This window comes from Pelodiscus sinensis, unplaced genomic scaffold, assembly GCF_049634645.1.
Source record: "Pelodiscus sinensis isolate JC-2024 unplaced genomic scaffold, ASM4963464v1 ctg152, whole genome shotgun sequence".
Classification (NCBI taxonomy): domain Eukaryota; kingdom Metazoa; phylum Chordata; order Testudines; family Trionychidae; genus Pelodiscus; species Pelodiscus sinensis.
In genome coordinates this window covers 127,895-198,443 of record NW_027465969.1, presented here as the reverse complement: position 1 = coordinate 198,443, position 70,549 = coordinate 127,895, and the positions used below count along the sequence as shown (strand labels likewise).

General features: G+C 55.1%; 1 protein-coding gene and 1 long non-coding RNA gene across 4 annotated transcripts in view; both read right to left on the bottom strand.

The window, feature by feature from the left end:
* The window catches only part of LOC142825566 (uncharacterized), a 2,285-nt gene extending 927 nt beyond the window's left edge, over positions 1 to 1,358 (bottom strand). The window contains exons 1-2 of the long non-coding RNA XR_012899965.1: positions 1,302 to 1,358; positions 627 to 821 (exon numbers count right to left, since the gene is read on the bottom strand). This is a non-coding gene — a long non-coding RNA (uncharacterized LOC142825566). The remainder of the gene's footprint in view (positions 1 to 626; positions 822 to 1,301) is intronic.
* A 34,082-nt stretch (positions 1,359 to 35,440) lies between these two features.
* LOC142825565 (uncharacterized) lies at positions 35,441 to 49,190 on the bottom strand. Of its 3 annotated transcripts, XR_012899963.1 has the most exons (3): positions 47,405 to 48,775; positions 45,903 to 46,059; positions 35,441 to 35,784 (listed from the first exon to the last, which is right to left on the bottom strand). XR_012899963.1 is itself a non-coding variant. In XM_075917422.1 (2 exons), exon 1 carries the CDS (start codon positions 48,371 to 48,373, stop codon positions 47,441 to 47,443), a length of 933 nt encoding a protein of 310 aa, XP_075773537.1. In that variant the 5' UTR covers positions 48,374 to 48,775; the 3' UTR covers positions 45,744 to 46,059; positions 47,405 to 47,440. The 3 variants fall into 3 exon arrangements, 1 of the variants encoding a protein (XP_075773537.1); XR_012899964.1 differs by lacking the exons at positions 35,441 to 35,784; positions 47,405 to 48,775 and adding an exon at positions 48,805 to 49,190 and having other exon boundaries at positions 45,744 to 46,059; XM_075917422.1 differs by lacking the exon at positions 35,441 to 35,784 and having other exon boundaries at positions 45,744 to 46,059.
* Between the last annotated feature and the right edge of the window lie 21,359 nt (positions 49,191 to 70,549).

The following is a 70,549-nucleotide window of genomic DNA, read 5'->3' as shown; positions in this document are numbered from 1 at the left end:
GCTAGCTAGGACGCTCGCATCTGCCTCAGAAAACCACAACTGCATATAGAACCAAAGACAGAGATAGTGGTGATCGCTTGTGCAAACCCAGTGCATCTCTAGTGACATTCTTGCATAAATTGCTAGTTTCGTCCCCTGCAGGCTAGTTCAATTTGGCTCAAGACAGTCACGCTTTCAGGCTGGGTCCAACTCTATTTTATTGTTTGCAAACAAGTTGGGCGGAGGAGCTCGGTGCTCAAAGCAAGGTCGACCTTGAGCATTGCCTGAGCTGAAACTTTTATAGATTTCACATTCCTTCTGGTCAGCATGTCGCAACGTGATTGGTCACTGCAAGTTTACTCAATTCCCTGGCAGAAAGATTAGCAGCTTCTACAACATATGCAATCGGCTAAACGATACCTGCTGTTTCGAGCTTAAGCAATGCAGGGGAAGAAGCACGCTTAGTTTTTACTACAACATGCGCATCGCTCTCTCGGGAGAAATACTCACTTCCTCCATATAATGACCCCCCCCCCGCTCCCATCCCTCTTCACAATAGCCATGTGTGACAGGACTTCCGTTCCTAAACAATGAACCTCAGCCTCACAAATCCTTCTGACCATCCAACTCTCGGAAAGATGCTTAACTTTGATGTCCCCTCCTGATCTCAAGCTCTTCTTTTCCTTTGTCTACAGGCCATCGCTCTCGTACGTCGTCGTCCCTCGGTCGGTGACGTCTTCCCGGACAAATGAACAAATGGTCACGATCCTCCGTGGAACGTGACGACCGGCATCCACATCCGGTACCGTTCTTGCCAATGAGCAAACTTCAACCGCCTACTGCTTCATTAACAAAAGACATTTCTTTTACAAAGTACACTCCCCGTGCCCCGCTGCCGCACCCCCTCGATCGCTTTTCAGGACACAGAAAATGGCTACACTTCTACATACTCCTGCTCATCCTCCCTCTCTCGCTGCCACAGTAACCCATCATTAACTAAGATGCTCTAGTGCTCTGCAGAAAACCGACACCCAGAAGAGGATGAAAGAAAAAAGTAGCAGTGACCGATTATGCAAGCCCAGTGCACTGTAACAGACAGGAAACTGAGCGTGGAGCATCTCTAGCTACAGATGGGTCACTGGCCCAGAAACACCCTTTCCTCCAGAGGAAATGCATGGTCCCTTCCTACAATGACCTTCCACCAGCATGCCTTTCCTACTCCCGTTAGCAACGGTCACTGTTTAGAGAGCTTCTATACAAAAACGAGAAGACACAACAACAGGAATGCTTCTCGTCATCAAACCCTTTGGCAGATACTTAACTAGGACGATTTGACGGGCGTTTCCCCTCTCAATGTCTCATTCCCCTCAGTAGTCGAGGACTCACGGACCTACGAGAAAAATGCATAAAAATATTCATGCATCTTGAAAATGACAACACCGATCCATACAAAATTGGACAATACTGGCAAATGCAAATAAAACCCGACTGCAAACCTGATTGCTAACTTCAGCTATATTTTTTCCCCTTTTCTTTCACGTTCAGTCATCTAAAGCCCCATGAGTACAATGAATCAGAGAGAACTTGCATTACACATTACAGTAATCTCAGAGCAGCCCCTGCCTAACCCAGCCAGAAAACTGCTATGCTTCTGCAGCAGACACTCTAGAAATCCTATTGATGCTAATGATGTGTGTTTTGCAGAATGGCTATCAGAAACAATTCCCTGTATCATCTTCCCGCATGCATTAAATACGCTACAAATAACATAAAATGCAATTAAATCACAAATCAAAAATGAGAACAGAAGAATGGTACTTTAACCAAAAATACAGCCCAGCATTACCCAATATCAACACTCACCATGATCGTAGGAGTACCTACCTACACCTCCTCAAAGGAACCCAAAGCTGAATGACTCCCTAGGCCTAGATGCCCAGCTTAAATGCTACCATAAGCTCCGCCCCTCAATATCCCAGCATGCCTTGCAGGCCAAAGGAAGGTATAAATGCAGACTCATACGCCACAGACTCCCTTTACTCCATTTCTACATTAGCAGCAGCAAGAGCAGCTCATGCTGAAGCATTTATCATCTCTTCTTCTAACAAATACTAATCTCCACAGACTCAAACTCTGTGACCAGGTGAGGCTACAGTCACCCCTCTTTCTGGGGGCAAGGTTTTCCTTTTAGGAACCTGAAATAGGGTTTCTCAGGGCGTACATAGCTACTGGGTGCTGAAATAGCTACTTTAGATGTAGTGAAGAGGGTGTTTCAACTGGAGTATATGCAGAGTGCAGGAAACATTACTTGCCTGGTGCCACAGAGGATACACGCTGCCTCATTCTCAAGATGAAGGAGGGTGGTCATTCCCTGTTATAGTGCCAGGCCACCTGATACAAACAAGAAACCCACCATGCCCCCCAGAGCCAATATGATGGGCAAATGGCAACCTGTGAGAACTTGTACTCTGATGATGTGAGCTTCAACACTGGCCAACGCTTCCTTTCAGGCTCCCTCCCCCCATCTCCTCTAGACCCCACTGGCTCCGCCAATACTTAATTTTCATACACAAAGGTCTCAGACCTCAATCCTGACACAAATTAGAACATGGGTGGCTAAGTATGGAGCAGCAGCTGCTAGGAGAGTGCTCAGTTCTAAAGGCAACCCAGCCCTACACCCACCCACCCACCCCAGCACCACTAGTAAAGGACAAAGGTAGCAATTACTTAGGAGCCATTCCATTTCAAATGTCCCATGGGCCCGAGACAGTGGAGGTAAACACAAAACCCCTCACCCCTTCCCACCCCACAAAACCCTGCCCCAACCCACACACCTCAAAAATCTCACCCAGAGCCAGACCCCTTACTCTTGCCCAAACCCGAGGCCCAGTCTGAGGAAACTGAATGTACGTGGAGGACAACTAGCAACAGACACAGGACAAATTGAGTGAGCATGAATTGGCCTGTTATTTTGAAATACCTCTGGGGAATAGTTGTGTCTAGACTGGCCAGTTTTTCTGGAAAAATCAGCCACTTTTCCAGAAAAACTTGCCAGCTGTCTATACTGGCCGCTTGAATTTCCACAAAAGCACTGACTTCCTACTGTAAGAAATCAGTGCTTCTTGCAGAAATACTATTCTGCTCCCTTTTGAGCAAAAGGGCCAGTGAAGACAGCTCAGATTTGTTTTCCGCAAAAGAGCCCCAAACACAAAAATGGCAATTGGGGCTTTTTTTTTTTTGCAGAAAAGCGCATCTAGATTGGGACACATGCTTTTCCACAAAAGCACTTTTTGCGTAAAAGCATTCTTGCCAATCTAGATGTTCTGTTCTGAAAATGCCTTTAACGGAAAATTTTTCCATTAAAAGCATTTCCGGACAATCATGCCAGTCTAGACGTAGCCTAAAGGTGCATCTAGACTGGCAAGATTTTGCGCAAAAGTGGCTGCTTTTGCACAAAATCTTGGCAGCTGTCTAAACTGGCTGCGAGAATTTGCACAAGAACACTGATGATCTACTATAAGATTGTCCATGTTCTTGCGCAAGAACAGTGATGCTCCCGCTTGGGAAAAAGCCCTCTTGGGCCAATGTACACAGTCTAGAGTCTAGACACAGCCTTAGAGAATTGTGCCCACAATACCGCAAATGGCCACGGAGTGTAACTCTGGAGGCGCTGCAGAATTATACGTGCATTACCTGCAATGACCACCGAGTGTCACTGTGGAGGCGCTGCACAATTATACCTGCATTACCGGCAATGACCACCGAGTGTCACTGTGGAGGCGCTACAGAATTATACGTGCATTACCTGCAATGACCACCGAGTGGCACTGTGGAGCCGCTACAGAATTATACGTGCATTACCGGCAATGACCACCGAGTGTCACTGTGGAGGCGCTGCAAAATTATACGTGCATTACCGGCAATGACCACCGAGCGTCACTGTGGAGGCGCTACAGAATTATACGTGCATTACCTGCAATGACCACCGAGTGGCACTGTGGAGGCGCTACAGAATTATACCTACATTACCTGCAATGACCACCGAGCGGCACTGTGCAGGCGCTACATAATTATACGTGCATTACCGCCGGTGACCACCGAGTGTCACTGTTGCTCTGCTAAGGGCAGTTATTTCGGAATGGGGCATTTCTACCCTAATAATATTTCCTGTTTTAAATTGACATGGATTCAGTGTATATGCTCAGATGATCTTATAAAAGATTGTTATTTCAATGTAAGGCTTGTGCTGTATAACAAAGTAAGTACTCCCCACAGTCACTCAAAATGGAGTCCCAGGAAGCACTGGGGAGTAACTAACAGCACGTCTATAAGACATCACTTTAGAAAAGTGGTAACGTGAGCATCCAGAGGGGAAGCCCGTTATTTTGAACGTATTTCAGAATAACAGGCTTCTTATTTTTTGTGACATGAGTTTGTTCCAGAATAATGCCATTGTTGAAATTGCTATTTCTAAATAGCAATATTGTGTATGCTCCACTGTCGCTATTTACAAATAGTTCCTTCCTACGGCCATTAAAGTAATTATGCTCTAGTGTTTCCTGGGGCTCTAAATCAAGGTAGCACATCCACTTTAGGAAAGCCTGCCTCAGATAGAGTAATTACAAGTCTTCTCTATTTTGAAATAGCATTTCCCCATTACATTTTGGCACGTTTTATTCTGAAATACTTGTTAAAGTATGTCTACACTACATTGACTCTTAGAATATGCTATGTAGCATGTCCTTACTAAGGGAGCCTACCTCTCACAAATTTTGATGCTTCCCTGATGTGGGAACACACTATTTTAAAAAATATTTTCAAATACTTTATTTGAAATAACCCCCAAAATACCTTAATTCCCCAGTGTGAACATAGCATTGCAGTGTAGCTGTAATGTTTGGCTATTTCCATATACCCAAGAATCCCAAAATATCAACCCCTCATCTTCACAGCAAACTTGGTTTTTTTGGATTCATTATTCCAAAGTCCCTGTAAATATCATTCTATGAGGCAAAAGGGACGTTTTCTTAGAGCACCTTATTTTGAAATTTGGCATCACATAGACAGCGCCAAATGATGAAATCATTTGTATAGCTCAAATTGTGTATCTTGAGTATCTTATCTCAATGCTATTTCAAAATGGCTTATTTCAAGTACTCTGTAGAACTCTGAGACTCTCTTTACCCCTCCTTCACCCTCAAAGGTTCTCCCTCCACCCACTTTCCTCTCCCACATTCTTTCCCCAGCCCCTCTCCAGCTACTTTGACCCCAAATAAAAAACACACCCACTTTGTTTCCAAAAAACAATGTCAGTTTTATTGTCTCTGCAGGGGAAGACGGGGAGGATTGAGAGAGGAAAGGCAAAGAGGGGCAAGACACAGGCCCCTAGTTGGGAGATCCTGGGGAGCGTGTCACTGGGGTCCTTGTGAGAAACTTTCCCTCAGGGGCTCCCGGATGTGCACCCCCACCTGATGAGCCTGCTGGATGGCAGCTGTGCACAGCTCTTCAAAGAGCCTGCTGACCTGGCCTGCCTTTGCTCCCCCACCCCCCGCCCAGGAGGAACACCTCCCCCTTCAGATCACAAATATTGTAGAGCACAGAACACTGGCCACTACTTCAGGGAATGTTTCATTCCCCAACATCCAGCCAGGTGACAAGACATTTCAACCTATTGGGGGAGGAATACCTCAGTGGTTTGAGCATTGATCTGCTAAACCCAGGGTTGTGAATTCAATCCTTAAGGATGGGATTTGGAGCAAATCTGCCACGGATGGTACTTGGTCCTGCCACGAGGACAGGGGACTGGATTCAATGACCTATCAAAGTCCCTTCCAGGTCTATGAGATAGGTATAACTCCATATATTTACTTAATATAAATAAATATATGGAGCTATACCTACCTCACCTTGAGACACCCAAAGGCACCCTCCACTACAGGGCGGGCCCAGCCAAGCCTGGAATTGAAGCATTCCTTGCTAGGGTCAAGGTGTACGGTGTAAAGCTTCGTGAGCCAGGGCAACAGAATGTAGAACACATCCCCCACCCTGATGATGAGATCAGGGAATAAACTGCCTGCCTCCAGCTTCTGGAAGACTCTGGAGTCGCAGAAGATGCAAGCATCACGTGCCTTCCTTGACCAGCCTAAGAAAATGTCAATAAACTGCCCACGGGAGTTGAGAGGGCCTGTGGGACCATGGAGAAGTAACCTCGTGGTTTATATACATAGATGGCTGGTAGTCAGCACTTGGGCAGGGATGTGGGTGCCGTCAATAATATCACTGCCACACGGTTCCGTGTTGCTGAGGTGGATGACCCTGACCAGCTGGCTGGTGTCAATGGCCCACATGTGACATAGTGCGGGTGCTGTCTACTTTGTAACCCAATGTTCCCTCCTGGCTGTGTTGCTATGTGTAATTCCCAATGAGTCACTCCTCATGTGTATTAGCCCCAGACACCTAAGTCTCAGCCTGAGCAGATAAGGCTGTTCCCAGAGGGTGAGACAAAAGAAGAGACGCAGGGTCAGCAATCAGGCTGGGTGGTAGGGCCTGGGAGTTGAGTTGGTCTAAAACATCCTCACTCCACCTAGCCCAGCCAAGACTAAGAAAGGGGGTGAAGCCCCTTCCCCACAAGAGGACTAAGGCTGTCTGCCCTCGCTCCTGTGTTAACATCTCTCCTATGCTATGCTGTGTCGCTGAGAAGAAATAAACCCTTTAACTCTACTGGCTGGCCAAGAGACACATCTGGCTGGGGATGGGGGCCCAGGGTCGGGGGCTCCCCGACACACCATCACACCGCACCACCTGTAGCAGGAGACCACCAAACAGAGAATCACTGGGGTGCCTGAGCCCCGTGCACGACCCCCAGCCCACCCCTTCCCTGCCCACACATATCAGGAGCCACCCCCTACGTAGCCTATCCCTGGCAGGGCTCTGTGAGGGTGGGACTGAAAAATTGCCTGGGAAAGCAGCTTCTCCACCACCCCCAACCACCCTTTCCCTAGGATTCCCCATTCCAGCACTTCACACCCCTCTTCCAGGACCTTTGGAGAGAGCCACGCCTGCATGACGTGGGCCCTGACGGTCAACTTTTCCGCACCAACCTGATTCCCGACACATCGGTAGCTGTCCGGCATGGAGACCTTCCACACAGCAATGGTGACCCTCTTCTCCAGAGGGGAATGTGGGTCGCATGCGTGTGTCCCGTCGTGTGAGGGCAGGGGAGAGCCAGGAACACAGCTCCAGGAAGGTCTCCTTCCTCATGCACAAATTCTGGAGCAGCTGTTGGTCATCCCAGAGCTCCATGTCGAGCCGGTCCCACCCGTCAGATCTAGTCTCCAGCGCAAGAAGCAGCGGTGCACAGCGTGGTGCAGCTGGAAGAGCTGCGCTCCCAGACAATCAGCTGGTGGTTACGTTCCTGCATGGCCAGGAGGGCAGCCTGTAGAAACTGCACCACGATAGCTAAGGGCCATTGAGTGCCCAGAGGCAGCTCTAGCTCCACGACTGGCAAGCTGAGGTGTCTGCAAGGGCAACCAGATCAGTCAGAGCAAAGGCTTTGCTGTCCCTCCAGGGAAAGGAGAAGCACCCGAGAAATGGCTGTACCGGGGGCGGGGTCACTTTGCTACCTTCAGAGGGTCCCTTATCCCCCTTCTCTAACACAGGACCTAGGCCCATCCCTGAGGCAGATGGTGTGGGCAGAGGAGGGTGGGATCAAGCCCACCATTCTGTGCTCCCCAGACAAATCCCTGCCCTATCCCTGAGTTCACTGCAGATCCCACTCTGTCTCCCTGCCTTCAGTAGGTACCTTCTCCTGCCTTCCTAATGTGGGAGCCAGCTCCATCCCTGGGGGGGTCTATGTTGGCTATTTGGCCGCTCCCAGGGTGGGTGGGATGGGCCCACGAGCCTGCCCTGCCAGGTGAAAGGGTCTCAGATAGCCTCAAGCAGCAGCTCCCAGAAGTAATTGCTGACCAGAAGCCCTGCCTGAAGTGGTTCTGAGTGGCCTTAAATGCAATTCTGCATCCAATCAGTGTGGAGCTTTAGTTGGTGATTTCAAAGTGCTTTTTGAAATACCCTTAGGATATGTTTACACTGCAGGCTTATGTCTTCACCGCAACTTTCGTTCGGACAAAGCTATTCTGGAAGATATCTTCTGGAAAAGCTGATTTTGGAAATAGCACATCTACATTAGGGGAGCTTATCTCAGACTAATTTTGAGGCTTCCAGGGAGTGTGGATGCTCTATCTCAATTTAGCACCCCAGGATGCACTGGAAAGGACTAACTTTAGAATGAGGTGCTATTTTGACATAGCAGCAGTGGAGCATCCAGTCGCTCACCCGCTGCTGAAAAAGCTTTTTCAGAAGAGGCGTTTTTCCGACACTGGTACATCTCATTCCCTGAGGAATAAGCCCTCCATTGTTTCAATTTTCTTTTGAAATAACGCAATTGCTGTGTGGATGCTACTGTTGTTCTGCCAGAATAATGTCCCTTATTCCAGAAAAATGGTACAGTGTAGACACACCCTTAGGATATGTCTACACTGCAGCACTAATTGGAACTAACTTAATTCAAATTAGTTAATTCAAACTAAGCTAATTCAAATTAGTGCATCTAGACCTAAAAACTAATTTGAATTAGCATTTTGCTAATTCGAAATAGCATATCCACATTGAGTGGACCCTGAACCAAAGTTAAGGCTGGCCAGAACCAGTGCCTGCACGGCATCAGGTTAGGACTTAGAGTGTGGAGCTCCTAGCCGAGGGTTGTGCTTAAAGGAACCCGACCCCCACCCCAGACAGACAGTTCTCAGGGTTCCCCACTTGCTTGTCTACCTCGATGAGGGACAGCAAAGCAGTCCTGTCTTGGAGGCACATCAAAGCACTTGGCCATCAGCCCAGCTGCACTTGCCACAGGCTGCCATCCAAGGGGATCAATTGGGAGGCTGTCAGGATCCAGGAGGCCCTGCAGGAGAGCTTCCACCCCGAGGAGCCCGCAGAGCCACCCCAGCCCTCCCCATCGGGGGCTCATTCCCCATTCCTCCCTAACCTCCTTCCACTTACCTTTCCTGATGTAAAAAATAAATGACACGTGTGTTGTTAAATAAAGAGAGTTTCTATTTTTGAAAACTGAAGGGTGGGGATTAACCTCTGGGGAGACTGAGGAGAGAGGCTGGGAGAGTGGAGGTGGAAACCTGGGAGGAGGGAGCTGGAAGGGGGAAGCCAGGGGAAGCAGGAGAAGGGGAAGTATAAAACTATGGTACACCATACCTTCAGTACTGTGTACAGATGTGGTCTCCTCACCTCAAAAAAGATATTTTGGCCTTGGAAAGGGTTCAGAAAAGGGCAACTACAATGATTAGCCTATCTTCATATGGGACCTGTTCCAAACCCCTAAAGAGACTAGGACTTTTCAGCTTAGAAAAGAGGAGACTGAGGGGGATATGACAGAGGTCTATAAAATCATGAGTGGTATGGAGAGGGTGAATAAAGAAAAGTTCTTCATTAGTTCTCATAATAGAAGGACTAGAGGACACCAAATGAAATGAATGCACAGCAGGCTTAAACCTAATGAAAGAAAGTTCTTCACACAGCACATAGTCAACCTGTGGAACTCCTTGCCGCAGGAGGCTGTGAAGGCTAGAACTATAACAGAGTTTAACGAGAAGTTAGATAAATTCAGGGAGGTTGGATCCATGGAGTAGGAACGGTGTCCCTGGCCTCTGTTTGTGGAAGGCTGGAGATGGATGGCACGAGACAAATCGTTTGGTCATTGTCTTAGGTCCATCCCTTCCAGGTACCTGGTGCTGTCCCCTGTAGGCAGACAAGCTACTTGGCTAGATGGACCTTTGGTCTGACCCAGTATGGCCGTTCTTATGTTCTAAACTCAGGGCCGGGAATCTCACTGGACCAACTTGATTTTCATGAAAACCTGCTCATGGGTTCACATGTGACCTTTGGTGGCCAGGCTGGCAGCTATCCTGCCCTAGATGGCCATATTCCTGTGCCTAGTGTGGAGATCATGGATGTTGGAGGCCTCCCCCCAAACCTCGATGAGATCCACGATCTCCGCACTATATCAGGCAGGCGCCCACCTCTTTCAGCCCCAGGCAGGCTCCTGGGAGCCGTCGGCCTGGTTCTGGGAAGAGGCAGAGGGCTGGGTGGCAGCCGCTGGCTGGCTCGTGCCGTGCCAGGTGCAGGGTCTGCTGGCTGGGTGCTGGCAGGCTTGCAACTGGCACGAGCACTCTAGCCAGACCATGGCCCTTTAAGGGCTCCGGGGCCAGGAAGACGGCAGAAAAGTTTCCCTGGTTTCGCCCACAGTGGCCACCAGGGCAACCTGGGAAGGGCTAGCCTCCAACTAGTTCGAATTAAGTGGCTACACAGCCCTTAATTCAAACTACTTAATTCGAACTAGGTAAACCTCACTCTACGAGGAGTAACGCCTAGTTCGAATTAAGCGGTTTGTATGTATAGCCGCTATTAAAGTTAATTTCAACTAATGGCTGTTTGTTCAAATTAACTTTGTAGTGGAGACACACCCTTAGAGATTTGTGCCTGTCTATCAGCAAATGGCCACCAACGGTGAATCTAAACTACATGACTTTTTCAACAGAGGCTTTTTCTAAAGTATTTTTCGAAAAAGCCTCTGTTGAAAAAGCTTCTAGATTGATTTTTTTGCTCCGCATCATGCTATCAGCTTTTTTGAAAAAGAGCGTCCAGACTGCCAGATGCTCTTTCAAAAAAAGAAGGCACCCAGAAGTGCTTCTGGCAGGGCATGGGGGCAGCCTTTATTTCCAGGTGTTGCTGCCTGCCCTTTGCAGACGCGCGTGCTTAAAGGGATCCCCTGGACAGCCGTTGCTCTGCTCCTGCTTCTGGCTTGCCTACCTCCTGGAAGGAAAGCAAAGCTGCTGCAGTGCTTGCTCTGGTTGCCCTGCTTCCTCGGACACCACAGCAGTTTATTTTCAGGTTCAGGGTTTTTTTCTGCTTTTCACTGTGTTGGGGAGAATTCACAGACATTTGCGTCGGGTGGTCAGGCCGGGCACGCGATGCCCGCATCTTCCAGAACTCATACCTGTACCGCAGCCTGCAGGCTGGGTCATTCTTTCTGGAGTGAAACTATGCAGTCAGGGATGTGCAGATACCTACGTGCATTGTGGCTGACACGGCGAACCCCCTTATGACCTGGCTCATGAAGCCATTCACTGGACACCTCGATGCGAGCAGGGACCTCTTTAACTCTCACCTGAATCGGGCTCAATTGGAGGTGGAGGGCGCCTTTGGCCATCTGAAGGGCAGGTTTATATGCCTTCTCGCTCGGCGGGACATGGGGGAACACAACATCCCCGATGTGGTTGCTGCATGCTGTGTGCTGCACAACGTAGTGGAGAGAAAAGAGGAGGCCTTCCTCCCAGCATGAGGCTGCTGTGGAGGGGAGGCACTTTGAGCAGCCCCGGACAGCTGCCATCCAGCAAGCCCTCCAGCTGGGATTGCACATTCAGGAAGCCCTGAGGGAGCGATTCTCCCAAGGAGCCCAATGAGTTTCCCCACAGCCTTCCAAATGTGGGATTGCCCCATGCCTCCAGTGCCTTCCCCCCCCTCCCCGTCCAAAGCCCCTCCCAGCCCCACATTCACACTGAGAACAGAGACAGGCTGTGACAGACCAGGCCGGGTCTGGGCACAGCTGACGTCATCTGCTCTGGGCAAATTGCTCAAACTATGGGCTCCTTACAGTCCCCAGACTGGTGACCTTCCCAAACAGGCCACAAACCAGTCCCAAAAATAAATTGTTTGTTAACAAAGTAAAGTGCTTCCCTTACTGACTCACACAGATGGGAAGGGGAATGTCAAACTGGAAGGGAGGAGGGAGGCTCAGGGCTGAGGGTGCCACCTGGATGAAGAACCCCTGCCACCTTGGCTGCGGAGGCCGGCTTGGAGATGGCTGCGCGTGCTGGCTGGGCCTGGGCAGGAGGTGCGGCTGTACCTGAGTCTGGGATGGCAGCGGGTGAAGGGGGGCAGGGGGGTGACGGGAGGGGTGGGGGAGCTGGTGGGAGGGGGAGGGCAGGCTGAGCAGGAGGAGCAGGAACAGACACAGGACCGGGGAAGGCCATGGCCTCCCAGATAGCAGTGCAAATAGCAGTGCGCTGTGTTGGGGAAATCTCGCTCCCCTGGGGTACAGAGTCCCCAGAAAGGTCCAAGGCTGGAGGTCAAAGCAGTGAGGCAGGAGAGAAATCCAAAAGGAAAATTTTATTATGCATGCAGGCTGACAGCTACAAGAGTGAGAGCAGCAGCAGCCCTGAGAGAGAGTTTCCGGGATCCTTTATACAGTATGTTCAGACAGTTTAGTTGTTGATTGTTTTCTTTAACATATTAAAGTCTCAGCAGAAGTACTCTGAGACGTTTCTGTTCACACCAGGTGTGCTAGAAGTAAGTTTTACAGAACAAAGGCACATGAGAACCTGAGTGAGGAGTCTACAAGGCAAACTGTGACAAAGATAACAGTTTACATAACAATTTGTGACAGACTAGGAGTCTCGTGAAGTTGAGATACGCATTGTAAGGGTCTTGATTAGAGTTAAGATGATTTCTCTCTGTTACAGGGAGAGAGGCCTGGAAAACTTTTAACCCTTACAGCAGTTTTCTGTTAGAGAGTTTTGATTTCCTGCACAGTCCCTCCTTAGACACAATTGGAGTTATTTGATTTTTTCCCACAGCTGCTGCACAAACTCATCCAGCAAGCGACTGCGCCACTCTGTCTCTGCCTGCATCCTCTGATTACATGTCTCCTGCATCCCTCGCAGGGCCGAGATGTGCTGCCACACCAGGTCCAAATACTTGCACCAGTGCCGATGGGTTCCCTGCAGCCGTCTGGGAGGTGGGAGAGGTGTGGCCCCCCACCCTCCTGGACAGCTGGGCTGGATGTGGAGGACAAGAGAGAAAAGTCATCAGTCATGCATGCTCACACTTTCCCTGAGAGACAGCATGCCCTCCTCAGCAGTCAGTGCCTGTCCTCTAGGATCAGCGGATGCTCATGTGGTCACAGCAAGGAGTGGTATGCCCTGAGCAGCATAACACTCATTCCTACTCTCCCCGTCATAGCCACCAGGCTGCTGGTCAGTCCTCGTGGTTAAGGGGTTATCCTAGCCAGATATTTGGTCAGCCAATAACAATGCAGTTAGGGATTTCAAACTGGGAACAAAGGAATTTTTAACTTTTTCCTCCTCTGTCTGAGGCAGAGTGGATTCTTCCAGGTAACAGGGAGCTTCGAGGCTGTCTCGCTCTCCCTAAGAAAAGTCTTTTCACAATATGTAAGTAGGGCAAACTTTAATTAATCTATCAGGTTTTTAATTGTTTTAACATCAATTTGAAATTCCCAAACCATAAAAGTGGTTTTTTTTCTCTTTTGTAATGAAGCTTTCTAACCCACAGAATTGTCTCTGGCTACGTCTAGACTGGCATGATTTTCCGGAAATGGTTTTAACGTAAAACTGTTCCATTAAAAGCATTTTCGGAAAAGAGCATCTAGATTGGCACGGACGCTTTTCCGCAAAAGCATTTTTTGCGGAAAAGCATCCGTGCCAATCTAGACGTGCTTTTCCGCAAAAAAGCCCTGATCGCCATTTTCGCAATCAGGGCTTTTTTGCGGAAAATAAACCTGACCTGTCTATACTGGCCCTTTTGCGCAAAAGTTTTGCTCAAAAGGACTTTTGCCCGAATGAGAGCAGCATAGTTTTCCACAAGAACACTGACAATCTTACATGAAATCGTCAGTGCTTTTCCGGAAAAGCAAGCAGCCACTGTAGACAGCTGGCAAGTTATTCCGGAAAAGCGGCTGATTTTCCAGAATAAGTAGCCAGTATAGACACAGCCTCTGAGTATACAAATTGGTGGCCCTTACCATCTAGCCACCTTAACTATACTTGCAACGGCAGTATTGTTTTGATAATAAAAAGTTTGTTTTCTTTTCTAATTAACCTGCTATAGGTTTATTTTGGTGTCCTAGTTTTATCTGTAAACTCTCTGTCTGTCTGACTGTCTGGGAGTCACCTAGCACAGACTGCAGCTTGTTTTTCTCTCTTCTTTTTCAAGCTCTGAGGGGAAAAAGAGCTTCAGGTACCCCTGAGGTTTTAGGGAGGAGGTTTCCCAAGTGATCTCATCCCTAGTTTTCTTGGACTACTTGGGTGATGGCAGTGGATATTCCCTAAAATTTCGGTTTTAGGATTTTGGGGGAAAGTTTTTGTACCAAAGCCTGGAGAGATCAGGTTTTGGGGTACTTTTGCAGACCCCTGCTCCTGCATTTGTTGTGCCAAAGTGGGTTACTCCCCCCCATCTTTTACAGGGAGTACCCAGCAATGTTTTTATGAGGATCTAACAATACTTCAACTGCTTGAATGTCCATCCATTGTTATAAAGAATGAGAGGGGCAGGGTGATTTAAGCATAATAAAGTCCATGCCCCAAAGGCAAAGCTGCATCAGCTCAAACTCTGTTACATTTAAGAACTACCTCTAGAGTTAGGACATGGGCTTTAAGCACACCTCATGTATGAAATCCAGGGTTTCAAACTCAGGAGGGGGGCTACTGCCCTCCTACCCCATTTCTCTACCCAATTCTACACCCATAGGACCAAGGGCACCTACCCCCCTCAAACAATGGTGCCCTTGCCCCTATGGGTGGAGAAAGGGCAGGGTTAGGAGTGCACATTGCCATGGGCTGGCAGTGTTAAAAGGAAGAGAAAGGAGGGGTTGAGAGATCCACTGGATGGACGGGTGGACTGGAAGGATCAAGAGCGTGTTGGGCTGGGGGCCGTTAGTGAGGAAGAGGAGGGTGGATGAGGGGGTCCTTATCTGTTGAAAGATGAATGGGGAGAAGGTACGGTGAGGGTTGAGGTGAGCTGGGAAGGTGGCTGTGACGGACCGGGCCAGGTCTTGGCACAGCTGAGGGCGTCCGCTCAGGGCGAATTGCTCAAAACTCAGGGCTCCTTACAGCCCCAGACTGGAAGCCTTTCCCAAATAGGCCATAAACCGGTCACACTGAGTGCTTTAGCTGCCAATGTGGCCAGCCAGAAGCCTCAGGAGCAAAACCCCTCAGACACCCCAGCTCTCCCTGTGCCACAATTAGCCCCGGGCCTGCACACAGGTGAGGGGGTTGTAGAACCCAATCTCACCTTCCCCGAACGGGTCTTTCCGGTCCCAAAGAACCAGCCACAAATCCCCGGACAGTTTACACTTTGGATCTTACCCACAAGATCACGCTGGGCCAATCCTTTAGAATCTAAAATCTAAAGGTTTATTAATAGAAGAAAAGCAAAGCATGAGAGTAAGGTTGTTAAGGAGAATACATTACATGCACCAGTCACCAAGTTCTCGATGCAGGCTCTCAGGAGAGATGTTACAACTGCTATCTTAAAGGTCTCTGGTGTTCATCCTTTGTCAGAATGGGTCAGCAATCCTCCTCGGCTCTCTGTTCCTTGCAAGGCTGCATCTAGGATCAGTAGCAGAATTGAAGACAAGATGGAGTCCGCCTCATGGCACTTGTATATCTCCCCGGTACCTTCCAAGTGGAGCAGGTCACATGGTCGAATGACTTAGCTGTTTCATATGTCAGGAGCCATTTTGCCCTGGCTGGGTTGCATGTTCCCAGACACAGTCCTCAGGTGTGTATTGGGCATCTTGAGAGCCATTATCCCTGGACCAGTGCTAATTAGCATACTCATTCAACGGACAATCCTCCTTTACAACAGGCAGTGCAGGCCAATATCAGCACAGACTCCATATTCATAACTCCACATACAGATATCATACAAGTACATGAGTAGCATATACAGAATCAGTAGAACATGACTTTCATTTGACATCTCGCATGGCCCCCTTTGTATAGACTTTGGGGCAAACACCTCCCCCCAATTGGTGCAGCACTGATCTGGCTGCTCCCCTTAAAATCCAGTAACATGACACCCAGACAAAAGACCAGAGTCTCTGCTTTCCGCTTCCTTTGAGGCCACTCCCGACCACCCACTGCTCGGACTTAAGGACAAAAGCAATTGTGTAACTGTTTAACTTCAAAAAGATCTCACCAAATATAATGATTGCGCAACAAAATAGCAAATGAAATTTGATGTGGATAAGTATAAAGTAACACACATTGGAAAAAAATAACCCCAACTATACATACCATATGATGAGGGCTAATTTACCTACAACTAATCAGGAAAGATATCTTGGAGTTATCGTGGATATTTCTCTGAAAATGCACTATACGGTCAAAAAAGCACATAGGATGCTAGTAATTATTTAAAAAGGGATAAAAAATAAGATGAAAAATATCTTAATGCCCCTATATAAAACTTCTATACACAGTGTTCAAGATGTAGGCGTACTATATGTGGTCTCCTCACCTCAAAAAAGATACTGTACTTTGGCATTAGAAAAGGTTCAGAAAAGGGCAACTACAATGATTAGGGGTTTGGAGCACGTCCCATATGAAGAGAGGCTAAAGAGACTAGGACTTTTCAGCTTAGAAAGGAGGAGACTGAGGTGGATATGACAGAGGTCTATAAAATCATGAGTGGTGGGAGAAGGTGAATATAGAAAACTTCTTTACTTGTTCCCATAATATAAGAACTAGAGGACACCAAATGAAATTAATGGGGAGGAGGCTTAAACCTAATGAAAGAAAGTTCTTCACACAGCGCACAGTCAACGTGTGGAACTCCTTGCCACAGGATGCTGTGAAGGCTAGGACTATAACAGAGTTTTAAAAAAAAACTAGATAAATTCATGAAGATTACGTCCATAAAAGGCTATTAGCCTGGGGGTAAGAAGAAATGATGCCCCTGGCCTCTGTTTGTCAAAGGCTGGAGATGGATGGCAGGAGACAAATTGCTTTATCATTGTCTTCGGTCCACCCCCTCTGGGGCACCTGGCACTGGCCACTGTTGGCAGACAGGCTACTGGGCTAGATGGCCCTTTGGTCGGACCCAGTATAGCCATTCTTATGTTCTTATCAGTATCAGAAGTGCACCGATGGATACGGAGCACATAGCTCCGCGGGATCTTGTGCTTCTGGGGCGATGACTTAAAAGCCAGCTCCCCACGCGCACAGGCTCTCACCTCTCCCGAGCCCTTGCAGACTCTGTATTAGAGACAGCAAGGGGGAGGGAAGTGTGTGTAGTTGTCAAGATTAACCGATAAGCCCAGGCTTATCAGTTAATCGTATACACGACTATACGCTAATATCCCATTCACCAACTGTCACTGTTAGCATTTCTGTAACGGAGTAAGTGCACTGCCGGGAGCAGGTACACCTTGAGAGGCCTCCAAGCTTACCCAGTACATGGAGAGACCTTTTCTCAAAGGCCCAGCTTCTGATGGGTTTGGTCCTCCTTCTGGGATGCCAGCGGATGTGCTGGGATTTCACTGAGACTACTTGCTCCACTAGCCTTGCCTGCTTCTCCCTGTTTTGCTGACTTAGGCTCTCTGGCCTCTAGGAGCCCACGCAGGTTGGGACGCACCAAGTGTAGAAACACAGAGTCTGCAAACAGCTCTCTACAGTAATGCTTAGCTAGAAAATCGTCCAGCACTCAATTGCACTTCCCCTCCGGAAAGTACACCCAAAATAATATTATCTGACGCGGGAGAGAAATCACTACAATGCAAGCTCATACGTTTGCCCATCCCCTCAATGAGGAGTAACATACGCACAATTTCTCCCGCTCCCCTCCTGCTGTTAGATTTTAATAAAACAAATGTAGTTTGTGTAATTTCTAACTTTTACAGTAGAGAGATTGCTGTCGTTTATCAAAACAAAATAAAGCACGCATACCGTGTATGGGTGTAGGCATGGATGGAGGAAGGGCAGCATTAGGAATGCAGGTTGCCATGGGATGTGGGTGTAGAAAGGAAGAGAAGGGGGCTGGGACCCAATGGATGGGAGGATGGACTGGAAGGGTCTGGAGTGTGGCATGGCTTGGGATGGGGGGTTGTTGAGAAGGAAGAGAAGAGTGGTTGAGGAAGTCCTTACATGCGAAAGGAGGGCTGGGGGGAAGGTAGTGATGGCAGGCGCGATGGGAGTGGGGAAGGAGGAACTGTGCATTAGGAAGGGCAGAAATGGGGGTTAAGGGTCCTATAAATGGGGAAAATATAGGAATAGGGATAGAGTGTGCGATGGGGAGTGTCCTAGGCAGGAAAAAGAGGGGCTCCTGGAAACATGAATGGAGGTATGCTCTGGGGGTGCAGGTTCCTCTGAGTCTCTGAAGAGAAGAAGGGAAACTGAAGGACACCAGGAATAGGGGGTATTCTGGCGAGCAAAGAGCACTGGTAGGGGTGCAGGTTGTGTGAGGGGGAAGTTGAAATGTACTGCGGGAGTGGAACTTCCGCTCAGACTCGCTGTCTCAGCAAACGTGACTTCCCTTCCTAGACCCGAGTGGGCCGTAAGCCAAGAGATTTCCAGACCCGACACTTATCTCCCGGTCAGCGATGGCTGCTCCGCTCCCAGCAGGACGGTTCACGCCTCGCTTCGACCAAGCTCCCGAGCTCGCCGTTCTCTTTTCCGTTCCATCCCCAGACGGGAGGACACCAGGAGGGTTGACTTCTTATCGCTCGCTACCAAACACAGCAGAGGGGAAAAACAAACAAACAACTTAGCTTTTCAGTCCGCAAGGACGCGGCATCGCTTCTCCTCCGACCATCGGCCACCCCCTCCCTCTGCCACTCCAGGAACGCGGAGAGAACGGAGACCTTGAATATCTATCCACGCTCTGTTGAACCGCCTACTACCCCTTCACCAGTCCCCAAGCCAGCAGGCTCCGTGCCCCAGCAGGAAGCTCTCTGCCTCAGAAGAAACATACTGCCAGGACGCTTGAAGATTTCAAAGCACGCACCTCTTACTCACACAGAGCCATGGGAAGGCCGAACGCTGAGGACCCTTCACGTGTTCCGAGAATCACGTCCAGGCAGCTCAAGTACATCTCGGACAATTTATTCTCCACCCACGGCCACGCACTGATTCCTCTGCAAGGGTGGCCAAAAAAGCCCAGCGTTAGCTCTCACTCACTAAAGTCTGTGGCTGTGGGAATTCTATCCTTTAGCCCTTTCCCCCCCTGTCGCCTATGTATGGGGCCCTCTACAAGAACACTGAGTCAGTCAGCCATGACGCACCACCGCTCTCCCTTGCGCGACATGCGAACCTGCAAAATTCCCGTTGGCTCCTGAGCCCTTAACCCTTGGAGATTCTCACCTGGAATGCCTACAAGTGTGCTGTACAAGGACACGGCAGAAGCAGAGCAAGGACAAAGACACAGACAGAAACAGACAGACAGAACGTATTGGCCAATACTAGAGAGCAACAAGAGAGAAACACATAAGAGGCAGTCAGAAACCTTACAACCTTGCATCTTCCTCCTCCAGCCAAGCGTCTGCTGAGAAGGACACCGTGTTCCAGAGAAACCAGCACCCCTGACAAACGGGAGCCCTGTTTCTCCCACTACCAAGTAAGCACCTCGGAAACCTCCGCTCGGACTCGCTGTCTAAGCAAACGTGACTTCCCTTCCTAGACCCGAGTGGGCCGTAAGCCGAGAGATTTCCAGACCCGACACTTATCTCCCGGTCAGCGATGGCTGCTCCGCTCCCAGCAGGACCGTTCTCGCCTCGCTTCGACCAAGCTCCCGAGCTCGCCGTTCTCTTTTCCGTTCCATCCCCAGACGGGAGGACACCGGGAGGGTTGACTTCTTATCGCTCGCTACCGAACACAGCAGAGGGGAAAAAACAAACAAACAACTTAGCTTTTCAGTCCGCAAGGACGCGGCATCGCTTCTCCTCCCACCATCGGCCACCCCCTCCCACTGCCACTCCAGGAACGTGGAGAGAACGGAGGCTTTGAATATCTATCCATGCTCTGTTGAACTGCCTATGCCCCTTCACCAGTCCCCAAGCCACCAGGCTCCGTGACCCAGCAGGAAGCTCTCTGCCTCAGAAGAAACATACTGCCAGGACGCTTGAAGATTTCAAAGCACGCACCTCTTACTCACACAGAGCCATGGGAAGGCCGAACGCTGAGGACCCTTCACGTGTTCCGAGAATCACGTCCAGGCAGCTCAAGTACATCTCGGACGATTTATTCTCCGCCCACGGCCACGCACTGATTCCTCTGCAAGGGTGGCCAAAAAAGCCCAGCGTTAGCTCTCACTCACTAAAGTCTGTTGCTGTGGGAATTCTATCCTTTAGCCCTTTCCCCCCCTCTCGCCTATGTATCGGTTCCTCTACAAGAACACTGAGTCAGTCAGCCATGACGCACCACCGCTCTCCCTTGCGCGACTGGCGAACCTGCGGAATTCCCGTTGGCTCCTGAGCCCTTAACCCTTGGAGATGCTCACCTGGAATGCCTGCAAGTGTGCTGTACAAGGACACGGCAGAAGCAGAGCAAGGACAAAGACACAGACAGAAACAGACAGACAGGACGTATTGGCCAATACGAGAGAGCAACAAGAGAGAAACACATGAGAGGCAGCCAGAAACCTTACCACCTTGCGTCTTCCTCCTAGAGCCAAGCGTCTGCTGAAAAGGACACCGTGTTCCAGAGAAACCAGCACCCCTGACAAACGGGAGCCCTGTTTCTCCCACTACCAAGTAAGCACCTCGGGAACCTCCACTCGGACTCGCTGTCTAAGCAAACGTGACTTCCCTTCCTAGACCCGAGTGGGCCGTAAGCTGAGAGATTTCCAGACCCGACACTTATCTCCCGGTCAGCGATGGCTGCTCCGCTCCCAGCAGGACGGTTCTCGCCTCGCTTCGACCAAGCTCCCGAGCTCGCCGTTCTCTTTTCCGTTCCATCCCCAGACGGGAGGAAACCGGGAGGGTTGACTTCTTATCGCTCGCTACCGAACACAGCAGAGGGGAAAAAACAAACAAACAACTTAGCTTTTCAGTCCGCAAGGACGCGGCATCGCTTCTCCTCCCACCATCGGCCACCCCCTCCCGCTGCCACTCCAGGAACGTGGAGAGAACGGAGGCTTTGAATATCTATCCATGCTCTGTTGAACTGCCTATGCCCCTTCACCAGTCCCCAAGCCACCAGGCTCCGTGACCCAGCAGGAAGCTCTCTGCCTCAGAAGAAATATACTGCCAGGACGCTTGAAGATTTCAAAGCACGCACCTCTTACTCACACAGAGCCATGGGAAGGCCGAAGGCTGAGGACCCTTCACGTGTTCCGAGAATCACGTCCAGGCAGCTCAAGTACATCTCGGACGATTTATTCTCCTTCCACGGCCACGCACTGATTCCTCTGCAAGGGTGGCCAAAAAAGCCCAGCGTTAGCTCTCACTCACTAAGGCCTGTGGCTGTGGAATTCTATCCTTTAGCCCTTTCCCCCCCTCTCGCCTATGTATCGGGTCCTCTACAAGAACACTGAGTCAGTCAGCCATGACGCACCACCGCTCTCCCTTGCGCGACTTGCGAACCTGCAGAATTCCCGTTGGCTCCTGAGCCCTTAACCCTTGGAGATGCTCACCTGGAATGCCTGCAAGTGTGCTGTACAAGGACACGGCAGAAGCAGAGCAAGGACAAAGACACAGACAGAAACAGACAGACAGAACGTATTGGCCAATACTAGAGAGCAACAAGAGAGAAACACATAAGAGGCAGTCAGAAACCTTACCACCTTGCATCTTCCTCCTAGAGCCAAGCGTCTGCTGAAAAGGACACCGTGTTCCAGAGAAACCAGCACCCCTGACAAACGGGAGCCCTGTTTCTCCCACTACCAAGTAAGCACCTCGGGAACCTCCGCTCGGACTCGCTGCCTAAGCAAACGTGACTTCCCTTCCTAGACCCAAGTGGGCCGTAAGCTGAGAGATTTCCAGACCCGACACTTATCTCCCGGTCAGCGATGGCTGCTCCGCTCCCAGCAGGACGGTTCTCGCCTCGCTTCGACCAAGCTCCCGAGCTCGCCGTTCTCTTTTCCGTTCCATCCCCAGACGGGAGGACACCGGGAGGGTTGACTTCTTATCGCTCGCTACCGAACACAGCAGAGGGGAAAAAACAAACAAACAACTTAGCGTTTCAGTCCGCAAGGACGCGGCATCGCTTCTCCTCCCACCATCGGCCACCCCCTCCCGCTGCCACTCCAGGAACGTGGAGAGAACGGAGGCTTTGAATATCTATCCATGCTCTGTTGAACTGCCTATGCCCCTTCACCAGTCCCCAAGCCAGCAGGCTCCGTGACCCAGCAGGAAGCTCTCTGCCTCAGAAGAAACATACTGCCAGGACGCTTGAAGATTTCAAAGCACGCACCTCTTACTCACACAGAGCCATGGGAAGGCCGAACGCTGAGGACCCTTCACGTGTTCTGAGAATCACGTCCAGGCAGCTCAAGTACATCTCGGACGATTTATTCTCCGCCCACGGCCACGCACTGATTCCTCTGCAAGGGTGGCCAAAAAAGCCCAGCGTTAGCTCTCACTCACTAAAGTCTGTTGCTGTGGGAATTCTATCCTTTAGCCCTTTCCCCCCCTCTCGCCTATGTATCGGTTCCTCTACAAGAACACTGAGTCAGTCAGCCATGACGCACCACCGCTCTCCCTTGCGCGACTTGCGAACCTGCAGAATTCCCGTTGGCTCCTGAGCCCTTAACCCTTGGAGATGCTCACCTGGAATGCCTGCAAGTGTGCTGTACAAGGACACGGCAGAAGCAGAGCAAGGACAAAGACACAGACAGAAACAGACAGACAGAACGTATTGGCCAATACTAGAGAGCAACAAGAGAGAAACACATAAGAGGCAGTCAGAAACCTTACCACCTTGCATCTTCCTCCTAGAGCCAAGCGTCTGCTGAAAAGGACACCGTGTTCCAGAGAAACCAGCACCCCTGACAAACGGGAGCCCTGTTTCTCCCACTACCAAGTAAGCACCTCGGGAACCTCCGCTCGGACTCGCTGCCTAAGCAAACGTGACTTCCCTTCCTAGACCCAAGTGGGCCGTAAGCTGAGAGATTTCCAGACCCGACACTTATCTCCCGGTCAGCGATGGCTGCTCCGCTCCCAGCAGGACGGTTCTCGCCTCGCTTCGACCAAGCTCCCGAGCTCGCCGTTCTCTTTTCCGTTCCATCCCCAGACGGGAGGACACCGGGAGGGTTGACTTCTTATCGCTCGCTACCGAACACAGCAGAGGGGAAAAAACAAACAAACAACTTAGCGTTTCAGTCCGCAAGGACGCGGCATCGCTTCTCCTCCCACCATCGGCCACCCCCTCCCGCTGCCACTCCAGGAACGCGGAGAGAACGGAGGCCTTGAATATCTATCCACGCACTGTTGAACCGCCTACTGCCCCTTCACCAGTCCCCAAGCCCTGTGCCCCAGCAGGAAGCTCTCTGCCTCAGAAGAAACATACTGCCAGGACGCTTGAAGATTTCAAAGCACGCACCTCTTACTCACACAGAGCCATGGGAAGGCCGAATGCTGAGGACCCTTCACGTGTTCCGAGAATCACGTCCAGGAAGCTGAAGTCCATCTCGGACGGTATCTTCTCAGCCCACGGCCCCTCACTGATTCCTCTGCAAGGGTGGCCGAATAAGCCCAGCGTTAACTCTCACTCACTAAGGTCTGTGGCTGTGGGAATTCTATCCTTTAGCCCTTTCCCCCCCCTCTCGCCTATGTATCGGGTCCTCTACAACAACACTGAGTCAGTCAGCCATGACGCACCACCGCTCTCCCTTGCGCGACTGGCGTACCTGCAGAATTCCCGTTGGCTCCTGAGCCCTTAACCCTTGGAGATGCTCCCTGGAATGCCTGCAAGTGTGCTGTACAAGGACACGGCAGAAGCAGAGCAAGGACAAAGACACAGACAGAAACAGACAGACAGGACGTGTTGGCCAATACGAGAGAGCAACAAGAGAGAAACACATGCGAGGCAGCCAGAAACCTTACCACCTTGCGTCTTTGTCCTCGAGCCAAGCGTCTGCTGAAAAGGACACCGTGTTCCAGAGAAACCAGCACCCGTGACAAACGGAAGCCCTGACAAACGGGAGCTACCAAGGAAGCACCTCGGGAACCTCCGCTCGGACTCGCTGTCTAAGCAAACGTGACTTCCCTTCCTAGACCTGAGTGGGCCGTAAGCCGAGAGATTTCCAGACCCGAAACTTATCTCCCTGTCAGCGATGGCTGCTCCGCTCCCAGCCAGACGGTTCTCGCCTCGCTTCGACCAAGATCCCGAGCTCGCTGTTCTCGTTTCCGCGGGAGGGTTGACTTCTTATCGCTCTCTACCGAACACAGCAGAGGGGAAAAAACAAACAAACAACTTACTGTGTCAGTCCGCAAGGACGCGGCATCGCTTCTCCTCCCACCATCGCACCGCTGCCTCCCACCATCGGCTACCCCCTCCCGCTGCCACTCCAGGAACGCGGAGAGAACGGAGGCCTTGAATATCTATCCACGCTCTGTTGAACTGCCTATGCCCCTTCACCAGTCCCCAAGCCACCAGGCTCCGTGACCCAGCAGGAAGCTCTCTGCCTCAGAAGAAACATACTGCCAGGACGCTTAAAGATTTCAAAGCACGCACCTCTTACTCACACAGAGCCATGGGAAGGCCGAACGCTGAGGACCCTTCACGTGTTCCGAGAATCACGTCCAGGCAGCTCAAGTCCATCTCGGACGATTTATTTTCCGCCCACGGCCACGCACTGATTCCTCTGCAAGGGTGGCCGAAAAAGCCCAGCGTTAGCTCTCACTCACTAAGGTCTGTGGCTGTGGGAATGCTATCCTTTAGCCCTTTCCCCCCCTCTCGCCTATGTATCGGGTCCTCTACAAGAACACTGAGTCAGTCAGCCATGACGCACCACCGCTCTCCCTTGCGCGACTGGCGTACCTGCAGCATTCCCATTGGCTCCTGAGCCCTTAACCCTTGGAGATGCTCACCTGGAATGCCTACAAGTGTGCTGTACAAGGACACGGCAGAAGCAGAGCAAGGACAAAGACACAAACAGAAACAGACAGACAGGACGTATTGGCCAATACGAGAGAGCAACAAGAGAGAAACACATGAGAGGCAGCCAGAAACCTTACCACCTTGCGTCTTCCTCCTCGAGCCAAGCGTCTGCTGAAAAGGACACCGTGTTCCAGAGAAACCAGCACCCCTGACAAACGGGAGCCCTGTTTCTCCCACTACCAAGGAAGCACCTCGCGAACCTCCACTGGGACTCGCTGTCTAAGAAAACGTGACTTCCCTTCCTAGGGACGAGTGGGCCGTAAGCCGAGAGATTTCCAGACCAGACACTTATCTCCGTGACAGTGACGGCTGCTCCGCTCCCAGCCGCACGGTTCTCTCCTCGCTTCGACCAAGCTCCAGAGCTCGCTGTTCTCGTTTCTGTTCCGTCCCCAGACGGGAGGACACCGGGAGGGTTGACTTCCTATCGCTCGCTACCCAACCCAGCAAAGGGGGAAATCAAACCAAGCAACTTACTTTTCAGTCTCTCTGTACCAGGGAAACCAGTACACCTGACAACGTAAAAGGGAATACGTTGGCATCTCAGTCCGTAATGTCGCGTAACCTCTTCTCACATCTAAATTATGCTACTGTCTTCCACCCTCCCACTCCGCCTCTCCCTGGCACTGCAGAAATACCAGTGGAGAAGAGCGCTTTGAGCCCACATCCAAATAGTCTCCTTACAGAGCATACCCAGCAGAATTCTTCGTCCCCAAAAGGAAGCTCATTGCCTGTGATGAAACCGACTGCTAGTTGTCCCCTACTTTTTTGAAGGCTCCCAAGACCATGTCTGTGGAGATGTTCACCCAGCAGACCTGCCCATGTCCTGTGGAGGAAGACAGCAGGACTGCGAAGAATAGAGTCTCAAAGGGGCTGATCAGTGGAGAAGTTCATTTCCTATTTTGGTCTCTACGTGGGCGCATCTAGACTAGCAAGATTTTGCGGAAAAGCGGCCGCTTGTGCAAAAACTTCCCAGCTGTCTACACTGGCCACTTGAATTTGCGCAAGAGCACTGACATTCTAATGGAAGAATTCAGTCCTTCTTGCGCAAACACTTTGATGCTCCCGCTCAGGGATAAGCCCTCTTGCGCAGGAATACTCGCACAACAAGGCCAGTGTAGACAGGCACCGTCATTTTTTCTGCAAGAAAGCCCCGATGGCTAAAATGGCTATCGGAGCTTTCTTGCGCAAAAGCGCGTCTATGCTGCGCACGGGTGCTCTTGCGTAAAAGCACTTTTTGTGCAAAAGCATCCCTGCCAATCTAGACGCTCTTTTGCGGAAATACTTTTAACGGAAGAACTTTTCCATTAAAAGTATTTCTGCAAAATCATGCCAGTCTAGACGCAGCCCCTAAGTATGACTGTCTTGAATACGTGGTATTGGGGGCTGCACTGTGGAGGGGAGAGGTCTGAGGATCCCAGGGACACTGACAGTTTGGGGGATTTAGAGGCCCCAGAGTTGAAGAATAGCATGGAGGAGTGTTTGAGGGCCCTTGGTTGGCGGGCAAAGTCAACTCAGCAAGTTCATGGGGAACAATAATTGGAATTGGGGAGAGCTGGGGCTTAAGGGATCCCATGAATGGAGGGAGAACCGGTGCGGGGAGCAGATTAGGGAAGGATATGGCAGGCTGCCAGTGTTGGGAAGAAGGAGGACTGAGGGGGTAGGAGTGCAACTTGAGGGCGCGGACGAAGGAATAACAGAGGCTGACAGGTTCCAGGCCTGGCGAGACAGGGGTGTGTGGGATGGGAAGGAAGGAAGAAGGGAGGCTGGAAGGTCGCAGACCTGGCGAGACAGGGGTGTGCGAGGAGGGTGTGTGGGTTGGGAAGGAAGCCAACAGAGAGGTGAGAGGTCCCACGTACGGGGGATGGGCAGGAATAGGGCGCAGGTCGGGGTGAGCTTGGGGGTGTTGCAGGGAGCAAAATGGGGGACCGATAGACCCCATGAATGGAGAAAGGGGCTAGAGGGGACATGTTGGTTTGGGCCTTGTGGAGAGGAAGGAAAGCGAGGGACCCGAAGGATAAAAATATGGTTGAAGCGAGGGAGAGCATTCATGGGAGATAAGATTGGCTTGGGGGTGTTGTAATGCACTGGGGAAGTGAGGGAAGGGAGGTGCCGGTTCGGCTGCAGCACAGATAATGGGGGGGCAGGTTAGGCTGCGGTAGGAGGAGTGGGGGTGCTGTTGGACTGGGGGTGTGATGGATTGGGGGTGGAGTGAAAGGGGGTGTGGGAAGCACTGGGGGCAGAGGAAGAGGGGCAGGTCGGGCTAGGGATGCAGGTTGGACTGGGAAGCGGGGGAATGGGGGTGTACGTTGGACTAAGGGTGCTGAATGGAGTGGAGAGTGAGAAGAATGGGGGTGCAGGTTGGGTTGAGGTGTAGAGTGCACAGGGAGTGTGAGGAGGGTGCAGGTTCAGCTAAGGATATTGAATAGACTGGGGGTAGGGTAACGGGGGTGCAGGCTGGGCAGGGGGGTATTGAATGGACTGGGGAAGAGGGGTGCAGGTTGCGCTGGGAGTGTTGAAAGGACTGGGGGAGGGGGTGCAGATTGGTTGGAGGGTGTAGAATGGACTGGAGGGCAGGGGAGGGGGGGTTCAGCATGCACTGGGGTGGGGGGTGTAGAATGGCCTGGGGGCCGGGGGAGGGGCTTGCAGGTTGAGAGGGGGGTGTTGAAAGGACTGGGGGGGGGGTAACAGGGGCAGGTTGGGTGGCGGGTGTAGAATGGCCTGGGGGGAGTAACAGGGGCAGGTTGGGTGGGGGGTGTAGAATGGCCTGGGGGGGGTAACAGGGGCAGGTTGGGTGGGGGGTGTAGAATGGCCTGGGGGGGGTAACAGGTGCAGCTTGGGTGGGGGGTGTAGAATGGCCTGGGGGGGGTAACAGGTGCAGGTTGGGTGGGGGGGTGTAGAATGGCCTGGGGGGGTAACAGGTGCAGGTTGGGTGGGGGGGTGTAGAATGGCCTGGGGGGGTAACAGGTGCAGGTTGGGTGGGGGGTGTAGAATGGCCTGGGGGGGTAACAGGTGCAGGTTGGGTGGGGGGTGTAGAATGGCCTGGGGGGGGTAACAGGTGCAGGTTGGGTGGGGGGTGTAGAATGGAGCAGTTGATGCAGGTCGGGTGGAAGGTGGGGGAGGGGGATGCAGCTCGGGGGGGGCTGTGCAGAGCGGGGGGGGGGCTGAGGATCGCGGAGCGGGGGCAGACAGGGGCGGGGCCTGAGTAGCGCTGCGGGGGCGCCCTACGATGCAGTTGGGGGCGGGGAGAGGCTGGAACACGCTGGGCGTGGCTATGACAGCCGGGGCGGGAGGGGCGTGGCTATGATTGGGGCGGGGCGCACTGAGACACGCCCCGGGAGGCCGCACTGCGGGAACTACAACTCCCAGGATGCATCGCTCACGCTGGGCGTGACACCGCGCGAGACCAACCCCTGGATCAGCGGCTGGATTGTGATGTCACTTCCGCTGCTCCCGCCCAATCGAACAGCCCATGGGAGCTGCGGATTGGGGCACGGAACGTTTCCCACAAGCCACCGCGGCTACTTTCCCTGCTCCTCTCGGCCCCCCCGCCTCAGAGACCCCCCCCCCCAAAACTGCCCAGCCGGCTTGTCCTGTGGCGTCAGGACCTGCCAACCCCCCACTCTGCCCCCCAACCCCCCACTCTGCCCCCCCACCAAACCCCCTGTAGTCTGCCCCCCAACCCCCCACTCTGCCCCCCCCACCAAACCCCCTGTAGTCTGCCCCCCAACCCCCCACTCTGCCCCCCCACCAAACCTCCCTGTAGTCTGCCCCCAACCCCCCACTCTGCCCCCCACCAAACCCCCCTGTAGTCTGCCCCCCAACCCCCCACTCTGCCCCCCCACCAAACCCCCTGTAGTCTGCCCCCCAACCCCCCCACTCTGCCCCCCCACCAAACCCCCTGTAGTCTGCCCCCAACCCCCCACTCTGCCCCCCACCAAACCCCCCTGTAGTCTGCCCCCCCAACCCCCCACTCTGCCCCCCCCACTCTACTCCACCCCAACCCCCCGCAGTCTACTCCAGCACCACTAAACCCCCCACTCTGCCCCCCACCAAACGCCCCTGTAGTCTGCCCCCCAACCCCCCACTCTGCCCCCCCCTGCACTCTACTCCACCCCAACCCCCCCTGCAGTCTACTCCAGCACCACCAAACCCCCCCACTCTGCTCCCCCCACCAAACTCTTCATTCAGTCTGCTCCTCCACAACCCCCCCACTCTGCTCCCCCCACCAAACTCTTCATTCAGTCTGCTCCTCCCTACCCCCAGCAGTCAGCTCCTCCCTACCCCCAGCAGTCAGCTCCCCCACCACTCTGCCCCCCTGCACTCTATTCCACCCCAACCCCCCCCACTCTGCCCCCCACCAAACTCCCCCACTCTGCCCCCCCTGCACTCTACTCCACCCCAACCCCCCCTGCAGTCTACTCCAGCACCACCAAACCCCCCCACTCTGCTCCCCCCACCAAACCCCCCTGTAGTCTGCCCCCAAACCCCCCACTCTGCCCCCCAACCCCGCACTCTGCCCCCCCACCAAACCTCCCTGTAGTGCCCCCCAAACCCCCCACTCTGTCCCCCAACCCCCCACTCTACCCCCCCCACCTCCCTGTAGTCGGCCCCCCAACCCCCCACTCGGCCCCCCACCAAACCTCCCTGTAGTCTGCTCCCCAACCCCCCACTCTGCCCCCAGCCCCCCACTCTGCTCCCCCAAACCCCCCTGTAGTCTGCCCCCCAACCCCCCACTCTGCCCCCCCAAACCCCTCTGTAGTCTGCCCCCCAACCCCCCACTCTGCCCCCCCCGCACTCTACTCCACCCCAACCCCCCCTGCAGTCTACTGCAGCACCACCAAACCCCCCTGTAGTCTGCCCCCCAAACCCCCACTCTGCCCCCCCTGCACTCTACTCCACCCCAACCCCCCTGCAGTCTACTCCAGCACCACCGAACCCCCCCACTCTGCCCCCCACCAAACCCCCCTGTAGTCTGCCCCCCAACTCCCCACTCTGCCCCCCTGCACTCTACTCCACCCCAACCCCCCCTGCAGTCTACTCCAGCACCACCAAACCCCCCCACTCTGCTCCCCCCACCAAACTCTTCATTCAGTCTGCTCCTCCCCAACCCCCCACTCTGCTCCTCCCTACCCCCAGCAGACAGCTCCCCCCACCACTCTGGCCCCCTGCACTCTACTCCACCCCAACCCCCCGATTCTGCCCCCCCACCAAACTCCCCCACTCTGCCCCCCCTGCACTCTACTCCACCCCAACCCCCCCTGCAGTCTACTCCAGCACCACCAAACCCCCCCACTCTGCTCCCCCACCAAACTCTTCATTCAGTCTGCTCCTCCCCAACCCCCCCACTCTGCTTCCCCCACCAAACTCTTCATTCAGTCTGCTCCTCCCCAACCCCCCCCACTCTGCTCCTCCCTACCCCCAGCAGTCAGCTCCCCCCACCAAATACCCCCCCCCCACACACACACACCCAACTGCCCAGCGGGCTTGTGTGGGACAGGCAGATGCTGCTGTTGCCTTACAAAGTGCAGCGGGGCAGCGTGAGGCGGGTTGGGGGAGGGCTGCCTCGGCTGCGTCCGGTTTGAAAACACTGAGGCTGTGTCTGCACTGGCGCCATCTCGCGCCAAAGCGGCCGCTCTTGCGCGGAAACTTGCTGCCTGTCTACACTGGCCGTGTGTGCTTGCGCAAGGCAACTGACCTTCTCCTGTGTACAACCAGGGCTCCTGGCGCAAGAACTAGGATGCTCCTGCTCAGGAAGAAGCCTCTTGCGCAAGAGCCCTTCCGGCACAGGCCAGTGTGGACAGGTAACAGGAATTTCTTGCGCAAGAAAGGCCGACGGTTAAAACGGCCGTCGGAGTTTATTGCGCAAGAGAGCGTCCACACTGGCACGGATGCTCTTGCGTAAAAGCACATGCCAGTGCAGACGCTCTCTCAGAATCCTAGAACCACAGAGCTGGAAGAGACCTCAGAAGGTCAAGTCCAGCCCCCTGCGCTAGGCAGAACCAATCCCAACTAAATCAACCCGGCCAGGGCTGTGTCAAGCCGACACTTAAACACCTCTAGGGATGGAGACTCCACTGCCTCCCTAGGGAACCCATCCCAGTGTTTCCCCACCCGCCTAGGGAAATAGTTTTTCCTAATATCCAACCTGGACCTCTCCCACCGCAACTTGAGACCTTTGCTCCTTGTTCTGCCATCTGTCACCACTGAGAACAGCCTTTCTGCAGCCTCTTTGGAACCTCCCTTCTTGTGACAAGCTGACTTACCTGTGGGAAGACAGCTTTTATCAGCTAACGCCTCCTCCCTCCTTGCTGCCTCAGACAGGATGTGTAATCGACAGGATTTACCAATAACTTGAGGCTTATTGGTTAATCATGTAGTCCTCTGTACATTGACAGTCCTAGAGAAAACCACTAAATCTGGTGTGGTGAGCTTAGCCCCTAACCCGCCAGCAGCGAGCAATACCGCTGAGCTGATAAGTGCTGGGAAGAGAACAGCTAAAAAGTCAGTGATAACATCTAACTCTAAAATGGTGAGCAATAAATTAAAACAGAAGCTCTTAAATATGAATAAACTGCAACACCCGTGCAAAAGAATATGAACAGAACACCAGGCATTTAGATTTATTTCCAAAGTAAAAGGCTTGAGTATTTCTAGGGTAAAACATACATAAAAACGTGATGTTAAACTCATGTAAGTGATTGCTGGAACATGGATTACAGCAGGGGTTCTCAACATTGGTGATACCACCACCCCATAAAATGCTAAACCAATTTGTGTGGCCACCCACCCTCACTGCCCTGGGTCGCTTCCTCCCCCCCTTCTCACCAGACTCCTTGCCCTCCTGGGGTTCCTTCATGGCACGTGCAGTCCTTAACGCCCTCCCCCCTGCAGGCTCCTTTCCCTCATCTCTTTCTCCTCTGTGCCTCTTTTCTGCTCCGCATCCACTCTCCCGCTGCCTTGCTGCCTCCTGCAGCTGAGCCACACTCCTGAAGTCCCATGGCCCCGGCCACGCTGTGCGGCTTGCTGGCAGCTGCCTTCCGCCGCCCTGCCGCTCTTCACAGCCCAGGGGAGAGGGGTCACAAGTGAAAAACCCAATCCAGCTGCAACCCCCCCCCCAAATTGCTCACGACCCCCCTGGGGCTTGCGACCCAGTTTGAGAAACGCTGTATTAGAGACTACAGTAAGAACTTCCAGTCCCCCTTAGCACTGGTGCCTGCAGGACTAACTATTTGCTAGGTGATGCTTAATTTATATCGAAGGCAATAATGCAATGAGCCTGTAAGACAGTACTCGAGCCAAATAAAGACACAAGGCGGAAAAGGCCTTAAGCATAAGTAGTAACTAAAAATAACCCTAGATAATACCGTCTTAAACACTAAAATGCTGTCATGACTGAAGGGGTGACAGGTAGCCACGGGATGCTAGTTCATAGCAGCTGGAAATAAAAGAAAAACAACAACAGCAAATGGTCTGGTAGCACTTTATAGACTAACAAACAATGTAGCTAGGATCATGAGCTTTCGTGGACTCATGATACCATCTACATAAGAACATAGCACCAGGTGCCCTGGAGAGGGTGGACCGAAGACAATGATCAAGCGATTTGTCTCCTGCCATCCTTCTCCAGCCTCTGATGAACAGAGGCCAGGGACACCATTTCTATCCTGTGGCTAATAGCCTTTTATGGACCTGACCTCCATGAAATTATCTAGCTTCTCTTTAAACTCTGTTATAGTCCCAGCCTTCACAGCCTCCTCTGGCAAGGAGTTCCACAGGTTGACTACGCGCTGCGTGAAACACTTTATTAGTTTTAAACCTGCTACCCGTTAATTTCATTTGGTGTCCTCTAGTTCTTCTGTTATGGGAACTAATAAATAACTTTTCTTTATCTGCCCTCTCCACACCACTCATGATTTTATAGACCTCTATCATATCCCCCCTCGGTCTCCTCTTTTCTAAACTGAAAAGTCCCAGTCGCTTTAACCTCTCCTCATATGGGACCCGTTCCAAACCCCTAATCATTTTAGTTGCCCTTTTCTGAACCCTTTCCAAGGCCAAAATATCTTTTTTGAGGTGAGGAGACCACATCTGTACGCAGTGTCAAAGTCAGACAGGACTCTCAGATTTGCCAGACCGCTCTGTTTATTAGCAAAGCTGCTCTGCTAAATGCACTCAGAAAATGTGAGTGCCATACAAGGTTCAAACCCCTTGATTTATACAGTCAAAATTAACAGGATTAAAAGAGGGGCAAAACTTCACATAATTAGTGTGAGGCTAGTCAAGTATCTTCATTTCCACATCAAGCACACAGCAATCCCCTGTCCATGTCTCCTTGGTTATCTCAATTGCTTTCTCCCTAACACCTAATGTTCTTTTTCCTATTAACTCTGGCTAGCACTCTGATCTGCATACCTAGAAACAACATTAACATACTTTTCTTCTTCCTGTTCAGAGAGCAACAGTATTGCTTTCACTTATTCAATTATTACAGCATAATTCATCTCTCTCTTACAGTATAATTCTTTCTACCTTCACAATCCCTCCTTTTGGTCAAGCCATGCCTATGACCAACAATTACTGGGTTCCATACATTAACCGTTCTTTGTCTCCCTGTTCATCAGTGATATTTAAAATCATCAGATTAGCACTCTGGTGAGGGGTGGCTAGCTGTGTGACATGTCTTGCACAGTTTTGGATACAACAGGAGATTAACTGAAAACATACAAAAATCATTAAGATCCCAAATAGGATAGTCAGGGCTCCCTGAAACAACCAGTTTCCTACCCCAGAGAAATTGGACAAGTTACTTAGCCATTTCCACAGGGAACTTGGCTCTTCGTGGGGAAGGTACGCAATCTGTTCCAAGGGGCTAGCGCGATCTATTACATCATTGGTGTTGTCAGGTATATATACACACACAACATTCTTTGCCAATGAGAGCTCAGGTCCCTCCTTTTGCTGCCAGAACTATAGCCAATGCCTGACGGTTTTGGGGGGTGAAGGGGGAAATCTCGCTCCCCTGGGGTACAGAGCCCCCAGAAGGTTCCGAGGCCGGAGGTCAAATCAGTGAGGCAGGAGAGAAACCTAGAAGGGAAAACTTTATGATGCATGCATGCAGGCTGTCACTTCCAAGAGTGAAGCAGCAGCCCTGACAGACAGATTCAGGTATCCTATATACAGAATGCTTAGACAGTTCAGTTGTGGATTGTTCTTCTTTAACATCTCAAAGTCTCAGCAGAAGCACTCTGAGACTTCTGTTCCCCCCAGGAGTGCTAGAAGTAAGTTTTACAGTACACAAAGCCACATGAGAACTTGAGTGGAGGAGTCTACAAGGCAAACCGTGACAAAGATAAGGGTTTACATGACAAATTGTGACAGACTAGGAGTCTCCATGAATTTGAGAGAGTCATTTGTAAGGGTCTTTGATTAGAGCTAATTTGATTTCTCTCTGTTACAGGGAGAGAGGCCTGGAAAACTTTTTAACCCTTCCAGCAGTTTTCTTTTAGAGAGTTATGATTTCTGCACAGTCCCCCCTTAGACACAATTGGAGTTATTGGATTTTCCCCACAGGGGCCACCTGTCGGATCGCTCCTGTTTCTTTGGCCAGGGCCCTTAAACTGTCTCCAGTTTCATTTGCCATGATTTCAACTACTGCTTGTAAGCTCAGAAGTCTTTTTGCATGATGTATTACTCCCCCAAATGGGATAAAGGAACCACCAATAGTCTCTTCCCAAGCTAAGGGGCTTATGTGATTCACATACCGTTGGGCATCTTACAAGTCCCTTCTTTTTCACCTAAAATGACGGAGGCGTTCTCGTGGGAAGGACTCTAACGCTCAGAATTGTGGGAAGAGTAGGGCCGGATAACAGATACCCGACCAGTTAACTGGCTTTTGTCCCGCAGTGATTCTCACACGGTGATTCTCCTTACGGGGAGTGGTGTTATTTGCATGGCATTGAAAGATTGTACTGTTCTCACTAGGGTGGCTGTAGGGGGAGCATGAGAGTGATTTCATTCTCCGATCTTAGACAACTGCTCCTCCCCAGATTCAGCCCCGTCCCATTCCACACCCAACACCAGTGACCTTTTCCCTCCTCCACACTTATCCATTTAGATACATTGATTCCCACTACTTCCCAAGTGTCATTACTGTTCCATGTCTTGTTAAACGGATGAGGTCCTCCGGTGAGGCCTGGGGAATTAAGTGGGATTGCCAAGACAGGAACCAGCTTGCGAGTGGGCTGGGATGTGGCTGCAGACCCAGCAATTAGAGATATTAAGGGTCTGAGCGATCCATACTTGCTGGTGGATAAAAGAATTGTCATTGTGGATTCCCCAGACCTTAAGACACCAGTGGCGGAGGAAAAGGCCCCACCAGAGGCACATGTTGGAGGCAAGACCCTTTTGGTTCTGGCAACCTCAGCTGAGGGAACCGCAGTCACGGTTTTATGTCCACCAGGCAGCAGGCGCTAGGCTCACTACTGCTTCTTCCTGGGCCTTCCTTTTGGTCCTCATCTGCTTCAGGCAACCCTTACGCGAACGTAGGTTGTAAGGTATTGCAGGCTATTCCTCTACGTCTTCTTCTGGAGTAAAAATTGACTCTGCGTGGTCCTGAGGCGATGATTGGTCCGCAGGGGGTGGAGCCTTCTTACACTGCCAAGCCTGTATCCATGCTGGGATGCCGGATAGCTTAACAGCCGTCTGGGTACTGAGCAGCACCTGATGCGGGCCCTTCCACCGGGGTTCCAAGGCGTGTTTGATGGTGGTGTCGTACGTAGACCCAATCATCTGTCTCGAGAGCGTGACAGGCATCAGAGGTGGGGTCCGTCGGCCAGGCAGCTTGAACCTGTGAATGGAAGTGACTTACAGCTTGCATTAGTCCCTTGCAGTACTGAAGGAGTATACTGCGAGTCAAGTTCACGTCTGAGACTGGAGTAATGGTAGCCATTGTTCTCAATTTCAAAAGGACTTAATGTAAGTCTTTGGGATGGGGTGGATTGAATTTCCATAAGAGCCAACGGTAAGGCTGCTGGCCAGCTTAACCCTGTAGAGTCACAAAATTTTTTGCAAGCTTATTTTTTTAATCACACCATTTCATTTTTCAACTGCACCTGCGCTCTGTGGGTGGTAGGGACAGTGCAGCAGGTGTGTGACATGTAACACACGATCCAGGTGCTGAACAAGTTGTCCAGTAAAATGTGTACCCCGGTCACTGGACAGAGTGGCAGGAATTCCTTTTGCAGGCATAATATGATTTAACAAACATTTGGCAACAGACAGTGAATCAGCTTTGCGACAAGGAAAGGCTTCAATCCAACCCGAAAATAAGCATACCATAACCAAAATAAATTCATATCGTTGACACTTAGGCATTTGTACAAAATCAAGCTGCCAATGCAAGAACGGTGCTTGGGGCAGGCCCCAGAACCCTTGAGCTACCTTTACAGGTTTGCCAACATTGTAGCTTTGGCAAGTGGTACAGGCGGTACAGTGGCTGGCTGCAAAACAGCTGAAATGTGGGGCTCACCATCCTGCCTTAGTTACAGCAGAGACCATCCCCTCCTTTCCGACATGCGAAACATCGTGAAGCAGGGCGGCCAGAGAGGGGTAGAGTGAAAAGGGGGCCACAAAGGTACCAGTAGGCGAGCACCGACGGGAATCGGGGTATAGAGAGCAACCCGGGGCGACCCAGGAGTCTTTTTCTGCTCCTGGGGCAGAGTCTTGGAGCAGGGTGAGGTCAGAAAGGGACGGCGGTGGTACAGAAACAGAAAGGGAACCGAGAAACGCACCGGGGGAAGGTTCTATGGCAGCATTACCCTTAGCAACATCAGCATCTGCTGTGGAGTGGCCAGGGCACTTAACAATAGCTAATGCAGATGGGAGTAAAACTGCATACAGGAGAGCAGCAATGTAGGGGCCATTCTTGATAGGGGCACCAGCAGAGGTAAGGAAACCCCGAGCTTGCCAGAGGGTGCCAAAGTCATGTACAACCCCAAAAGCGTAACGAGAATCAGTATAAATGGTGGCGGAGTGCCCGTCAGCCAGAAAGCAAGCGCGGGTTAGGGCAACTAGTTCAGCGACTTGCGCTGTCACAGAAGGTAACGGCGCAGCTTCTAGGGTTTCAGAGAGCGATACCGCAGCATATCCTGCAAGGAGACGACCTTGGCTATCTCTAAAGCAGGAACCGTCAGTGACTAACACAAGGTCGGAGTTAGAGAGGGGGACATCAGAAAGGTCGGGGCGCGGGACGGTGACAGCAGAGACAGCTGCAAGGCAGTCGTGGGGTTCACCGTCATCAGACAGAGGAAGGAGAGTGGCAGGGTTCAACTGAGAACAGCGCTTTATGGTGATATGCGAAGCCGAAAGCAGGAAAAGTTCGTACCTAGTGAGGCGGGCGGAGGAAAGGTGAGCTGTATTACGTTGTAGCAGGAGAGTTTCTATAGAGCGGGGGACCATGAGAGAAAGAGGAGAGCAGAGGACAAGGGACTCAGCCATTTCGACTAGGCGTGCCGCGGCAGCCACAGCACGCAGGCAGGGGGGTAAACCCTGGGCAACAGGGTCCAAGGTGGCAGAGAAATAGGCCACTGGATGATTTTTGTCACCATGCTCCTGAGTAAGAGCCCCAAGTGCACAACCAGATTGCTCGTGGCAGAAAAGAGTAAAAGGCTTAGAGTAGTTAGGTAACCCTAAGGTGGGGGCAGTGAGAAGCACTAGAGAGCCGGTTTCTGAGGCCGATAATGAAGGGGAACAGAGGAGTAGATCATTTACATATTGGACCAATGTGGACCCAGAGGGGAAGACCAGGTCAACGAGGTCTCTGGCTAATGCTTGGGAAAAGTAAGACGGGCTTTCTGTGTACCCCTAGGGAAGCATGGTCCATGTGTACTGCTGCCCCTTGTAAGAAAAGGCAAAAAGATACTGGGACTTAGGGTGAACCGGGACAGAAAAGAAAGCAGAACACAGATCAACAACAGTAAAAGGAGTTGCATCTGGCGGGATAGAAGCCAGAATAGTTGCTGGGTTAGGGACTACAGGAAAGGTGGGTACAACAATGCAGTTAATGGCTTGAAGATCCTGAACAAACAGCCATGATTTCCCATCAGCCTTTCGAACTGGGAGGATAGGGGTGTTACAGCACTGGAACACGGGACAATAATGTCTTGTTCCCGCAGGGTGAATATGACCGGAGCTGAAACCTCTAAATCCCAAAAACCCAGTCCCATGACCCCTTCTCCGACCTCATCCCTGTTCTTGGTACCCTCCCCGTTCCCGGTACTGTCTGCCCTGCCCTGAATAATGCTGTATTTGTAGAGCCATTAGCTTTTGTGAGGACTGCTCCTCTTTCCCTTTTAGAGTGCTTGTCAGCCGACGGTCAGGGCAGTGTGTGTGTGTATGTTTCCGAGAAAAGGTTTTAACGTCCGTGCCTTTACTGCTAGGACCGGGGTCCCATCGCAGAGGGTGGCCAGCAGGCCAACAGACGCCCCGTTATATAGGAAGAGCTTATTACATCTTAGATTTCAGCTGCTAGAATTCCATAATTCCTTCGCAGCGGGCAGCCTTGAGGAAAGACTGAAAGATGCCCCAGTGGGTCCTGTCACCTGGGAGTGACACAGATCCAAACGCCCAAGCTCTTCCTATAACTGTCCCTTTAGACCGGCTGAAGTTCTTTTAAATTGTGCTTGGTTCTGTTACAGCAACTGAAGGAGTCAGGTTAAAGCTTAAACAGTTACAGGTTTATTAAAGAAGCTTATAAATCATATGGTTACAATGGCTATTGCTCTATTTCTTAACTATTAGCAAAATATAGGTCTTAAAAATGGTTACAAAGAAGATAAAGATAGAAAAATAGAAATAATGGTACCAAGTAACAGCTTACTCTTTCTATGTGTACACTTAAGACAGAGGACCACATCCAGGTACCATTTTTACCCCCTTCTGTGCCTCTCGACTCCAGCATGTCAGGCCAGGGCCGGTCCCTCAATTCCTAGGAAAGACGAAAATACGAGGTGGGCGTCCCCATAGAACCTCGGGAGGTCAAACACCTAACCCGACCAGCAGGTAGAGGGTAGAATGACACTCAAAGTGAGTGTGTGCTGGGCCCATCTTTTATAATCATGGGGTCACGTATTTCTCTTTCTTATCTTAATTGCCAATTGATGCTGGTCTGTCTGCTGTGAGACCAGTTCTTACAAGGGAGTTGTGAACTTAATTTACACTTGTAAGAGAGAATTGAGATGATTAAATTTTGAAGTATAGGACATTGTTTTCTCAGTGGGAAATTCCTCTTCCTGGGACTGTGTGTGTTCGAATCAACATAGATGCCAGCCGCAGCCTCGAGGCCAGCTTATTGACTTAGCTACTCTCTATCCACATATTTGTGTTTCAGCTTCTCAGGATCAGATGAGCCAGCATAGACTATGCTGATATTATTGCTTCTTCTCTGCCCTGTGCTTTAGAGAGGCAAATAAGATGGATAATATGGAGGCAGGCTGTCTGGCCACATTCCACCCCCTGATACGACACACCACATCCCAGGAATGCAAGATGGTGGCTTGCCAGTGCCTCTTGCCCACCTTGGAGGAATTTTAAATTACCCAATGGCCTGATTAGAGGGTTTAGGATCTAGGAATTGACTAGGGATCTTTCCTGGTGCTGTGTATCAAATGTGCACACAAGAGATAGCTACATTATCTAGGCATTGCACAATACATAGGGTTATGCAGAAAAGGAGTACAACAATCAAAACAATTAAAACAGTGATCATAATAGAGTGTAGGAAAGGAGTTAAGGAAAGTTTTAGCTGTTGGGCTAACCAATTTAGCCATGAGTTATTTACATTCTTAGTTACAGCATGTCTTATCCCATACCGTTCGTTGCCACTTCCCTTGCCTCCCCCCAAAGTTATTTTGAGGACTGCGGTAGTCGCTGTCATCGAACCATACCGGTCCCCATCTGAAGATGTCACTCTTGTTTCACCAGTCATTTGGGCTGAGAGGGACAAACTCGATTCCCAGTCCAGTGGAGGAGTCAAGTAAGGTGTTCTGGTACAGCAGTAGCAGTTGGGATGAGGAAGAAGACCATGGCGAATTGGAGTGCCATGTCTCATTTCAATAGTCTGTACCTAACAACAGTGGTTGCAAGCGCTTACAACAGCAAGCGGTGTATATATATATATATACAAAAGTTCATGGTGGTTTCCCGGATCCACACCAGCATTGGGAGGGATCCATCCCATTGGAGCGCTGTTCAGGGATATTGCCTCAGTTTCCTGTGATAAAACATAAGGTTTGCCGGTCTTGGATACAATCCAAGCCTCAGTAATGGTTATTGGTGTTCCAGACTCCTTTTCCCTTGTAGGAGTGCAGTGAATGGATTTGTGTTCCCAAACTGGGGTGTTGGGACAGGGCTATTAAGCCGTTTAGTCTCATGACTGTAAACAACCCTGTTGCCACTGGGGTTGAGTAAGTAAAACCAATTCCTGAAACAATTTCCACTCCAGTTAAAACATACTTTCACCCTTGCTTACTGGTGGGTAGTGTACCAATATAATCTACTTGCCAGGTTGCCCATAGTGCTTTTCCATCTCTTAGTCTGGCAAACCATTGCCCTTCTGTTATATGTTTCCTTGAGTTCAGCACATAGGGTGCAAGCTTGTACCAGATCTTTGGCTTGTTTGTGGGTGATAGGCCACCCCCTGGCATGTGCCTACCGCACTGGCTCATCGCTTTCTGTGTGTCCCAAGGTTTCATGTAGCCAAATGTACAGGCGTTCCCAATCCACCTGGGCAGCAAAAATTTGTATTGCTGCATCTGCTAGGTTATTTAACTGTGCAGCTAGAGTATTATTCTTTTGGACACATGACTTATGCTTAAGGCATGTGGGGTTGCATGCTGGTATATCCATTTCCAATATTCCAATCTATGGTACTGGCCCTTGCCTCACAAGCTAATTGATTGCTGCCAGCTCTGCAAGTTGAGCTGTTCCTTCTATGTTTGTGGTCAGGGGTGCGGTGGATATGTCTGCTGAGACAGCAACAGCCTTCCCTGTCCACTTTCCTTTGAAATAGCCAGGCAGCCTGTATTCACATATAATGTTGAATTTAAAAGCAAGCCAAAAGTGTTATCAACTCAGCCTTGAAAAAGACAGTTAAGTTTCAAAGCTTGAATTTCTAAACTAATAATTTGGTTTCTAGAAAGTTAAATGTCCTTAAGAGTTGAATGCCCAACAGAAGCACTAACCAATTTGTGCCTTGTCTGTTTGCAATTTTAAGCAAGAGGACATTATCCAAAACAAAATAAAACTAGTTAATTTGAAATCCACAAAATAGTTACAATATATAGAGCTCATTCTTTTATGCAGTTAACCAATTAAGTTTCAGTAGAATCCCTAATTGTCCTTTGCAGATTTAACAAAAGTGTCCATAGACAAAATGTTTACATTTGATTGCTTCTTTTCATAGATCGTTTGCACAGTGCTTAAGGAAGAGGCTGCAAAGAAACAAGGTGTCATTTTTAAAACAAGATTTCCCTTCACATATTACAACCATCACTTAATTCCTTCCACACTCCCATGGAGTCCACCTTTTATCTTCACACTCCCTTAAATCACTTGCTTTGTCCTTTCAAAGGACATTCCTAGTAACTTTCAATGTCTGCTTTACTTTCCTTATTCCTTCAACTATGTCCATATAGGGCTCCAAACTTTTTGCCTTCCCCTTTTCACATGCTAAATGACTTTTCCCAATGAGACAGGTTTGTCCACTATTAATTTGGTAAGGAGGGTGAGCTTGTTTACTAAGCCTCATACCTCCTGGCCCTTTTCTTAAACATATTCCTGAGGGAAGGAAAACAAAAAATAAATCTGAGAGTTGCTTTAACTCTCAGCACCCATCCTTAAGGGAATCTAGCTTTGTCTGGGTACTGAGGGACATGCATTTCTACCTCTCTATGTCTGCAGCAGAGGTATCAGCCAATTTTGAAGAACACCTCTTTACAGGTTTTCCACAGAAGACAAAAGCTGAAGCTGTTTCCCTCTCCTTTGAAGTTGAGGGTTTACATATACACAAGTAGTTAGTTAATTTGTCTTGTAGGTCTGAAATTGTATGGACAGCAATTAACACTTGATCAGACCAAGGGCTATGCCCGAACCTTTGCAAGATTGTGTTCAAAAGGGGTAACATCTTTACAAATGCCAATTGTCTCAGTCTTCTCTCTGCCTTCTTAAAAGACTACTTACATTTAAACTGTTTTAGTATACCCAACCTCTTATTGGGACTAAAATAGCAATACCAGTACCTCCTTTTTTTTTTTTTTCTTTCTGGAGGGTTACAATTTGAACTTTCTGATCTCTATTACCTGCAAAGCTTCTTTGTGCTGCCAGCTAGGGCATTTACATCACAAAGGAAATCACAACCTGTTGTGGCTCTTGGAGCTTTCACAGCATTTTAGTCTGTTTGCAGTTTTTTTACTCATTCTATAGTTTACAGGAAAATGTGCAATCTTTGTTTACAACATTACTTAGCCACATTAAACTTTGCATATAGTGTAACTCTTTCTTTATGCTTACAGTTTTCCTGTACCTTCATTAAACAACTTGGACTAAAATGGTCTTACCAAACCAATTTACCAAACCTACAAACAAGATTACTGGACCTTGAAAACTTCATATTATTTACACTATATATATATATATATATCTACACACAGATACACATACATTCTCTCTGAACCTTTCTTACACTATTTCTACATAGCTATACAACAATTACATTCCCTTTTTATTCATTGGGGTAGTTCAGTTCCAATAGAACCCCCTCTCTTTAGAGTTCTTTTAGCAGTCTCTCTAATCAAATGTACAGATTTGAGTCAAATTTGCCTGGATTATTTACAGACATTCCTTTGGAAAAAGGGCCCATTTTTCCTTCAGAATGACTGTAAAGAAACCACAGTTTTCTATCTACACCATTTTAGCATTTGCACAACTGCATTTGCTCTCCATTCTCTGCAGAGTTTAAATTCTCTGATTCTCTTTTCTTAAAACACTTTCTTATCTCTAAAATAAAAACTGGCATTGTTTCAGATATTACTCTTGTAAGTATGCTTAAGGACTTAGATTTCCAGTACTTACTGCCTTTTTTTCTCAGTTTCTACCACAAGGCTTTCAATCTTATCTGTTACCTGCCTGCTTGTCTGGGCCTGATCCTGTTTTCCTTTTTCTGCCTGCTTGCCTGGGCCTGATCCTGTTTTCCTTGCTAAATGGAAAGTGGCTCCTTTCCACAGACTCAGGCTTTGTCCCATTCTTTAGCTTGCAGGCAGTTCTATACTTACAGAACTGCACCCACAACTTCTCAGGATTTCCCCAATCCTTTTCTAACATTTCTCTATCCCATTTTGGGTTGCCCCAACCTTCCTGGGCAAACCCTTTCTCTATACCACTAAAATCCATGTCTATCATGACAGGCTTCATGTTGCTGTATGTGAACCAGTAGCACAATCCTGCCGACTACGCCAATTCTGTCAGCCGACGGTCAGGGCAGTGTGTGTGTGTATGTTTCCGAGAAAAGGTTTTAACGTCCGTGCCTTTACTGCTAGGACCGGGGTCCCATCGCAGAGGGTGGCCAGCAGGCCAACAGACGCCCCGTTATATAGGAAGAGCTTATTACATCTTAGATTTCAGCTGCTAGAATTCCATAATTCCTTCGCAGCGGGCAGCCTTGAGGAAAGACTGAAAGATGCCCCAGTGGGTCCTGTCACCTGGGAGTGACACAGATCCAAACGCCCAAGCTCTTCCTATAACTGTCCCTTTAGACCGGCTGAAGTTCTTTTAAATTGTGCTTGGTTCTGTTACAGCAACTGAAGGAGTCAGGTTAAAGCTTAAACAGTTACAGGTTTATTAAAGAAGCTTATAAATCATATGGTTACAATGGCTATTGCTCTATTTCTTAACTATTAGCAAAATATAGGTCTTAAAAATGGTTACAAAGAAGATAAAGATAGAAAAATAGAAATAATGGTACCAAGTAACAGCTTACTCTTTCTATGTGTACACTTAAGACAGAGGACCACATCCAGGTACCATTTTTACCCCCTTCTGTGCCTCTCGACTCCAGCATGTCAGGCCAGGGCCGGTCCCTCAATTCCTAGGAAAGACGAAAATACGAGGTGGGCGTCCCCATAGAACCTCGGGAGGTCAAACACCTAACCCGACCAGCAGGTAGAGGGTAGAATGACACTCAAAGTGAGTGTGTGCTGGGCCCATCTTTTATAATCATGGGGTCACGTATTTCTCTTTCTTATCTTAATTGCCAATTGATGCTGGTCTGTCTGCTGTGAGACCAGTTCTTACAAGGGAGTTGTGAACTTAATTTACACTTGTAAGAGAGAATTGAGATGATTAAATTTTGAAGTATAGGACATTGTTTTCTCAGTGGGAAATTCCTCTTCCTGGGACTGTGTGTGTTCGAATCAACATAGATGCCAGCCGCAGCCTCGAGGCCAGCTTATTGACTTAGCTACTCTCTATCCACATATTTGTGTTTCAGCTTCTCAGGATCAGATGAGCCAGCATAGACTATGCTGATATTATTGCTTCTTCTCTGCCCTGTGCTTTAGAGAGGCAAATAAGATGGATAATATGGAGGCAGGCTGTCTGGCCACAGTGCTGTGGCAATGCTCTGCCACTGCTTGCAATTTGTCCATGGTCTTGGCCTCCCATCCAACACTTATTGGCTTTAACATACTGCCAATAGCAGGTAGGAGGCCATTAACAAACGCATGCGCCAGGGCACCCTGTCCACCCGGTCGCTGTATACCAGAATGTTGCAGAAAAAAAAAAAACCCCATCAGTCAGTCGGGTGTGATAGTTCCCTGGGTTCTCTCTCTGTTGCTGTTTACAGCAATGTATGGCCGTCCAGTTGGTTTTTGGAGTCCATACTTGGGGAACGGCCTCATGCAGGCACTTAGCTTGATTCTTACATTTGTTCCAGTAGGCAGCGTCAGGACCAGTGTCTGGTCAATTAGAAGGATGCTCAGTGGTGGGCCAATTTGCTATCAGGAGCCATTTTTTTTTTCTTGCTCGCTAGGGGTTATAAGTAGCTTACACAGTTGCAGGAGGTCTGCTTCAGAGGATTCATAGGCATTGCGCACTAGCAAAAATTCCTCTGCAAATTTGGTAGGGTTTTCCTGGGGCTTTGGAAAACCTTTTACAATTGAGTGGAGCGCCGTGTGGGTCCAGGGTTTATAGCTCCAAGTGGGACCGGTCTGAGTCTTCTCGGAGGACGGGGTAAAGGGAAGCGCTCGGTCTGGTGGTGGGAGAGGAGGTTTCCAATAAAGCTTTTTACTTATAATTAGAATTTTTAAGGGAGGCGAGCTTCGATTCAGTCCATCTAAGATTTGCCTCGTCCCACCACTGCATGAAGCAATCTACCTCTCCTCTAGCCAATTCAGTTTTGGGAAGGCCAAGTTTGTCTTTTAAGACGTCCACTTGGTCTTTGTTCCAAGATCCTAACAGTGGCCACTGAGTTTTGGGATCCCCAGAGTCAATCTAGATCATTTTTCCAGAAATGTACAGGGGTCTGGACCCTTTCTAAAATATATAAACTGAGCCGGGGTCGCTTTAGGGAACTATCCCTGCTTAGACGTCTGCTTAACCATACAGGAGGACTTCATACACCAATCACACAAGGAGAAAATTCGGGTTCGTCAGAGCGGTGCCCAGTGCAACACACAAAAGAAGCCCACAGGCTACTGCCTCAATCGCCCTTGCGTTCACTCCAAGGATTTTATCCAAGGTGCGGTGCGGCTGCAATTGTGCAGATTCCAGTCACACAGACTGCGGGGACAGGAGCCCCTTGGTCAGCCAGTCCCCGGACAGGGATGGCTCCCAGACTCACTCACACCACAGGGAAGACGGATAGACACAGAGACAAGACAGTCCTCAGTCCGGACAAAACATAGAAATAATTACCTGATCAGAGTCCTGATGTTAGATCCCGGGATCCCTACCAGAACAGAGCGGGAACCAACAGGTTCGATGGCGTAGACTTCGCTGTGGTTGTGCACCTTTCCATTCTGGCAGAGAACCGCTCCGGCCAAATGCCCAGGTGCCGGCTACCACGGTCATCCTGCAAGACAGTCAGGGATCACACAGTTCCAGCGAAGACGGTTGCCATCTCGGTGGGATCTCCAAATTGTCAAAGTCAGAAAGGACTCAGATTTGTCAGACCGCTCTCTTTATTAGCAAAGCTGCTCTGCTAAATGCACTCAGAAAATGTGAGTGCCATTCAAGGTTCAAACCCCTTGATTTATACAGTCAAAAGAAAGTCAAAATTAACAGGATTAAAAGAGGGGCAAAACGTCACATAATTAGTGGGAGGCTAGTCAAGTATCTTCATTTCCACATCAAGCACACAGTCCATATCTCCCGTCCATCTCAATTGCTTTCTCCCTAACACCTAATGTTCCTTTTCCTATTAACTCTGGCTAGCACTCTGATCTGCATACCTACAAACAACATTAACATACTTTTCTCCTTCCTGTTCAGAGACCAACAGTATTCCTTTCACTTATTCAATTATTACAGCATAATTCATCTTTCTCTTACAGTATAATCCTTTCTACTTTCTCAACAGTATTCAAGATGTGGGCGTACCATAGTTTTATACAGGGGCAGTAAGATATTCTGGGTCTTATTTTCTATCCCTTTCCTAATAATTCCTAGCATCCTATTTGCCTTTTTAACCGCCGCTGCACACTGTGTGGAAGTTTTCAGAGAACTGTCCACGATAACTCCAAGATCTCTTTCCTGATTTGTCATAGCCAAATTAGCCCCCGTCATACTGTACGTATAGCTGGGGTTATTTTTCCCGATGTGCATTACTTTACACTTATCCATATTACATTTCATTTGCCATTTTGTTGCCCAATCACTCCGTTTGGTGAGATCTTTTTGGAGTCCCTCACAGTCTGCTTCTGTCTTGACTATCCTAAACAGTTTGGTATCATCCGCAAACTTTACCACCTCACTGCTTACCCCTTTCTCCAGATCATTTATGAATAAGTTGAAAAGGATTGGTCCCAGGACTGACCCTTGGGGGACATCACTAGTTACCCGTCTCCATTCTGAAAATTTACCATTTATTCCTACCCTTTGTTTCCTATCTTTTAACCAGTTCTCGATCCAAGAAAGGACCTTCCCTCTTATCCCGTGGCTAAGGAATTTACACAAGAGCCTTTGGTGAGGGACCTTGTCAAAGGCTTTCTGAAAATCTAAGTATACTATATCTACTGGATCCCCCTTGTCTTATCTATTAGAGTTCTCTGAAGGGGTTAACAAACATGCAGACATGATTTCCCTTTACAGAAACCATGTTGACTTTTGTCCAACAAATTATGTTCTTCTACATGCCTCACAATTTTATTCTTTACTATTGTTTCAACTAATTTGCCTGGTACTGAAGTTAGACTTACCGCTCTGTAATTGCCAGGATCGCCTCGAGAGCCCTTTTAAAATATTGGTGTCACGTTGGCTACCTTCCAGTCGTTAGGTACGGAAGCCGATTTAAAGGATAGGTTACAAACCACAGATGATAGCCCAGGAATTTCCCATTTGAGTTCTTTTAGAACTCTTGGATGAATGCCATCCGGTCCTGGAGATTTGTTAACATTAAGTTTTTCTATTTGTTCCAAAACCTCCTCTAATGACACTTCAATCCGGGACAGTTCCTCAGATTCATCCCCCACAAAGGACGGTGCAGATTCAGGAATCTCCCCAACGTCCTCAGCCGTGAAGACTGAAGCAAAGAAATCATTTAGTTTCTCCGCAATGAATTTATCTTCCTTGATTGCTCCTTTTATAGCTCGATCATCTAGGGGACTCACAGGTTTTGTAGCAGGCTTCCTGCTTCTAATGTACTTAAAAAGAAATAACAAAATGTTTTTTGAGTTTTTGGCTAGCTGTTCCTCAAAATCTTTGAGATCCGCAACCTTCGCACAAGGCAGGCAAGTGACCATACGGTTCTCCCGGTCATCACAAACCCAACTATCTATGTTTCTAACGATCGAATCACCCACTACTAACACCTGCCTCTTCCTAACTGGCATTCCCTCCCCATCAGAGATATCCTCAGTGCGAGAGGATACCGCAACATCCTCTGGGAGGAGGGTCCCAACTACGGGATGGTTTCCCTCTGCTCCCATTGAATGCTCTTTTCCCTTGAGACTTTCATCCTCCTTAAGAGCACTGGGGCTCTCAGACTGGAGGTGGGACAGTACTACAGTGTCCCGGAAAGTCTCATCAACATAGCTCTCTGACTCTCTGAGCTCCTCCAGTTCAGCCACTCTGGCCTCCAAAGCCCGAACTCGGTCTCTGAGGGGCAGGAGCTCCTTGCAACGGGTGCACACATACACCACCCACCCACAGGGCAGGTAATCATACATGTTACACTAGACACAATAAACAGGATAGCCCCCACTCTGCTGCTGGGCTTCTGTCTCCATTTTTCTAATGAATAAGTTTAAGTATAAACTGGGATTCTTTTTAAACCTCTGGAATAGAGATTATTCTAAGAGTTATGTTTTAAAGAAGGCCAGAAGTCACTAGTGCCCTCTAACCTCCCTCTCCAAACTCTCCTGTTAGCTGTCCTGGTCGCTGAGTCACAGGCTTATATAGCTCTGGTAGCCCCTCCCCCTGACTGAGGCTCAGCCAATTAACAGAGGCTTCTAGATTTCAAACCTTTTAGAAGCTCCTTCAAACAAACCAACCAACCAACCAACCAAACAGACCAAACAGACAAACACAAGCTCAGCACACTGCAAATAACTCCCCCCCCACAAACACACACAAACACACACTCCAGACAGCCACTTACCACAAGGGTCCCGTCGTTACTCCTCTTTTACCTGGAGAACTCCCTCTCCAAACTCTCCTCTTAGCTGTTCCTGGTCTCTGAGTCACAGAGGCTGGTAGGTCGCAGACCTGGCGAGACAGGGGTGTGCGAGGACGGTGTGCGGGTTGGGAAGGAAGCCAACAGGGAGCTGAGAGGTCCCACGTACGGGGGATGGGCAGGAATAAGACACAGGTCAGGGTGAGCTGGGGGGTGTTGCAGGGAGCAAAATGGGGGACTGATAGACCCCATGAATGGAGAAAGGGGCTGGGGGGACATGTTGGTTTGACATTGTGGAGAGGAAGGTTAAAAATATGGTTGAAGCGAGGGAGGGCCCACATGAGGGATAAGATTGGCTGGGGGGTGTTGTAATGCACTGGGGAAGTGAGGGAAAGGAGGTGCCGGATCGGCTGCAGCGCAGATAAGGTAGAAGGAGTGGGGGTGCTGTTAGACTGGGGGTGGGATGAAAGGGGGTGTGGGTTGGGTTGGGCTGACGGTGTTGAATGCACTGGGGGCAGATAGGGCTAGGGATGCAGGTTGGACTGGGAAGCGGGGAAATGGGGGTGTACATTGGACTAGGGGTTTTGAATGGACTGGAGAGTGAAAAAAATGGGGGTGCAGGTTGGGTTGAGGTGTTGAGTGCACAGGGGGTGGGAGGAGAGTGCAGCTCGGGTGGGGTGTGTTCCATGCACTGGAGGTGGGGGGGTGTAGAATGGCCTGGGGGGGGTAACAGGTGCAGGTTGGGTGGGGGGTGTAGAATGGCCTGGGGGGGGTAACAGGTGCAGGTTGGGTGGGGGGTGTAGAATGGCCTGGAGGGGGTAACAGGTGCAGGTTATGAGGGGGGTGTTGAAAGGACTAGGGGGGGTAACAGGTGCAGGTTGGGTGGGGAGGTGTAGAATGGCCTGGTGGGGGGTAACAGGTGCAGGTTGGGTGGGGGTGTAGAATGGCCTGAGGGGGGTAACAGGGGAAGGTTGGGTGGGGGGTGTAGAATGGCCTGAGGGGGGTAACAGGGGAAGGTTGGGTGGGGGGTGGTTGGGTGGGGGGTGTAGAATGGCCTGAGGGGGGTAACAGGGGAAGGTTGGGTGGGGGGTGCAGAATGGCCTGGGGGGGGGTAACAGGTGCAGGTTGGGTGGGGGGGTGTAGAATGGCCTGGGGGGGTAACAGGTGCAGGTTGGGTAGGGGGGTAACAGGTGCAGGTTGGGTGGGGGGGTGTAGAATGGCCTGGGGGGGGGTAACAGGTGCAGCTTGGGTGGGGGGTGTAGAATGGCCTGGGGGGAGTAACAGGGGCAGGTTGGGTGGGGGGGTGTAGAATGGCCTGGGGGGGGTAACAGGTGCAGGTTGGGTGGGGGGGTGTAGAATGGGCCTGGGGGGGTAACAGGTGCAGGTTGGGTGGGGGGTGTAGAATGGCCTGGGGGGGGGAACAGGTGCAGGTTGGGTGGGGGGTGTAGAATGGCCTGCGGGGGGGTAACAGGTGCAGGTTGGGTGGGGGGTGTAGAATGGCCTGGGGGGGGGGGTAACAGGTGCAGGTTGGGTGGGGGGGTGTAGAATGGCCTGGGGGGGGGTAACAGGTGCAGGTTGGGGGGGGGGGGGTGTAGAATGGAGCAGTTGATGCAGGTCGGGTGGAAGGTGGGGGAGGGGGATGCAGGTCGGGGGGGGGCTGTGCAGAGCGGGGGGCGGCTGAGGATCGCGGGGCGGGGGCAGACAGGGGGCGGGGCCTGAGTAGCGCTGCGGGGGCGCCCTACGATGCAGTTGGGGGCGGGGAGAGGCTGGAACACGCTGGGCGTGGCTATGACGGCCGGGGCGGGAGGGGCGTGGCTATGATTGGGGCGGGGCGCACTGAGACACGCCCCGGGAGGCCGCACTGCGGGAACTACAACTCCCAGGATGCATCGCTCACGCTGGGCGTGACACCGCGCGAGACCAACCCCTGGATCAGCGGCTGGATTGTGATGTCACTTCCGCTGCTCCCGCCAAATTGAACAGCCCATGGGAGCTGCGGATTGGGGCACGGAACGTTTCCCACAAGCCACCGCGGCTACTTTCCCTGCTCCCCTCGGCCCCCCCGCCTCAGAGACCCCCCCCCAAACTGCCCAGCCGGCTTGTCCTGTGGCGTCAGGACCCCCCAACCCCCCCACTCTGCCCCCCCACCAAACCCCCTGTAGTCTGCCCCCCAACCCCCCACTCTGCCCCCCCACCAAACCCCCCTGTAGTCTGCCCCAGCCCCCCACTCTGACCCCCCCACCAAACCCCCCTGTAGTCTGCCCCCAGCCCCCCACTCTGACCCCCCCACCAAACCCCCCTGTAGTCTGCCCCCCAACCCCCACTCTGACCCCCCCACCAAACCCCCCCTGTAGTCTGCCCCCAGCCCCCCACTCTGACCCCCCCACCAAACCCCCCTGTAGTCTGCCCCCAACCCCGCACTCTGACCCCCAGCCCTCCACTCTGCCCCCCACCAAACCCCCCTGTAGTCTGCCCCCCAACCCCCCACTCTGCCCCCCACCAAACCCCCAGTAGTCTGCCCCCCAACCCCCCACTCTGCCCCCCACCAAACCCCCCAGTAGTCTGCCCCCCAACCCCAACTCTGCCCCCCCACCAAACCCCCCTGTAGTCTGCCCCCCAACCCCCCACTCTGCCCCCCCACCAATCCCCCCTGTAGTCTGCCCCCCAACCCCCCACTCTGCCCCCCCAAACCCCCCTGTAGTCTGCCCCCAGCCCCCCACTCTGACCCCCCCACCAAACCCCCCTGTAGTCTGCCCCCCAAACCCCCCTGTAGTCTGCCCCCAACCCCGCACTCTGACCCCCCAGCCCCCACTCTGCCCCACCAAACCCCCCTGTAGTCTGCCCCCCAACCCCCCACTCTGCCCCCCCACCAAACCCCCCTGTAGTCTGCCCCCCAACGCCCCACTCTGCCCCCCACTAACCCCCCTGTAGTCTGCCCCAACCCCCCACTCTGCGCCCCCACCAAACCCCCTGTAGTCTGCCCCCCACTACCCCCCTGTAGTCTGCCCCCCAACCCCCACTCTGCCCCCAGCCCCCCACTCTACCCCCCCACCAATCCCCCCTGTAGTCTGCCCCCCAACCCCCCACTCTGCCCCCTCAAATCCCCCTGTAGTCTGCCCCCCAACCCCCCACTCTGCCCCCCCACCAAACCCCCTGTAGTCTGCCCCCCAACCCCCCACTCTGGCCCCCACCAGCCCCCCACTCTGCCCCCCACCAAACCCCCCTGTAGTCTGCCCCCCAGCCCCCCACTCTGCCCCCCACCAAACCCCTCTGTAGTCTGCCCCCCAACCCCCCACTCTGCCCCCAAACCCCCCACTCTGCCCCCCCTGCACTCTACTCCACCCCAACCCCCCCTGCAGTCTACTCCAGCACCACCAAACCCCCCCCCCACTCTGCTCCCCCCACCAACTCTTCATTCAGTCTGCTCCTCCCCAACCCCCCCACTCTGCTCCCCCCACCAAACTCTTCATTCAGTCTGCTCCTCCCCAACCCCCCACTCTGCTCCTCCCTACCCCCAGCAGTCAGCTCCCCCCACCACTCTGCCCCCCTGCACTCTACTCCACCCCAACCCCCCTGCAGTCTACTCCAGCACCACCAAACCCCCCCACTCTGCTCCCCCACCAAACTCTTCATTCAGTCTGCTCCTCCCCAACCCCCCCACTCTGCCCCCCTGCACTCTACTCCACCCCAACCCCTCCTGCAGTCTACTTCAGCACCACCAAACCCCCCCACTCTGCTCCCCCACCAAACTCTTCATTCAGTCTGCTCCTCCCCAACCCCCCCCCCACTCTGCTCCCCCACCAAACTCTTCATTCAGTCTGCTCCTCCCCAACCCCCACTCTGCTCCTCCCTACCCCCAGCAGTCAGCTCCCCCCCACCAAATACCCCCCCACACACACACCCAACTGCCCAGCGGGCTTGTGTGGGACAGGCAGATGCTGCTGCTGCCTTACAAAGTGCAGCGGGGCAGCGTGAGGCGGGTTGGGGGGGGGGCTGCCTCGGCTGCGTCCGGTTTGAAAACACTGAGGCTGTGTCTGCACTGGCGCCATCTCGCGCCAAAGCGGCCGCTCTTGCACGGAAACTTGCTGCCTGTCTACACTGGCCGTGTGTGCTTGCGCAAGGAAACTGACCTTCTCCTGTGTACAACCAGGGCTCCTGGCGCAAGAACTAGGATGCTCCTGCTCAGGAAGAAGCCTCTTGCGCAAGAGCCCTTCCGGCACAGGCCAGTGCGGACAGGTAACAGGAATTTCTTGCGCAAGAAAGGCCGACGGTTAAAACGGCCGTCGGAGTTTATTGCGCAAGAGAGCGTCCACACTGGCACGGATGCTCTTGCGTAAAAGCACATGCCAGTGCAGACGCTCTCTCAGAATCCTAGAACCACAGAGCTGGAAGAGACCTCAGAAGGTCAAGTCCAGCCCCCTGCGCTAGGCAGGACCAATCCCAACTAAATCAACCCGGCCAGGGCTGTGTCAAGCCGACACTTAAACACCTCTAGGGATGGAGACTCCACTGCCTCCCTAGGGAACCCATCCCAGTGTTTCCCCACCCGCCTAGGGAAATAGTTTTTCCTAATATCCAACCTAGACCTCTCCCACCGCAACTTGAGACCTTTGCTCCTTGTTCTGCCATCTGTCACCACTGAGAACAGCCTTTCTGCAGCCTCTTTGGAACCTCGCTTCAGGAAGTTGAAGGCTGCTCTCAAATCCCCCCCAATCGACTCCGAGCCCTGTTCCCGGGGGGCGCGATTGGAGCACGTACCTGGACACCTTCCGGTCATGGTTCCCAGTCGGTTGCTGTCAGGCCGTGGACCGAGCAAACGTCACTTCCGGTCCGTGGGACGGGGCGCGGGCGTCCACCGCGCCACACGTGCCGGCACGACGCTACATTGTGAGAGCTCACAGCGCCCACGTGACTGCTGTTTGTTGCCCCGCGAGGGATGTGAGACGCACAGCTCCTGCCTCGTGCCAGAACGCGCCAAGGAGTTACAATCCCCCCGCCCACATCAGTGCATCATGGGAGACCGAGTGGGGTTGCCAGGTGTGAACTGTCAAAACAAGAGACCCCCTGAGAGGGCGCGTGTCCATCTCAGCGTCTGCCAGCTCCCGCTGCAGTCACGGGTGGGGCCCTGAGTCCGAGTCCCTGTCCCGCCTGCCTCTTCCCTCTGGCCCTCTCAGACTGTCTGGGCCATTGCAGGCTCCGGCTGGGGAGGGGAGGGGTGTTGCTCTCCAGGAGTGGGACCCTAGGATCCGCCTGGCACTGCAGCCAGGACCACCGTCTGACTGGAATACGTCACGAACACGTGCCCCTGCAAAAGCCACACGCCGCGCCAAATGCTTCCATGCAGGAACGCGCTGCCATGGCCCCGTCTGACTGTCACGCCCCCTCTCTGCACACTCCTCAGGCACAGGCAGCAGCGTGGGCAGGCAGGCAGGCAGCTCTGCGAAGCCAGCACCAGCTCCTGTCTCCCCCTCTTGCCTCTAGAAGAGGCAGCAAGGGGTTTGACAGGTGGGTCCATGAAGCCACCACACACAGTACTCATGCATATCAGCTCCCGCCTGCCTCCTTCCACCATGGGGGAGGGGGCTGGGGGTGGGGTGTCTGGCCTGGGGGAGGAGGGGGCGCGAGGGAAGATGGGGGAGCGGGCTGGGGGTGGGGTGTCTGGCCTGGGGGAGGAGGGGGCGCGGGGAAGATGGGGGAGCGGGCTGGGGGTGGGGTGTCTGGCCTGGGGTGTCTCCCCCAGGCCAGACACCCCACCCCGGACAGCCTATTGGTCGAGAGCAGTGGCAGGGCGTGCTCCCTAGTTACACCCCATTTGCAGACAGAGCTGTCCGTTAAGGTGCAGCAGGGTCAGCCTATTGGGCGCCTCCGATTCAGAACACGCCCTTTACTCACAGCCCATTCGCGGACAGAGCAGTCCATTATGATCAGTCCGCGACAGCCTATTGGCCACCCTTAGCTTTAGGACACGCCCTTGAGTCACGCTCCATTGGCGCTCCAATCAGGACGCCCCGCACTGTGCGCTGGGAGAGCAGGCGCGGGTCCCTGCCCCTCTCACGTGCTGCTGACCCCGCAGTGGCTGCTGGGAGATGTAGTTGCCACATCTCCATCTCCCACAGGCCACTGCGGCTCCCTCCGCCCATCCGGGCGCCCCTCCCGCCCCAAAGCCCGCCTGGTTGGAGCTGGGCAGGAGCAGCAGGCCACGGCGCAGTTCAGGGGGCGGGGCCGCGGCTGGTCCTGCGAGTGACGGGCGGGAGTGGCCGGCCGGGCTGCAGCGCAGCCTGGGCCCCGCTGGGGAGCGAGGGGCAGGTGCCGGATCCAGGGGAGGGGATGAGGTGATTGCAGAGGAGGAAACTGAGGCACGTGGGGAAGGGTGGCGGCCAGGGAAAGCAGAGCTGGTGGGGCCGGGGCCGGTCCACGTCGGTTCACGGAGCAGCCGATGGACTCGTGAATTCTCGGCGGCCACTCGATGACGCCGCAGTCCCGGGGCCGGTGTGACGTCACAAACAGCTGCCGTCGCAATTGGCTCCCCGTAGCCCTTTCTGACACACACACGAGCCGCTCTGATTTGGCTTCTAACACTTTTAGCTGCTCAGTTCTGCAAGCGCGGAGAGGAAGCCGCGTCCGATAGATGGAGGTTCTCCGCGACACATTTGGCAGCCTGGACCCCCTGCCTCTGGTCCAGAGGGTCTCACCCTGCCCCCGACCCCGTACCCCTTGTTCTCCGTGATTCCGCCAGCTGCTTGGTGCCTTTAGTACCCGGCCCCTGCTGTGAGATCTCTGTAGAGAGACGGGCCACAGGGGCACCTGCAGAGACCCTAGGAGACCGTCCGTTTGATCTTTGAGGCCAGCTGGAATGAGGGATGTAAAATCCTGTTTAACTGGTTAGCTAATTAACGGGGACAGGTGGACAGGCTGGCGGCTCTCTGCCTGCAGTGCAAGGGGCCCTGTGACAGTGAAGCAGATCTCTGCCTATGGGGGGCGGGGTGCTGCTCCAGGCCCGCCCCCCCCAGTTAACTGGACCCACTAGATGAGGCTCCTCAGCGAACAGGTTGACCGAACTTGTCACATGCTGCCGAGACACTTTTCTGTCCTCTCTCAACACTTCAGCAAATGTCCATTTCCCTTCCCTCCTTAGCTATTTGTTTTCATTCCTCCGGGAGGGGCTTGTTGCATAAATTGCTGGTTTCGTCCCCTTGGAGGCTAGTCTGATTTACCCCAAGAAGAGAGTCACACTTTCAGGCTGGGTCCAACTCAAGTTTATTGGTTGCAACCAAGGTACGGCTAAGGAACTCAATGTTCAAATCATAGCCGACCCCCAACATCTCATAGGCAGGGGTTTTTATAGGGTTCACATCTTTCCTGGTTTAGGTGCCTTAACATGATAGGTTACTTCATCTTTGATATTTAGCATTCCTATAGGTCAGGTTAATTTTCCAAATGAGGTTAAATACAATGCCTACTTGCTGAACAATGGGCAAGCCATACTTCCCTTTTCCCTTTCCTGCTTGAGCCGGTCACAAGTTTAAAGGATGTGGAATCTATCCATATCTCTACTTAACAGAAGACTGGTTTCACTTCCCCTCGTCTCCTTATTATAAGTTATTACCTGTGACAGGCCTTGACCTTTGTCATGTCTTACTCCTATACAAATAGCAAATATATCTAAGCATTAGCAATGTATGTATATTGTACGTGCCCCTCATAGGGGAATCAATGGCTCCGGGGGATTTGACTTCCCTTTTACACATCAGGCTCAGGGGCCTGCTCCTTTTCCTTCTCCCTGCTGCGGGTTTGCCAATATCTCATCTCCCCAGGTCACTCCCAGACCATCTCCCCAGACCACTCCCAGAAGAATCACCCGAGAGAGGGGCCAGAGACCACTCCCAGAAGAATCACCGGAGAGAGACGCCAGAGACCACTCCCAGAACAATCACCCGAGAGAGGGGCCAGAGACCACTCCCAGAAGAATCACCGGAGAGAGGGGCCAGAGATCACTCCCAGAACAATCACCCGAGAGAGACACCAGAGACCCCCCCCAGCATCGCGACCCAAGAGCGGACCCAGAGACCCCTCCTCAGCAGCGTGACCCAAGACCAGCGCCAGACACCCACCCCCCCAGCAGCGCAAACCGAGAGCAGCGTCAGAGACCCCCCCCAACAGCGCCACCCGAGAGCAGCACCAGAGACCCCCCCAGCAGCGCAACCCGAGAGCGGCACCAGAGACCCCCCCAGCAGCGCAACCCGAGAGCGGCGCCAGAGACCCCCCCCACCAGCGCCACCCGAGAGCAGCGTCAGAGACCCCCCCCACCAGCGCCACCCGAGAGCAGCGCCAGAGACCCCCCCAGCAGCGCAAACCGAGAGCAGCACCAGAGACCCCCCCAGCAGCGCCACCCGAGAGAGACACCAGAGACCCCCCCCCAGAATCGCAACCCAAGAGCGGACCCAGAGACCCCTCCTCAGCAGCGTGACCCAAGACCAGCGCCAGACACCCACCCCCCCAGCAGCGCAAACCGAGAGCAGCACCAGAGACCCCCCCAGCAGCGCAACCCGAGAGCAGCGTCAGAGACCCCCCCAACAGCGCAAACCGAGAGCAGCGTCAGAGACCCCCCCCCAACAGCGCCACCCGAGAGCAGCACCAGAGACCCCCCCCAGCAGCGCAACCCGAGAGCGGCACCAGAGACCCCCCCAGCAGCGCAAACCGAGAGCAGCGTCAGAGACCCCCCCAACAGTGCCACCCGAGAGCGGCACCAGAGACCCCCCCAGCAGCGCAACCCGAGAGCAGCGTCAGAGACCCCCCCAACAGCGCCACCCGAGAGCAGCACCAGAGACCCCCCCAGCAGCGCAACCCGAGAGCAGCGTCAGAGACCCCCCCCAACAGCGCCACCCGAGAGCGGCACCAGAGACCCCCCCAGCAGCGCAACCCGAGAGCGGCACCAGAGACCCCCCCAGCAGCGCAACCCGAGAGCGGCACCAGAGACCCCCCCAGCAGCGCAAACCGAGAGCAGCATCAGAGACCCCCCCAACAGTGCCACCCGAGAGCGGCACCAGAGACCCCCCCCCAGCAGCGCAACCCGAGAGCGGCAGCAGAGACCCCCCCAGCAGCGCAACCCGAGAGCGGCGCCAGAGACCGCCCCAGCAGCGCAACCCGAGAGCGGCGCCAGAGACCCCCCCCAGCAGCGCAACCCGAGAGCGGCGCCAGAGACCCCCCCCACCAGCGCCACCCGAGAGCAGCGCCAGAGACCCCCCCAGCAGCGCAAACCGAGAGCAGCACCAGAGACCCCCCCAGCAGCGCCACCCGAGAGAGACACCAGAGACCCCCCCCCCAGCATCGCGACCCAAGAGCGGACCCAGAGACCCCTCCTCAGCAGCGTGACCCAAGACCAGCGCCAGACACCCACCCCCCCAGCAGCGCAACCCGAGAGCAGCGTCAGAGACCCCCCCAACAGCGCAAACCGAGAGCAGCGTCAGAGACCCCCCCCAACAGCGCCACCCGAGAGCAGCACCAGAGACCCCCCCCAGCAGCGCAACCCGAGAGCGGCACCAGAGACCCCCCCAGCAGCGCAAACCGAGAGCAGCGTCAGAGACCCCCCCAACAGTGCCACCCGAGAGCGGCACCAGAGACCCCCCCAGCAGCGCAACCCGAGACCAGCGTCAGAGACCCCCCCCAGCAGCGCCACCCGAGAGCAGCACCAGAGACCCCACCAGCAGCGCAACCCGAGAGCAGCGTCAGAGACCCCCCGCAACAGCGCCACCCGAGAGCAGCACCAGAGACCCCCCCAGCAGCGCCACCCGAGAGCGGCACCAGAGACCCCCCCAGCAGCGCAACCCGAGAGCGGCACCAGAGACCCCCCCAGCAGCGCAAACCGAGAGCAGCGTCAGAGACCCCCCCAACAGTGCCACCCGAGAGCGACACCAGAGACCCCCCCCAGCAGCGCAACCCGAGAGCGGCACCAGAGACCCCCCCAGCAGCGCAACCCGAGAGCAGCACCAGAGACCCCCCCAGCAGCGCAACCCGAGAGAGACACCAGAGACCCCCCCAGCAGCGCAAACCGAGAGCAGCGTCAGAGACCCCCCCCAACAGCGCCACCCGAGAGCGGCACCAGAGACCCCCCCCAGCAGCGCAACCCGAGAGCGGCGCCAGAGACCCCCCCCAGCAGCGCAACCCGAGAGCGGCGCCAGAGACCCCCCCCCAACAGCGCCACCCGAGAGCGGCGTCAGAGACCCCCCCCACCAGCGCCACCCGAGAGCAGCGCCAGAGACCCCCCCAGCAGCGCCACCCGAGAGAGACACCAGAGACCCCCCCCCAGCATCGCGACCCAAGAGCGGACCCAGAGACCCCTCCTCAGCAGCGTGACCCAAGACCAGCGCCAGACACCCACCCCCCCAGCAGCGCCACCTGAGAGCAGCGCCAGAGACCCCCCCAACAGCGCCACCCGAGAGCAGCGTCAGAGACCCCCCCAACAGCGCCACCCGAGAGCAGCACCAGAGACCCCCCCAGCAGCGCCACCCGAGAGCGGCGCCAGAGACCCCCCCCCCAACAGCGCCACCAGAGAGCGGCGCCAGAGACCCCCCCCCAACAGCGCAAACCGAGAGCAGCGTCAGAGACCCCCCCCCACCAGCGGCACCCGAGAGCAGCGCCAGAGACCCCCCCAGCAGCGCAAACCGAGAGCAGCGTCAGAGACCCCCTCCCACCAGCGCCACCCGAGAGCAGCACCAGAGACATCCCCAGCAGCGCAAACCGAGAGCAGCACCAGAGACCCCCCAGCAGCGCAAACCGAGAGCAGCACCAGAGACCCCCCCAGCAGCGCCACCCGAGAGAGACACCAGAGACCCCCCCCCCCAGCATCGCGACCCAAGAGCGGACCCAGAGACCCCTCCTCAGCAGCGTGACCCAAGACCAGCGCCAGACACCCACCCGCCAGCAGCGCAACCCGAGAGCAGCGTCAGAGACCCCCCCAACAGCGCAAACCGAGAGCAGCGTCAGAGACCCCCTCCAACAGCGCCACCCGAGAGCAGCACCAGAGACCCCCCCCAGCAGCGCAACCCGAGAGCGGCACCAGAGACCCCCCCAGCAGCGCAAACCGGGAGCAGCGTCAGAGACCCCCCCAACAGTGCCACCCGAGAGCGGCACCAGAGACCCCCCCAGCAGCGCAACCCGAGAGCAGCGTCAGAGACCCCCCCCAACAGCGCCACCCTAGAGCAGCACCAGAGACCCCCCCAGCAGCGCAACCCGAGAGCAGCGTCAGAGACCCCCCCCCAACAGCGCCACCCGAGAGCAGCGTCAGAGACCCCCCCAGCAGCGCCACCCGAGAGCGGCACCAGAGACCCCCCCAGCAGCGCAACCCGAGAGCGGCACCAGAGACCCCCCCAGCAGCGCAACCCGAGAGCAGCACCAGAGACCCCCCCAGCAGCGCAAACCGAGAGCAGCACCAGAGACCCCCCCAGCAGCGCAAACCGAGAGCAGCGTCAGAGACCCCCCCAACAGTGCCACCCGAGAGCGGCACCAGAGACCCCCCCCCCAGCAGCGCAACCCGAGAGCGGCACCAGAGACCCCCCCAGCAGCGCAACCCGAGAGCAGCACCAGAGACCCCCCCAGCAGCGCAACCCGAGAGAGACACCAGAGACCCCCCCAGCAGCGCAAACCGAGAGCAGCGTCAGAGACCGCCCCCCAACAGCGCCACCCGAGAGCGGCGCCAGAGACCCCCCCAGCAGCGCAACCCGAGAGCGGCGCCAGAGACCCCCCCCAGCAGCGCAACCCGAGAGCGGCGCCAGAGACCCCCCCCAACAGCGCCACCCGAGAGCAGCGTCAGAGACCCCCCCCACCAGCGCCACCCGAGAGCAGCGCCAGAGACCCCCCCAGCAGCGCCACCCGAGAGAGACACCAGAGACCCCCCCCCAGCATCGCAACCCAAGAGCGGACCCAGAGACCCCTCCTCAGCAGCGTGACCCAAGACCAGCGCCAGACACCCACCCCCCCAGCAGCGCAACCCGAGAGCGGCGCCAGAGACCCCCCCCAACAGCGCAAACCGAGAGCAGCGTCAGAGACCCCCCCCACCAGCGCCACCCGAGAGCAGCGCCAGAGACCCCCCCCAGCAGCGCAAACCGAGAGCAGCACCAGAGACCCCCCCAGCAGCGCCACCCGAGAGAGACACCAGAGACCCCCCCCCCAGCATCGCGACCCAAGAGCGGACCCAGAGACCACTCCTCAGCAGCGTGACCCAAGACCAGCGCCAGACACCCACCCCCCCAGCAGCGCAACCCGAGAGCAGCGTCAGAGACCCCCCCAACAGCGCAAACCGAGAGCAGCGTCAGAGACCCCCCCCAACAGCGCCACCCGAGAGCAGCACCAGAGACCCCCCCCAGCAGCGCAACCCGAGAGCGGCACCAGAGACCCCCCCAGCAGCGCAAACCGAGAGCAGCGTCAGAGACCCCCCCAACAGTGCCACCCGAGAGCGGCACCAGAGACCCCCCCAGCAGCGCAACCCGAGAGCGGCACCAGAGACCCCCCCAGCAGCGCAACCCGAGAGCGGCACCAGAGACCCCCCCAGCAGCGCAACCCGAGAGCGGCACCAGAGACCCCCCCAGCAGCGCAAACCGAGAGCAGCGTCAGAGGCCCCCCCCAACAGTGCCACCCGAGAGCGACACCAGAGACCCCCCCCAGCAGCGCAACCCGAGAGCGGCACCAGAGACCCCCCCAGCAGCGCAACCCAAGAGCAGCACCAGAGACCCCCCCAGCAGCGCAACCCGAGAGAGACACCAGAGACCCCCCCAGCAGCGCAAACCGAGAGCAGCGTCAGAGACCCCCCCCAACAGCGCCACCCGAGAGCAGCACCAGAGACCCCCCCCAGCAGCGCAACCCGAGAGCGGCGCCAGAGACCCCCCCCAGCAGCGCAACCCGAGAGCGGCGCCAGAGACCCCCCCCAGCAGCGCAACCCGAGAGCAGCGTCAGAGACCCCCCCCACCAGCGCCACCCGAGAGCAGCGTCAGAGACCCCCCCCCAACAGCGCCACCCGAGAGCAGCGTCAGAGACCCCCCCCACCAGCGCCACCCGAGAGCAGCGTCAGAGACCCCCCCCACCAGCGCCACCCGAGAGCAGCGCCAGAGACCCCCCCAGCAGCGCCACCCGAGAGAGACACCAGAGACCCCACCCCAGCATCGCGACCCAAGAGCGGACCCAGAGACCCCTCCTCAGCAGCGTGACCCAAGACCAGCGCCAGACACCCACCCCCCCAGCAGCGCAACCCGAGAGCGGCGCCAGAGACCCCCCCCAACAGCGCAAACCGAGAGCAGCGTCAGAGACCCCCCCCCAACAGCGCCACCCGAGAGCAGCGCCAGAGACCCCCCCAGCAGCGCCACCCGAGAGAGACACCAGAGACCCCCCCCCAGCATCGCGACCCAAGAGCGGACCCAGAGACCCCTCCTCAGCAGCGTGACCCAAGACCAGCGCCAGACACCCACCCCCCCAGCAGCGCCACCCGAGAGCAGCGCCAGAGACCCCCCCAACAGCGCCACCCGAGAGCAGCGTCAGAGACCCCCCCAACAGCGCCACCCGAGAGCAGCACCAGAGACCCCCCAGCAGCGCCACCCGAGAGCGGCGCCAGAGACCCCCCCCAGCAGCGCCACCCGAGAGCGGCGCCAGAGACCCCCCCCAACAGCGCAAACCGAGAGCAGCGTCAGAGACCCCCCCCCACCAGCGGCACCCGAGAGCAGCGCCAGAGACCCCCCCCAGCAGCGCAAACCGAGAGCAGCGTCAGAGACCCCCTCCCACCAGCGCCACCCGAGAGCAGCACCAGAGACCCCACCAGCAGCGCAAACCGAGAGCAGCGTCAGAGACCCCCCCAACAGTGCCACCCGAGAGCGGCACCAGAGACCCCCCCCCAGCAGCGCAACCCGAGAGCGGCACCAGAGACCCCCCCAGCAGCGCAACCCGAGAGCAGCACCAGAGACCCCCCCAGCAGCGCAACCCGAGAGAGACACCAGAGACCCCCCCAGCAGCGCAAACCGAGAGCAGCGTCAGAGACCGCCCCCCAACAGCGCCACCCGAGAGCAGCACCAGAGACCCCCCCCAGCAGCGCAACCCGAGAGCGGCGCCAGAGACCCCCCCCAGCAGCGCAACCCGAGAGCGGCGCCAGAGACCCCCCCCAACAGCGCCACCCGAGAGCAGCGTCAGAGACCCCCCCCACCAGCGCCACCCGAGAGCAGCGCCAGAGACCCCCCCAGCAGCGCCACCCGAGAGAGACACCAGAGACCCCCCCCCAGAATCGCAACCCAAGAGCGGACCCAGAGACCCCTCCTCAGCAGCGTGACCCAAGACCAGCGCCAGACACCCACCCCCCCAGCAGCGCAACCCGAGAGCGGCGCCAGAGACCCCCCCCAACAGCGCAAACCGAGAGCAGCGTCAGAGACCCCCCCCACCAGCGCCACCCGAGAGCAGCGCCAGAGACCCCCCCAGCAGCGCCACCCGAGAGAGACACCAGAGATCCCCCCCCCAGCATCGCGACCCAAGAGCGGACCCAGAGACCCCTCCTCAGCAGCGTGACCCAAGACCAGCGCCAGACACCCACCCCCCCAGCAGCACAACCCGAGAGCAGCGTCAGAGACCCCCCCCAACAGCGCCACCCGAGAGCAGCACCAGAGACCCCCCCCAGCAGCGCAACCCGAGAGCGGCACCAGAGACCCCCCCAGCAGCGCAAACCGAGAGCAGCGTCAGAGACCCCCCCAACAGTGCCACCCGAGAGCGGCACCAGAGACCCCCCCAGCAGCGCAACCCGAGAGCAGCGTCAGAGACCCCCCCCAACAGCGCCACCCTAGAGCAGCACCAGAGACCCCCCCAGCAGCGCAACCCGAGAGCAGCGTCAGAGACCCCCCCCAACAGCGCCACCCGAGAGCAGCACCAGAGACCCCCCCAGCAGCGCAACCCGAGAGCGGCACCAGAGACCCCCCCAGCAGCGCAACCCGAGAGCGGCACCAGAGACCCCCCCAGCAGCGCAACCCGAGAGCGGCACCAGAGACCCCCCCAGCAGCGCAAACCGAGAGCAGCGTCAGAGACCCCCCCAACAGTGCCACCCGAGAGCGGCACCAGAGACCCCCCCCAGCAGCGCAACCCGAGAGCGGCACCAGAGACGCCCCCAGCAGCGCAACCCGAGAGCAGCATGTGACGTAGTGGGGGTACCTGGCTGGTTTCTATGCTGCTGGCTCTGGGGGAACCCCCACTGGCTGCTGTGGGTACCACGACCCAGCAAAACAGGATGAGTCACTATGCAAACCAGTGGCCAGACACCCCCCATGGAGAGGAACAAAGGAAGGTGGAATGCTGCCTTGGCTGGGGGGCAGGGCTGGAAGTGAGGGAGTTGGTTGCTGGCTGTCGGAGGGCATGGATGAGACAGCCTAGGGAGAGGAGCTGGAGTTTAGGGGCCCAGTCTCCCCCATCTCAAGGGGGCCTGAGGCATCCTAGCCCAGTTCCTGTGACCAGATTACATCTGTGCTGCGCTGTGCTGGAGGAGCAATAAACCACCCTCAATTCCACTGGCTGGTTTGCGCCATTTCGGGGTGCAGGAGACGGGGGACCCCAACGCGCCGTCACACTGGTGTCAGGGGTGGGATGCACTGCACCCCGTGGATGGAGCTTCCAGCGGCGAGCGACAAGGCGCAGTAGAAGCAAGAGCCCTGGAGCCAGGCGTGCTGGAGACAGAGCGAAGCGGTGCCTGGGAATCGTGGGGCGCTGCAGCACTAGACTGGTGAGTCTGCACCGAGGGGCCCAGCGGGCAGATGGCCTACGCCCGACTCTTGAAGGCAGAGCTGGTGGGGCTGTGCAGAGAGAGGGGCTTGCCTGTGCGGAAAGCAACCAAGGCCCAGCTGATTACCCAGCTGGAAGAGAATGACCAGCCACAGGGCCAGGATCTTGTCCCCAGGGGAAGCAGCCAGACCCCCCCTGAGAGTGTGTCAGGCTCAGAGAGGGGGAGGAGCGCTGGAACCCAACGGAGAGATGAGACAGCGTCTCCCGGGAGGCCTGCAAGCCGTAGCCCATCTAGGGCAGGGGCCAGCCCAGCGGAGCTGCGGCGGCTGGAGATCCAGCTGCGGATCAGGGAATTGGAAGTAGAGGACCGAGAAAGGGAGCGCCAAGATCGAGAGAGGCAGCGACAGCATGAGCTGGCCATGGCAGAGCGGAGAACCGGCGGGGCACCGGCTGCGCCAAGTGCGGATGAGCCCCAAGGTCCCAGGACTGCCAGACGCTTGGAGAGGCTCGTGGTGGCCCAATTGAAGGACATGGGTGACATAGACGGGTTCCTCAGTGCCTTTGAGAGGGCCTGTGGACTGCAACGGGTCCCCCCGGCTGACTGGCTGCAGGAGCTCGTCCCCGCACTGAACCAGGAGGCGGCCGGAGTGCTCAGTCAGCTGGAGGACCTACAGCCAGGGGATTACAACCGAGTCAAGGAGGCCCTGCTGCACAAGTTCGGGCTGACCCCCGAGATATACAGGAAGAAGTTCCGGGGGGTACAGAAAGGGCCACGGGAGACCTATGTGGACCTGGCCTCCCGCCTGGCGCAATACTGCCGCAAGTGGGTGTCTGGAGTTGGAGCCCAGACCGCAGAGGAGCTGCTCAAGCTGGTCATGATGGAGCAGTTCTATGAAGCGTGCCCACCCAAACTGAGGCTGTGGCTCAAGGACCGGAGACCAGAGAACCCCCAGGAGGCCGGGAGACTGGCGGATGAGTTCACGGAGAGCCGGTCCGGGTGTGAACGGGAGTCCCGGAGAGAAAGGGAACCGCGCAGAGACCGGATCTCGGCTGAGCGACGGAGGGAGTCAACTACGGGGCGAGACCAAGGAACAGGTCGTCTGCGCCCCAGAGAACCAGCCAGGGCCTGGACAGAGACAGCCCAAAGCCTAACTTGCCATCGCTGTGGGCAAAAAGGCCACAAGAGGGCTCAGTGCACCAGGTCCCAGGACCGGGGACTGTCCAGGGTTAACTGGCTGGGGCGGGAGGAAGGGCAGGCTGCCCCAGAGGCAGGGGCTGGCAGGCAAACCTCAGCTCAGAGAGAGGGGAAGGATGCTCAGTGCACCTCCCCTGGGAGGTCTGACCCTCGGGAGGCGGATTCCTCCGTGTACCGGGTGGGGGCAGGACGGCCCCTGCGGAGCGAGTGCCTCATACCCCTGGAGGTGGATGGTAGGAAGGTGACGGGCTTCTGGGACACGGGGGCGGAGGTGACTCTGGCCCGATCTGACATAGTGGCCCAGGAGCGGATACTACCCCACGCGCAGCTGACCCTGAAGGGCATAGACGGGTCCCCGTTTAAGGTGCCTGTAGCCAGGGTGCATCTGAAATGGGGGGCGAAGGAAGGCCTCAAGGAAGTGGGGGTGCACCCGCACTTGCCCACCGAGGTGCTGATGGGGAACGACCTAGAGGAGTGGCCCCATGAATCCCAGCGGGCTCTAGTCACTACCCGGAGCCAGAGCCAGCGGGGGGCTGACAACGTGGGTCCAGGGAAGGACTCCTGGCAGCGTCCTCAGGGTCCCGTCCCAGTGGACACGGGGTCCAGCCAGGCTGGGACTCCGGACCTAGGCAGAGGTGGGGGACAGGTCCCGATCCCTGCCTCAGCAGCTGAATTCCAGGCTGAGGTGCAGGCAGACCCCTCCTTGCAGAGGCTGAGGGACCAGGCTGGCCTCCATGCAGCTCAGCCCCGGGGGAGAGGTGGCCAGGAGAGATTCCTGCGGGAGCGTGGGCTCCTGTTCCGTGAGTGGCTCCCCCCCAGGAAGGCGAGGGCATGGAGGGTAGAGCGGCAGCTGGTCGTCCCCCGAAAGTATCGCCTCAAGCTGCTGTATTTGGCCCACGATGTCCCCGTTGGGGGCCACCGGGGGATCCGGAGCACCCGGCTGAAGCTGCTCCAGCACTTCTATTGGCCGGGAATCTTTACAGCCGTGCAGCGGTACTGCCGGTCCTGTGACTCCTGCCAGAGGGGCGGGAAGGCCCAAGACAGGAGGAACGCGGCTTGGGGGTCTCTAACCCCAGATAGAGGACCCTCTGGGCTTGCTGAGAGAGTTATGGGAGGGGAAGTCCTCCCTGGATGGAGCATCGGGGGTGGAAGCCGCCCTGGCTGTCCAGAGAAGGCTCGCTGGGCTCATGGCCCTGGCCCGAGAGACCCCGGCCAGAGATCAAGGCCAGTGGAAGGGTGGGTGTGACCCCCGAGGACAGGCCTGGGCCAGTCACCCTGGAGCGGGGCGGCGAGTGGACAGAGGGAAGCCAATTCATGTGGGGCCTCGCCACGGCCGGCCCGAGTCAAGGGGAGCACCCATGTCCCCAGGGCGGGTTCCCACGCAGAGGACCCGAACTTCCCTAGGTCACGAGCGGAGTGACCCTGCTCAGTTCGCTCTCGGAGGGGGGAAAACTGTGACGTAGTGGGGGTACCTGGCTGGTTTCTATGCTGCTGGCTCTGGGGGAACCCCCACTGGCTGCTGTGGGTACCACGACCCAGCAAAACAGGATGAGTCACTATGCAAACCAGTGGCCAGACACCCCCCATGGAGAGGAACAAAGAAAGGTGGAATGCTGCCTTGGCTGGGGGGCAGGGCTGGAAGTGAGGGAGTTGGTTGCTGGCTGTCGGAGGGCATGGATGAGACAGCCTAGGGAGAGGAGCTGGAGTTTAGGGGCCCAGTCTCCCCCATCTCAAGGGGGCCTGAGGCATCCTAGCCCAGTTCCTGTGACCAGATTACATCTGTGCTGCGCTGTGCTGGAGGAGCAATAAACCACCCTCAATTCCACTGGCTGGTTTGCGCCATTTCGGGGTGCAGGAGACGGGGGACCCCAACGCGCCGTCACACAGCACCAGAGACCCCCCCAGCAGCGCAACCCGAGAGAGACACCAGAGACCCCCCCCCAGCATCGCGACCCAAGAGCGGACCCAGAGACCCCTCCTCAGCAGCGTGACCCAAGACCAGCGCCAGACACCCACCCCCCCAGCAGCGCCACCCGAGAGCAGCGCCAGAGACCCCCCCAACAGCGCCACCCGAGAGCAGCGTCAGAGACCCCCCCAGCACCGCAACCCGAGAGAGACACCAGAGACCCCCCCAGCAGCGCAAAACGAGAGCAGCGTCAGAGACCCCCCCCCCAACAGCGCCACCCGAGAGCAGCACCAGAGACCCCCCAGCAGCGCAACCCGAGAGCGGCGCCAGAGACCCCCCCCAGCAGAGCAACCCGAGAGCGGCGCCAGAGACCCCCCCCAACAGCGCCACCCGAGAGCAGCGTCAGAGACCCCCCCCACCAGCGCCACCCGAGAGCAGCGCCAGAGACCCCCCCAGCAGCGCCACCAGAGAGAGACACCAGAGACCCACCCCCAGCATCGCGACCCAAGAGCGGACCCAGAGACCCCTCCTCAGCAGCGTGACCCAAGACCAGCGCCAGACACCCACCCCCCCAGCAGCGCAACCCGAGAGCGGCGCCAGAGACCCCCCCCAACAGCGCAAACCGAGAGCAGCGTCAGAGACCCCCCCCAACAGCGCCACCCGAGAGCAGCGCCAGAGACCCCCCAACAGCGCCGCCCGAGAGCAGCGCCAGAGACCCCCCCAGCAGCGCCACCCGAGAGAGACACCAGAGACCCCCCCCCCAGCATCGCGACCCAAGAGCGGACCCAGAGACCCCTCCTCAGCAGCGTGACCCAAGACCAGCGCCAGACACCCACCCCCCCAGCAGCGCCACCCGAGAGCAGCGCCAGAGACCCCCCCAACAGCGCCACCCGAGTGCAGCACCAGAGACCCCCCCAGCAGCGCCACCCGAGAGCGGCGCCAGAGACCCCCCCCAGCAGCGCCACCCGAGAGCGGCGCCAGAGACCCCCCCCCAACAGCGCAAACCGAGAGCAGCGTCAGAGACCCCCCCCCACCAGCGGCACCCGAGAGCAGCGCCAGAGACCCCCCCAGCAGCGCAAACCGAGAGCAGCGTCAGAGACCCCCTCCCACCAGCGCCACCCGAGAGCAGCACCAGAGACCCCCCCAGCAGCGCAAACCGAGAGCAGCACCAGAGACCCCCCCAGCAGCGCCACCCGAGAGAGACACCAGAGACCCACCCCCAGCATCGCGACCCAAGAGCGGACCCAGAGACCCCTCCTCAGCAGCGTGACCCAAGACCAGCGCCAGACACCCACCCCCCCAGCAGCGCAACCCGAGAGCAGCGTCAGAGACCCCCCCAACAGCGCAAACCGAGAGCAGCGTCAGAGACCCCCCCCAACAGCGCCACCCGAGAGCAGCACCAGAGACCCCTCCAGCAGCGCAACCCGAGAGCGGCACCAGAGACCCCCCCAGCAGCGCAAACCGAGAGCAGCGTCAGAGACCCCCCCCAACAGCGCCACCCGAGAGCAGCGTCAGAGACCCCCCCAGCAGCGCAACCCGAGAGCAGCGTCAGAGACCCCCCCCAACAGCGCCACCCGAGAGCAGCGTCAGAGACCCCCCCAGCAGCGCAACCCGAGAGCAGCGTCAGAGACCCCCCCCAACAGCGCCACCCGAGAGCAGCACCAGAGACCCCCCCCAGCAGCGCAACCCGAGAGCAGCGTCAGAGACCCCCCCCAACAGCGCCACCCGAGAGCGGCACCAGAGACCCCCCCAGCAGCGCAACCCGAGAGCGGCACCAGAGACCCCCCCAGCAGCGCAACCCGAGAGCGGCACCAGAGACCCCCCCAGCAGCGCAAACCGAGAGCAGCGTCAGAGACCCCCCCAACAGTGCCACCCGAGAGCGGCACCAGAGACCCCCCCCAGCAGCGCAACCCGAGAGCGGCACGAGAGACCCCCCCAGCAGCGCAACCCGAGAGCGGCGCCAGAGACCCCCCCCAACAGCGCCACCCGAGAGCAGCGTCAGAGACCCCCCCCCACCAGCGCCACCCGAGAGCAGCGCCAGAGACCCCCCCAGCAGCGCCACCCGAGAGAGACACCAGAGACCCCCCCCAGCATCGCGACCCAAGAACGGACCCAGAGACCCCTCCTCAGCAGCGTGACCCAAGACCAGCGCCAGACACCCACCCCCCCAGCAGCGCAACCCGAGAGCGGCGCCAGAGACCCCCCCCAACAGCGCCACCCGAGAGCAGCGCCAGAGACCCCCCCAACAGCGCCACCCGAGAGCAGCGCCAGAGACCCCCCCAACAGCGCCGCCCGAGAGCAGCGCCAGAGACCCCCCCAGCAGCGCCACCCGAGAGCAGCGCCAGAGACCCCCCCAGCAGCGCCACCCGAGAGAGACACCAGAGACCCCCCCCAGCATCGCGACCCAAGAGCGGACCCAGAGACCCCTCCTCAGCAGCGTGACCCAAGACCAGCGCCAGACACCCACCCCCCCAGCAGCGCCACCCGAGAGCAGCGCCAGAGACCCCCCCAACAGCGCCACCCGAGAGCAGCGTCAGAGACCCCCCCACAGCGCCACCCGAGAGCAGCACCAGAGACCCCCCCAGCAGCGCCACCCGAGAGCGGCGCCAGAGACCCCCCCCAACAGCGCAAACCGAGAGCAGCGTCAGAGACCCCCCCCACCAGCGGCACCCGAGAGCAGCGCCAGAGACCCCCCCAGCAGCGCAAACCGAGAGCAGCGTCAGAGACCCCCTCCCACCAGCGCCACCCGAGAGCAGCACCAGAGACCCCCCCAGCAGCGCAAACCGAGAGCAGCACCAGAGACCCCCCCAGCAGCGCCACCCGAGAGAGACACCAGAGACCCCCCTCCCAGCATCGCGACCCAAGAGCGGACCCAGAGACCCCTCCTCAGCAGC

What these genes read in the sequence shown, in the direction of transcription:
- LOC142825565 (XM_075917422.1), bottom strand. Translation starts at nt 48,373, where the DNA reads ATGTATGATTACCTGCCCTGTGGGTGGGTGGTGTATGTGTGCACCCGT.